The sequence below is a fragment of the Rhyacophila brunnea genome, unplaced genomic scaffold (genome assembly GCF_057557595.1).
Source record: "Rhyacophila brunnea isolate RB1 unplaced genomic scaffold, BYU_Rbru_1.0 scaffold_3, whole genome shotgun sequence".
NCBI lineage: Eukaryota > Metazoa > Arthropoda > Insecta > Trichoptera > Rhyacophilidae > Rhyacophila > Rhyacophila brunnea.
Genome location: NW_028232965.1, coordinates 25,350,566 through 25,411,513, shown reverse-complemented (window position 1 = coordinate 25,411,513; position 60,948 = coordinate 25,350,566). Strand labels below are relative to the sequence as shown.

General features: G+C 34.9%; 6 protein-coding genes across 10 annotated transcripts; 5 read left to right on the top strand and 1 right to left on the bottom strand.

Annotated features, from left to right (window-relative positions):
• Nucleotides 1–794: 794 nt before the first annotated feature.
• Nucleotides 795–15,935, top strand: Flad2 (Flavin adenine dinucleotide synthetase 2). Of its 5 annotated transcripts, none has more exons than XM_085952933.1 (5): nt 795–929; nt 11,741–11,872; nt 14,233–14,589; nt 15,012–15,133; nt 15,674–15,935. In XM_085952933.1, the coding sequence occupies exons 2-5, from the start codon at nt 11,828–11,830 to the stop codon at nt 15,834–15,836; spliced, it is 687 nt and encodes a 228-aa protein (XP_085809059.1). In that variant the 5' UTR covers nt 795–929; nt 11,741–11,827; the 3' UTR covers nt 15,837–15,935. The 5 variants fall into 5 exon arrangements, with proteins under 5 accessions (XP_085809059.1, XP_085809060.1, XP_085809056.1 ...); XM_085952934.1 differs by lacking the exon at nt 795–929 and adding an exon at nt 9,752–9,904 and having other exon boundaries at nt 11,748–11,872; XM_085952930.1 differs by lacking the exon at nt 795–929 and adding an exon at nt 9,752–9,904.
• LOC147068120 (tRNA (guanine(37)-N(1))-methyltransferase) lies at nt 9,752–11,695 on the top strand. The gene has a single exon (XM_085952929.1). It carries the CDS (start codon nt 10,009–10,011, stop codon nt 11,488–11,490), a length of 1,482 nt encoding a protein of 493 aa, XP_085809055.1. The 5' UTR covers nt 9,752–10,008; the 3' UTR covers nt 11,491–11,695.
• Nucleotides 15,936–24,769: 8,834 nt separating the features above from the next.
• Nucleotides 24,770–32,057, top strand: eIF3g1 (eukaryotic translation initiation factor 3 subunit g1). Its single transcript, XM_085952928.1, has 5 exons — nt 24,770–24,893; nt 30,197–30,385; nt 30,485–30,752; nt 31,297–31,556; nt 31,725–32,057. Exons 2-5 carry the CDS (start codon nt 30,197–30,199, stop codon nt 31,869–31,871), a joined length of 864 nt encoding a protein of 287 aa, XP_085809054.1. The 5' UTR covers nt 24,770–24,893; the 3' UTR covers nt 31,872–32,057.
• Tmem43 (Transmembrane protein 43) lies at nt 25,058–26,509 on the top strand. The gene has a single exon (XM_085952927.1). The coding sequence runs from the start codon at nt 25,207–25,209 to the stop codon at nt 26,359–26,361; it is 1,155 nt and encodes a 384-aa protein (XP_085809053.1). The 5' UTR covers nt 25,058–25,206; the 3' UTR covers nt 26,362–26,509.
• An 8,170-nt stretch (nt 32,058–40,227) lies between the features above and the next one.
• Nucleotides 40,228–43,368, bottom strand: LOC147068116 (uncharacterized). The gene is made up of 2 exons (XM_085952366.1): nt 42,975–43,368; nt 40,228–42,866 (listed from the first exon to the last, which is right to left on the bottom strand). Exons 1-2 carry the CDS (start codon nt 43,187–43,189, stop codon nt 42,506–42,508), a joined length of 576 nt encoding a protein of 191 aa, XP_085808492.1. The 5' UTR covers nt 43,190–43,368; the 3' UTR covers nt 40,228–42,505.
• Nucleotides 43,369–43,740: 372 nt separating this feature from the next.
• cdm (importin-13-like protein cdm) lies at nt 43,741–60,320 on the top strand. Its single transcript, XM_085952924.1, has 17 exons — nt 43,741–44,117; nt 44,547–44,714; nt 45,949–46,065; nt 46,867–46,982; nt 47,271–47,423; nt 48,211–48,421; nt 48,936–49,205; nt 49,333–49,524; nt 50,090–50,339; nt 50,902–51,104; nt 51,744–51,899; nt 53,442–53,636; nt 53,864–54,001; nt 57,129–57,345; nt 58,313–58,450; nt 59,324–59,540; nt 60,186–60,320. Exons 1-17 carry the CDS (start codon nt 43,965–43,967, stop codon nt 60,295–60,297), a joined length of 3,006 nt encoding a protein of 1,001 aa, XP_085809050.1. The 5' UTR covers nt 43,741–43,964; the 3' UTR covers nt 60,298–60,320.
• The last annotated feature ends 628 nt before the right edge of the window (nt 60,321–60,948 follow it).

Here is a 60,948-nt window from a genome sequence, read left to right as displayed (position 1 = left end):
CCACCGACGGGTATCAGCCAAACGTACTACCTTTACGTCACAGTATGATACTGCAATCGTGACGGTTATACAGTATAATACTATAGTTTAGAATTGTTCCGTTGCCTAGGCAGCGAATATATTATTGTCGCCATTTGCAATTCCTTACGTAAACAAACGATTAAACGTCAGAGTGACAGTTAGTACTTTAAAAATAAAAACAACGAGAAGCCATTATATAATTTAGTAATATAAGTTAAAGTGTAAGTATAGAAATAATCCAACGGCGTTCCAATAAGCGGTCCTTTTTCTTGAGTGTGTAATTTAACAAGAGCTAGTCAAAGAATCTAGTTTATCACAAGTTTTGTTACGCCAAAGAAGTATAACTTCTAACGCGCGTACATAAGTACACACACCGGTTTTTTTTTTTAAATACTTAATTTTGTCATTTACTTTAAAATCAGTAGGTACATTATTGTGCAGACCGGAGAAAACATCCATCACCATCGGCAACAAAGCTCTTGAGTCTTGAATTTGGAAGGATTCTTTTGGAAATAAAAGTCGTTTGGACGGAAAAAAACTAACAAAAAGGTCTCGACTTTAATTCGAAAATATTTTTGAGAAGGAAAGTTTAAAAAAATGTCTCGATTTTCGATCTAGATGGAAAATTCAGTACTACACTTGAAACATTAAAAATTAAACTTAAATAAAAAAATCTTGCAAGCCCCTGTTGTTTTTTTTTATAATTCCTATTACACGAATTGGTTTGATGTCTGTGTTTGATGCTAGAGAGTGGCAGTGTTGTTTGACTCGCGCTTGTAGTAGCATTTAAAAAAAATATATAGACATATTGACTTACTGTCTGTTTTCACCATTTTCATTCACTAACGTTAGTGTTGTTAATTGAAGACCAGACACCACGTCTCTCAGGACATCTGATATATTTAGTGGTAAGTGGACACCCATAATATTTTGATCTATAAGTAATAAATTAACATTTAAATAATATGATAGGTATGTGTCACTGTATTCAACAAATTAATAATATGTATCTTCATAGAAATATTAAACACACGTAACAAACCTATGTAGGTACCTACATAAAATCATTAAATTATAATACCCTTAACATGTTATCACATAAATAACTTTTTTTTAAAGAGTTTTCCAGAATACCTTCAATGAAAAGAAAACTGTTGACAATGATTTTATTGTATACTGTTTAGTCGACGTCATAAAAATGGGTAAGTTTACCTTTTCGTAAACATACCTACCCTAAATAATTATTAGGTATAGCGCTATATGAAAAAATATGTTACTATTTATAATGTATACCAACCTATATTACGTTTTAAAAATTCTGTATTTTTATAATCAGCATTTTGTATTTTATTTATATTATTTACCTGCGATACTTCGTGCGATAACAGTGGTACTGCATCCAATAAATAAAAACATTATCTTAACGTCCAACCACATAATAAAATTATCTACTAAGTCGTAATGTAAATATGTTTTTATTTTTCAACGGACGATGTTAACAATATCATTGCAGTAACAAACGCGGCAGTCAACTGTGAAGTATTTTTATATTGAGTAAAATGTTAAAATTATTGATGTTCTCTATCGACATGATATTGGCATCTTGACTCGAACATGCTAGCTTCTTGTACTGAATTATTTTGTAGGCCTTGGCGTACATTTATGATCAAACTGTCATATTAAGTAATATGTATAACGAAAAGCCAACAAAATTCAATATTGGTTAGTGGCTATCTAATCAGCTAAACTGAGCTCTCAAAATATTGGAAGATTTTTTTGTGGTGCAAATCCGTTCGTAAGGGAAAATAAATTTAGGGAAGAAAAGCTAAAGAAAGGTCTCAAACTTAAAACTGGATTAAAAATATACCTATGTATGAGATGAAAAGCAAAAAACATAGCTATCCCGATTTAGATTTTAAATTTGTGCATGGATTTTGTTACGATAGGGTAAAATCAACTTGTCTCTAAGGAAATATGACGCATTTATAACGGATTATAGACTCTCAATGTGATATCACAGACATTAGAACTCCGCCGCCGTCCTCCAAAATGTTCTCAACTCTTCCTCCACGTCCTCGTCGGTCTCGAAGCGTTTTCCGGCAAAATTTTGCTTCAGATGAAGAAAAAGATGGTAATATCTCGGCGTCAGGTCGGGGCTATGAGCAGGATGACGTAGGACATCCCATTTGAATGAGTCCAAAAGGTTCAAAAAGACCTAAGCGCTTTTCACACGATTTTATTTGTGAGCTTCCGTCAGCATTTTGGGCACCCGACGAGCACACTTACATATTGCTTTGCATACCCAGATTTTCCCCTCAAAATCATTTGTATGGTAGGCTTACTGACGTCTGGGATCAAAATTCCGAGCTCACGGTCTGTCAGACGGCGATCTTCACGAACTTTATCAGTGATTTTCTTCAACAAAACGTCACCAATTGAGGACCTCCTTCCTCTCCCCTCCCCATCATGAACACTCGTTCTACCACTCGAAAACTCAGTAAACCGCTTCCTGACATTCCGCTGGATCATCACATTACCATAATTGGATGTGAGACGTCGATGGATTTCAACAGGGTGGACTCCCTCCTGGTTGAGAAACCGAATGATTGAACGAACCTCGCAAGCGGCGGGATTCGACAGCGGAGCGTCCATCTCAAACGGACGCAAAGACAGCTACCGAGCCGGCTCACCACTCGTTTAGGAAAGGGAAGTCTACACTATACGCCAGTGCTGCCATATTTTGAGAAATAACATCCGCGTCGCGAAAAACGAATAAAGGTCTTTAATTCTTGGACAACCCTCGTAATATGAAATAGTACCAGGGCTCGAAATAGACCGGAACGCACGGAGCACCGTTCCGGTTCATAAAATAGATAACATTATCGCTCCGTCTCGTGAAGAAAATAATTTGACCGTCTGAGCTAGACAAGTCACATAAGAAAAAAACTAACACACTTATTTTTATAAAATACACATAAAAAATTATAACTATGTTAATATCTTCAGAAAATTGTCGAGCGCTCCGGTTCGAATACTTTTCCATTTCGAGCGCTGAATAGTACCTACCTACTGCCATATCAAAATGGACTAAAGTTCACCTAGTCAAGATGCAGATTTCCCCAATCTTTCTTTATGATAGGTAGGTACTTATAGAGACTTTGACCATATAAAAAAACGTAAACTTCATATTATCTTAAAGGCGCGAGCTAATTAATATTTCCATGGAAATATCAGTCAGAACGAATAAATTACTAAATGGGTACCTACATATCTCAATATCTTCAGTTAAGCGAGCGGCAGAGAAATAATATATTATAAATAATAGGACATTTTAAATATTATTAACCATCATCAGCAGATCACGATCCGCTGCTGAACGAAGATTTCCCCTAGTGTTACTTCCATGCCTTCGTTATGCATACGGTCCATTGTCAACGGTTTCCCTTGACATTCATTTCTTCCACAGTTTTAAAATAATCGACGGGATAACACATACCTACTAACTGACCTCCCCAAAACCCGAAATATATCCCGCTACCTACCTTTTTTATTACCAGTTATTTCCACCGTTTTATTAATGAATTATATATTTATTGAACATTTTTTCAAGAAGGCAATTTTACTTTTGACAATAATTGCACTGTGAAATATTTTACTTAAAAAATAGTAAACATTTCAGAAGCTATAATTACTTCGTCTCTTTATTAAATACATATTTATACGAACACACATACAACATGGTATTTTATCAAAGAGATTAAAGACAGTCCAATCTCTTTGTAGTTTTCAATTTTACCAAAATATCGATTTATTAAAATAATACTTACATATTTTATTATTATTCGCTATTGACTCTGAAATTTTTACCCCCTTTTCTTCTCGATTATTTATATCTCTGGTCGCTCATCTTGTTTAGCAGGCTGGCAGGACTGACGCTTCCGTTGGTGGCGTCCTTTTTTGTCTCTGCTATTCATTTTGTCTGCTTTGTCATGTCTCAAGGAAACCAGGTAGGTGTTCTCTGGACTTCAGAGTCAACAAGAACAATAAGAGTTTTAATGGTAGGTAAAACTCCTTACATTATCCGCTATTGACTCTGAAGTCCCTTGAGATATCTGTTTGTTATCACCTGGTAAAGCAAGATAGATCCTGAAAAAAATTGAGTCTTACGAAAATACAGTAAAATTTTGTTGTGTGTGAATTAAAATAAAGTGCAATGAACTGGTGAGGACTGGTGATGGAGACCGACTCGAATGAGTCGGAATTACTGATGGAGGACGCCGTGAGTGTCAGTGAACTGTCACTGGACAATAAAGTACCTATCGCAAATCTTTTCAATGTTGACCCAACAGGGTCTCCTGCAGTGGTACCTACTCCGCAGAAGCCAACGGTAAACATCGACTCTCCGGTAAGTTTTTTACGGCCACTCGCAAGGCCCGAACAAGCGGAAAAACCCAACAGGATTCCGTTGCCTGTATTTAGTGTCATAGTACAGAAGCCTGCTTTTCCGACGCCAGACAAAGCTCGGGTAGCGGACCTTACCAGGCTCCAGCTTTTTGACACAGATAATTGTGCGGGGGTTCGCTATGCTGAAACCCAGAAACAGTATTTGGCGGCCCCGTCCTTCGTTGAGTTGGGACTCAACGATTAGTTACGCCCCTACGATCGTTCATCGCAAACCATTCATCTAATGGAGCGTACGATCGCCGGCCTCCAAAATGCGATGCTCGCACAAAAGGAGTGCATTCGGGACTCATTACAGCGAGTGGTCGATTCTGTCAACGACCACACCATTGGTACGGCTCTTTTTGAGACGGTCGTAAGGAATTCGGGAACTCGTCAGCACTCAACAAAGTGTCTGAGGACGTCACCCGGATCCTTTGTTGAAAACGGGCAGAGTTGATTCAGACGAGGCGGCAGAAAATCCTCTCAGTCATAAAATACACTTTACGCGAGAGGCTCTTACCAAGATCCCACCTAGCGCCGAGCACATCTTCAACAAAGATCAACTGGCGTTTTTCCTAGAGAGAGGTGGGGGTCGCGAAAAGGTCTTCGATCAGACCCCCAAAGTGGTTGACCAGGTCAGGGTGGAGAGTCAGCCTGGCACTTCGTCAGGTGGACACAAGGATACCTTTCGGAGGATGGGATACATAAGGAGGATGTCAAATCAGGTTAGGGGTGGCTTGCCGAGAGGCCCACGCCCATCCAACCGAGGTTTTCCCAGAGGTAACCGAGGTGGTGCGAGGGGCACTTACCCTAAACGCAGGTGACCGGGTCTCACTCAACACGTTCACAGGGGGACGCCTCCAGCATTTCCAGGAAATCTGGCAGGCCAAGGGTGCACCACCATTATTAAAAATAATAACGGGAACCCGTATTCCGTTTATAAAGAAACCCCCACTAATAATGCCTTCCGTACAATTCCAGAAGGATTTTCGAACGTGACAATCACCGGAGATCACTTCACAAATCGCGGAACTGAAGAAATCGGGAGTATTGAAATCGGCAGAGCCATTTCCGAGCTTCCTCTCAACCCTGTTCCTAGTAAGGAAGCAAGACGGAAGTCAACGGCCCGTCTTCAACCTAAAACGCCTAAACGGTTTCCTACAACCAAGGCCGTTCAAACTGTTCCACCATTTCAAGGTCCCAACATTCCTGCAAGGGTAAGCCTGGTTATTAAAAATAGACCTAAGCCAAGCGTACCTACATGTATCTATAGCTATACAACATCGCCGATTCCTTTGGCTAGTTTACCAAGGAGAACTCCTGCAATAATTCACATGCCTGCCGTTCGGACTGTCGGCAGCACCAAGACTGTTTGCCTCATTAACGAACTGGGTGGCCGAACACCTCCGGGGATAAGGTATGAGAATCGTCACTTACTTAGACAATTTTCTGATGGCAAATCAGTCCAGAGAGATTCTTCTGTCGCAACTGACTTATACGATAGATTTAATGCAGGCACTAGGTTGGATAATCAACAATAAAAAATCTTGTCTAATCCCGAGCCAACAACGGGAGTTCTTGGGTATCACATGGGGTACTCACAACAATCGGAAATATCTATCAACAGAGAAGTGCACATCACTTCGTCACCACCTACAATTTCAGATGCAAAAACGCATTTGGTCGCTCAGACAGGCCCAACGTCTCCTCGGGCGACTCAACTTTGCAACCTTCGTCACTCCACAGGGGAGGTTTCATTTCCCACGTCTACAACGTACGAGTGCTCAATTATTAAGGAGCCACCCTCACCGAACAACATCGATTTCACCACAAGCTCGAGAGGACATCATGTGGTGGATTCGAGCGGTGGGCTCCTCAGGAAAGATTCACAGGACAACCTACAATCACTTCCTCACCACAGACGCAGCCGATTCAGGCAGGGGAGCGCAGTTAGACGAGTACCACCTATTAGGTACATGGATACAAGGCCAATCCACGTGGCACTCCAACCGAAAGGAGCTGTATGCAGTACTCTCAGCCATACAAATCCGGGAGCAAACGCTCAGGGGATCAGAATTACTCCTACAAACCGACTACAAGACAGTGGTGGCCTACATCACCAACAAAGGGGGCACAAAGTCCGCAACCCTACTAAGTCTTTGCCGACAGATTCTGGAAATCACCAACCAGGCCAGTATATCATTGATTGCACAGTACCTTCCAGGCAAATACAACTGCGTGGCAGACCATCTCTCAGGCAGCAAAATTATCCCAGAATTGCACCTAGTTATGGCAGCTACAACTCCCAGACGTAGACCTGTTCGCGTCCAACACAGCCCATGTTGTCACAACGTATGTCTCACGAAATCCAAACGATGCCCTTGCACTGTTCCACAATGCCTTCAGTCGACAGTGGGACTTCAAACTAGCCTGGATATTCCCGCCACTGAATCTAATTCCACAGGTATTGGCACACCTGAACGAAGAATTAGTGAAGTAGAAGAAGTGTTTTTGGAGCGCAGACCTACAGCAGAGATCACTGGAACCACCCTACCCGATCCCGCACTTAGAGTCATTTCTAGTGGACACGGTGACAAACCATCCACCTCCACAAGCCCGGGACCTATCACTCCAGTTAAGGATAATTTCGGGTGGGCAGAGTTAGTGCAAGAACGTAGTGGTCGCGCGGGGGCGGCGCGGCGGCGTCTTGCGAAACTCAAACGTATAACCGTGTGTAAAATGTTCGTAGACAGTGTGTTTTTTGGGGCATAATACACACGGTTATACGTTTGAGTTTCGCAAGACGCCGCCGCGCCACGCCCGCCAATTGACTACGGCCGAGCACTTAGTTTCTAACTGGTCGGTAGAGGACAGACCACTTCTCACTTCCGGCTGGCGACCATCCACTTTGAAGACCTATAAACCTGCATGGAACAAATGGAAGATATGGTGCCTGGCCAACTCGATAAGCTATAATACCCCCGAACCGATTGAAGTGGCTAGATACCTGGGCCACTTATACAATAAAGAAGGTTTTTCATATAACACTATTCTTGTACATAAGTCAGCTATAGCTACCTTTTGCAAACCTATGATCAGTAAAGACATCAGCAGTAACATAGTAGTGCGTCATATGTTAAAAGCCATATCCACCCGCAAGACTAAACCTAGAAAACCACCGATTTGGGATCCAAGAATCGTCGTAGACTACCTCAAGAAAACAACACCACTAGTATACAACCTTTATGAAGTTTCACGCAGATCAGCTATATTATTATTACTCGCATCGGGACGACGGGTTCATGACCTTACCCTACTCAGTGTAGCGGATAATGGCCTAGTCGATAATGGCGACCATATTATTATATGGCCAGTGTTTGGTTCCAAGACGGACACATCAAGGCACCGCCAATCTGGATGGAAATTAAACGCTTCCAGTTGCCAAAACATCGATTCAGTATTTTGGCTACGAAAACTGAGAGAAGAGAAGAGAGAAGAGAAGAGAGAAGAGAAGAGAAGAAGGTGGTAACCAATGAGAGAAGAGAAGAAGGTGGTAACATTCCGGCATTATTTATCTCGTCAAAAGGCCCCCCAAAACATGCGACTCAAGCAGTCATCGGAAATTGGGTGAAGTCAATACTCGCTGATGCAGGGGTACAGGAATCACCAGGCAGTACTCGATCAGCATTCGCCTCCCTAAATTGGTTAGAGGATTACCCCATAGATGACAATATCTGCAGAGAGGTAATTGGCGCCAGGAGGCTACTTTTAAAACATTTTACCATAGACCGATAGACACACAGACTTCTACAGCGGGGGAACGAAATATATTGACCTCTCTGTTCAGCCCGGTGCACTGAGTCTAAAAGCAAGGAATATATTACTTATACTTAATTTCCATGTTAGGTTTCATCCATCCTATCTTGCAGGATCTATCTTGCTTTACCGGGTGATAACAAACAGATATCTCAAGGGACTTCAGAGTCAATAGCGAATAATGTAAGGAGTTTTACCTACCATTAAAACTCTTATTGTTCTTGTACTCTGAAGTCCAGAGAACACCAGTGGTTTCCAACAGTGGTTTCCTTGAGACATATCAAAATGAATAGCAGAGACAAAAAAGGACGCCACCAACGGAAGCGTCAGTCCTGCCAGCCTGCTAAACAAGATGAGCAACCAGAGAGATAAATAATCGAAAAGAAAAGGGGGTAGAAGGGTTAGCACAGAAGAACACAGTCAAGGCAAAAAATACGATCAACATCTCAAGGGACTTCAGCAGTGGCGCACCCAGGATTTAATATTGGGGGGGCCCAAGGAGGATAATGTTAATTAGTCCCATAGGATCTTTTTCTTCTTCACAGTCTAATTTCTCGTTTATCGGCCTTTTGTCTATTGCACTCAGTGTACCTACACCATGGTCCCCACATCCTGAAACGGGCCCTCAGGCTAGGATATTTGGCGGGCCCCCTACCTACCGCCATGATTAAAGGCAGTGTGAAACACTACATTAACGTTTTTCAAATTGTGTTTTAGTTCAAATTAAGGGTACTCATACAGTGAATTATTGGCGATTTTTAAAACATCTACTTCAATAATGGAGCTGTCGAGTATCGACACATAATAATTAAAAAATATATTGCACAATTATATAATTTAAAATGTTCATGGCCATTAAGTATAATAGCGCCGCAGGCGACGTTTTTTTGCTATTAAAGCTAATTTATGATGTGTGATTATCTCACTTATATGGTCAACTCGACACGCCGGGCCCCCCACAGCCCGGGCCCCCAGGCTAGAGCCCTGTCAGCCCTCCCCAGCCATGACCTACACCACTCCGGAAGTCGGGTGGACACCGAGAATTTTTTGACAGTTCCATTAGGGATTGGGTTTCTAAAAAAACCTGACATTAGTGTTTCGAAATTTTTGTGTTAGAAAATAAAATCTAAGAAATTTTTCTAAAAAGGGTGCTGGAGAATTACAAATCATTTTTTTGCCGTGTTTTTATTTGTCTAAGCCCAAAGGTATGGTTTATCGGCTTTCAATTTCAATGTTTAAAATCATTCTAATATAATTTTTGGGGATGCCAGGGCCCCTTGCCCCCCCCCCCCCCCCCTGGGTGCGCCACTGGACTTCAGAGTCAACAAGAATAATAAGAGTTTTAATGGTAGGTAAAACTCCTTACATTACGCCATAAGATGTAATTTTAAAAATTAAGAAGTCGTATTTTTTAATACGATTTCTCTCTGGTACTTAGTACATCAGTCTTGCAACACGGTCGGTTGACGTCACTTGACGTAACTCGTAGTCTATGGTAACTCGTAAGTAAAGTACGAGACATAGACTAATTGGTACGAGAAGTCGCGTCGGGCTTTTACGTCTCTGGATTCTAGAACAATCAACGACAAGCTAAACTAAATAGTAATATGGACAGCATATTAAGGTCAATAATATCATCCGTTAGTTTTTATATGGTAGTACAGTGAAACACAAAAGAATACTCTTCAATGCTTTGAGGTTATAATACACTAAAATTTACACCGTTAAATGAGTGCAAATTGGCTTTTTAAATCTTTTAACATAAAAATTATAAGCGGCAAACATTTGCCTAACCTCATTGATACTTTTAAAACTTGGATGTGGTGTGATCGTCCAAAAATGTCTTCTTTAGTTCCACCTTCAGATGTGAAAGGTATGAAACTTTTGGATCGTGAAAAATTTAAAACCGTTTTTTCTGTTCCTGTCATCTACATAAAGGAATCATCCAATCTTTCGGCTATTGTTAAAACATTAAAAAAATATTTGATCAGATTAGACAATTTCAAACCGATCAGAAACTTAGAACACAGTGAAATTTTTGGAAACATAGATGTAACTCCCAAGCTTACGAATGAAACGAAGTGTGCTTTCTTAAATCCTAGCATTGTTAAAAGTTGGGTGGATTTAGATGAAGTTGATAAAGAAAATCTATCAAAAATAAACATTGTCCAAGATGACTTTAACGTGAGAGACATTGTTTTAACATTTGATAATTTTAAAGCTGATGAAATTCTTAAAGCTATATTACCCGACAACAAAGAAGGCGTTACAGGATTTTCCAAAGTGGGACACATTATTCATCTTAATCTACGTGATCATCATTTGGAATATAAAGAAATAATCGGTGAAGTTTTATTGAATAAAATTGTAGCGTCCAAAACAGTGGTCAATAAGCTCAATACAATTGATAATACTTACAGAAATTTTAATATGGAGGTGTTATGTGGAGAGGAAAATTTTCTAACTGTTGTCAAAGAAAATAAGTGTTCATTTGAATTTGACTTCTCCAAAGTGTACTGGAATTCAAGGCTATGTACTGAACATCAAAGAATTGCCGACTTATTAAACAAAGGAGACGTTTTGTTTGATGTATTTGCAGGTGTTGGGCCCTTCTCTATTCCTGCGGCAAAAAAAAAATGCACTGTTTATGCAAATGACTTAAATCCCGACTCGTATAAATGGCTCAATCATAATGCAAAGCTTAACAAAATCGATTCTAGTCTTTTTCATTCATACAATTTAGACGGAAGAGAATTTATAAAAAAGGTTTTGAAGAAAGAATTGATTAATATTTTAAGAAACTCTTCCGAAAACATTAACATGACCATTCATATAACTATGAATTTGCCTGCTATAGCTGCAGAATTCCTTGATGTCTTTCCTGGTATTTTAAACGACTGTGATTTGAAACTTCCGGAAAATTTTAATCCTCCCATTGTGTATGTGTATTGTTTTGCAATTGGTGAGACACCTTCGGAAACAGCTAAAAAAACTGTCGAACAGCATCTGCAAATAGACTTGGACAACGATTTGATTGAAGTATCTTTTGTTCGTAACGTTTCACCAAACAAAGAAATGATGAGAGTCAGCTTTCATTTATCTGAGAAGTTTTTATTCCGTGGTCCAGCAAAAAGCGATGAACATTCCGACAAAAGAAAAGGTTCAAATGAAATTGATAATGAGCCACAGCTGAAGCACATTAAGTTGTAAAATGTTATCTTTATTTGAAACCAATTTGACAAAAAAAATTTAACTGTTTATGTGGCAAATAAAAGTGTTTTTGGATACTATTTAGTGCATTATTTATTTACTTCCTCTAATAATAAGAATTTATTGAAGACATTAAAATACACCACATCCATTTTTTTAAATCCCACTAGTTTTTGTGATAATTTTGACACAAATAAATTTGAAATCATAACACCTAATGAATCAAAACCAATTTTACATTTTATTTCAGTAAACAGAGAGTAACTTGGACGAATGTTACATAATAATTGGTAGTGAATGACTGCAGTGAAAGTTAGCCTAAATCGACTATCATCCAATGGAGAAAACAAATTATTCAAATTCGCTACGGCAGTCAATAGAGGTATTTCTATGATAAACATCCAATAAGTAAATTCTTAAGGTTACTAATTACATCCACGATGGCCGCGCGGCATAAGCGTTGGCCTATTGCGTCGTGGGTCCCAGGTTCGAATCCTGGTCTGGCAAGTACACATTGTTTTTCAATTTGTGTATGAGTCAGAGTATGGACCTAATAGGTTGAGCAAGTGGTTGACATCCATTTCTCGTAAAAACAAAATCTGTCAATACAAACCTCCACTCTGTGAGGTGCATATTATGATCCTATTAGGATCGGACATGGTCGGAAAAATTAAAAAAGTCTTTTGTTAATACCATCAACTGAGGGTACTAAAATTTGAATTAAAATCATTTGCATGTCAATCCTAGATAAAAAGTCATTGTGAAAATAAAACAATGTGCTTTGTACCTAATCCACAATATACTTAAATAAGAATCAGTTGGTGATGTCGTTTTAAGGGAATGAAACTCATCCTAATCATTATTATAATAATTGAATTTCCAAACCGAACATACAGACCTACAAACTTATCTGAAGAATGGGATGAGGGAGCCACTGTCGATAACTACCTAATCAAGACTTGTAACTTGACAAAATCTGACATTCGAATGAAATTTTCAAAATGGCGTCCTATGATAGTTCGTAATTCCATTTTTGGCCATCCTACAGATAAGTTTGTAGGTCTGTATAGGTAAAGCATTCTACAGTGGCATCATAGGTGATTCGCGCGTGTATTGAATTGCTTGCGACAATGCCTGTTTCAATGCTAGCAAACAATACCACTACAACTGCAAGTGGCATTTGCCGTACCCATGGTGCCACTGTAAAACGATTTACCTATACTACTGATTATCTTTGATCTCATAGTAAATAATTGTTTTAAAAATATTTTTTTGTGATAATGCAGGAATAAATGCAAAATTAACTAAAAATTAAAAGTAATTTTGATTGATATGAAAAAGAATTAAGTAGTTCAAGCAATTCAATTATTTTCTTTTATGGTGTTATTATTGTATCAATAAATTAAACAATAATATGTAGTACTACTTAGTTCCACTTATTTTAATATTAATCGGTATCTTTTTAGGAACACTGTCAACTGCTAAAGAATATACATATTATTAACGAAATTGGTCCTGACTAATATTAAAATAAGTGGATCTAGCACCTAATTGTTTTGCGGAAGAATTACACAGTCAGGATGAGTACTTAGCTAACAAAAATATGAAGTTGGCACATCAACAATCTCATTTATAAAATAAAATAATGAGTCATATAATATTTAAATATTGGTCACCATTAAGGTGAAGCCTTTACTGAGCCTTTTTTAAAGAGGCACCTAGCGGAAAAATACGATGCTTGCAATTTGAGATTTTTTTTTGCTAATTTACAATTTCAACTGTATTAATTAATAAATATGCATCTGAAAACATTAAAAAGAAAAATATTTTTTATTTTAAGTCAAAGATAAACTTGCAATTGTAAAAAATATGAATTTGTTGAATCGGACCGCATCTTATTATTACATATATTTTATGGTCATATTTATTATTAAAATTTAGTTTATTAAGTTTTCTAAGCATCACCTAAGAGATTTTTGACTAATTCATAGTTTTAATATTTTTTATATCTATTTTAAAAAACATCGATTTTCATAAAAAATATAAATGTGTATAACTTGAAATACTTTTTATTTATATCAAATCAAGCTTCAATATTGGGACCATACATAAATAAAATTTGCTTTTTGCTTTTTTGATGCTTAGAAAACTTAATAAACTAAATTTTAATAATAAAATTTATTGATAAAATAATTAAATTCTATTAAAGTAGAGTAAATTATTGTCCTTTTAATATTTTATAGCAATAGTTTTTGGTACTTTCTTTTATATATAGATAATTTGGAACATCTTAGAAACATACTATCAGAAATGAATCTAAAAAAATATTTGTAACAAACGGAACTGAACCCACAAACATCGCAATCAGGGTGGGTGGTATACCAAAAAATAAGCTGTCGATGCAATTACACTGAAATTTCCCAACAGTATGCATCTAAGGTGTTCTTTCAAATTCTTTTAATATTAGTAATCGAGGTACTGACCTTGATTCATTGACTATATTCGAATCTCTTCAATACGTAAGGCATTGGATTCACATCCGGATTCAATTCCAGATGATGTCAATAAATCTAATCAATTTTCTCAGGGCCTAGGTGTTTCTGTGATGACATTGGTTAATATGATTTGTACATCTACATTATATACATTATTTTCCATTTTACTATATATACATGTATGAAAATATTATCCTTTGGCGAAGATCATTTATGTTTGCTACATCGTTTTTTTAAACTCTTCCAGGTTATTGAAGAATGTCTCGAGAAGTACAAACTTTCTGAAATATTTCTTTCCTTTAATGGTGGGAAAGATTGCACTGTATTACTGGATATTACTCTAGACATTGTGAGAAAAAAATTCCCTGATGAAAAGGATTTTAAATCACTAAAATTCGTGTACATTCAACCAGAAAATCCATTCCCAGAATTAGAGGATTTCATTCGGCTTATGGAATCACGCTATTCGTTAAATCTACAAATAGTCACAGGAAATATCAAAACTGCTTTGAAAGAAGTACTACTGAAAGATGAAGGAATTAAAGCGTGCTTGATGGGCTCTCGAAAAACTGATCCGTACTGTCAGGACCTAGAGTTTTTCACAGTAAGTATCAGGAAGACTAAAATATTCCATTTAACGATATTGGTATGACACTTCTAGGTACACTATTATTATTCCAACAGTCACATGTTGATGTAATGTGTTTTTTTAATATTCCTACTTTAACAAAAGTCTTATTACCTTTAGTGAGAGAGCCCACAGGAGGCAGTGTGGCACCACAAATAAATGATTAGTCAAAATTTCGCATTAAATGATGGCGTCGCCGATAAACCAAGCCTCCATTGGTGTAAACTAAGCTCACATTCCTCTCTTTCCCACCACATTTAGTAGGTTCTGTGCTATTAGATCACATGGTATTTTTAGTGAGTGGTCACCGTCGCCTCAATATGTATCGTGGGCTGTGTACCTTACTGTGAAATTATTGTTCGTAATAAACTAACTTTTGACATTCTCTGATATTATAGATGACTGATGGTGATTGGCCACAAATGATGAGAGTTAGCCCACTTTTGAATTGGACTTACCATGAGATTTGGAAATACTTGAGGGAGAACCAAGTGCCTTATTGCTACCTTTATGAGATTGGGTAAATTAAATTAATACTTCTAATATGTTTTACAAATCGCTGTTGTTATCATTCGCTTCCAAATTACTACATACTGTCCGATAAGAAGATCTAGGCAATAACCGGAAGTCGCTGGAGTCGAAGTGCGATTAACTAAATAGGAGGGGCTTGTTAGTTCACAGTTTTAACACGTGGACAACTCGTCGATAACCGGAAGTCGTTGCAGTCGAAGTGTGGTTAAAAACAGGAGGGGCTTAGTTCACAGTTTTAACGCGTTGACAAGAAGATCTTGTTCGACAGTACATCCATTTTCCTCAATATGAATATGCATGGAAACTTTACCGTTGCCTTTCATTGCCTTTAATTATATTTTATCTGAGTGAATTATGTTCAATGTAGGTAAGTATTTCTCGTTCACTCAATATCTATACATATTCAATAATTTCTAATAATTAATTAATTTCTAATAATTCAGCTATAAGCTAAAGGACAAATTCAACACACTTATCAAATGTAACTACAGTATTTTTCTAATCTCTACAATATAATTTATAATTTTAGCTATACATCAATAGGATCCAGGAACAACACATTACCGAATCCTTCCCTGAAAACAAAAGATTCTTCAGGGCAACTTGATTCTTATAAGCCAGCTTATTGTCTAGAAGATGGTGCTTTAGAACGAAATGGACGAATCGTGAGAAAAGTGAATGGAGCACTTTGATGATTCATTTTAGTAGAAATTATTTATAACTAGTAATATTTTTTTAAGTTGGTTATGGAAATTATTGCTTATTAAAAATAAATTTATTTATGTAATGTTCATGCTTTTTTTTATTAACATAAAACTATGTTCTGTACCCAGCTTTGCCCAGTTTTTTCTTGTATAATTTTTTTTAATTACTATATGATAAAAATTATCAATAACGATGGCTGAAATAGCGTAATTCACACCGTGCACACATGCTATTCCAAAAGTTTCTAGTTTGAGCCCGACTGATGCCTTCTCTCATCAGCGAGATTAGCAGGATTCACTACCGGTAATTTTCATGTACCGCGCATAAAAATTTTGTATTTAAAAAGTGAGCGTTTAACAAAAAAAATATTGTTTAATAAATTGCATAATATGTACCATATAGGTTTATACCACTTTCTGGCCATGTGCTGGTAAAACAGGCATGAATTAATATTGATCGATATATTGTCACTACTGGAATATTTTTACCTAACAGCCATTGATGAGGTACATTTTATTACAAAGTTTAAACAGTTTAAAACAAAATTACCTACCACATAATATCATCGCTTGATTTCCCAATATATAAATTTGTTGAAAAATTTTATGTATCGTGGTAGATAATTATTATTTCCAAATAACTAAATGGGCTTATTTCCAATGTTTTTTAGATATTAAAATAAAGACAATGCACCTACATTAAAAAGTGTAGCTCTATCAGCTAATTAAGAATACCTACCACAGGGATGGCGAACCTATGGCACGCGAGATGATTTTGCATAGCACGCCAAAGTTCCATTTTGAAGAGAAAAGAAATCACTATTTTATATACCTATATTTAAAGTGTTTTTATTATAAAAAGTTTTACAAATAAATATATAAGCTCTTCCTTATAATATTAAAAAATAATGACGACATAGCCATGCGTATTTTCTTCGGTTTTTCATACTATGTCTACCAATCTATGCGCAAACGGAAACGACGAAATTCATGCATAAATGACAAATCGCATTGTATAAAAAATAGCAGACAAATCCTTTTCAAGAATAACCATTACGTTTAATGTGTACAATGGCTTAGGATCGGGCAATTAAAAATAAAAATATTCAATCCACAAACCTTATGAAATTAAGTATCGGCAGTCGTTCAATAATATAATAACTGTTGTTTTACCTCAAACATAATCTGTAAAAATGGAAAACCGTTCAGTGATAGAGAATATAATATGAAATAAGAGTGGTTTAAATGTTTCCACGATCTCTTTAACAGGGAAAAAATATTCAAAGAATAAAAGATAGGCCTTCGGCTGAAAATATGGCGAAAGATAGAATATTAAGAACTGAATTGTAATTTTTAAACTTTTTAATAGAATTCTTAAAAACCATTTTTTAGAAAACTTCAAAAACTTTTTTTTCGCCATGAAAAACTGCTTGGCACGACAGAGTCGAAAAATATTGTTTGGAAATTTTTGGCACGCGTACGGAAAAATGTTCGCCAACCCTGACCTACCATCTACTTGAACAATATTAAAGATAAATAGTAAACGTAGGCATCACTTACGATTATTGAAAATATTTTAAACGTGGTGATAAACCGCTTTGAAAAATAATTACTCTAATTATTGGCCTATTCACCACCAAGGCAATAATAATAATATTATGTTCTTCATTTTTTTTAAATATGAAAATTCACACTCATAACTCATAGCTAGTAATAGCTACAGTTGAAAGTATTTTATGCCGACCTAATAATTAAATTTATGTTTATTAATTTTTTTATCTGTGAAGGCGCTGCGCTAATCTGTTGGGCTTATTGTACATTTACAAAATAAATTCAAATGCACATCATTCTGCACACACAGTAAAGCTGGAATGCACTTTTGGGAGATATATTAAAATATAATTCTTCTTGGTTGTTCCCTCATGGCTGAGGATCGTGATTGTGACCACCTTTGAATTTTGTTATCTTGAGTGACCAAGACTTTCCATCCCTCGATCCTCTGCTTCTTTCAGGGCAGAGCGAATGCTGCCCCCAATCAGCTCCTTCACTTTGTCGCTCCAGCGTCCCGATGCTCTTCCTCTGCTTCACCTTCCCTGAAGGCCACACAAAACCACCAGTCTTTCATGGTTGTCTGGTCTGCCCCGAACAATTATTATGGACATGGCTGATTTTGAAATCTAGCGATACATATGTCCAAAAAACTGTAGAATGTGTCTCGGACATATTATCGAGAGCCGTTCTTTATCTGCAGTCTCTGGATCATTGATTGGTTCATCCTGTGCTATGTCCAAATAATACGAAGCATTCAGAGCCAACACCACATCTCGAAGGCATCAATTACCTTTCGCTCCCTTGCCTTCAGGGTCCATGAGTTGACACCGTATAAAAATATGGAGAACACTAATGTTGGCACAAGCATCATTTTTGTTGCAATTGAAATTCCCCAATCCTTCCATATTATATTGGTAAGACCATGGCCCCCACAAGGGGGGGCTGATAGGGCTCTAGCCTGGGGGCCCGGGCTCAGGAAGGGCCCGGTGTGGCGAGTCGACTAAATAAATGAGATAAACACAGATCACAAATTTGCCCTAATAGTAAAAAAAGCGCTATTTTACTTCAGTGTTATTGATAATTAAAAATATTTGGTTGTACAATGCAATTTTTAACTGTGTGCCGATACTCAACAACTTCATAATTCAAATGGATGTACATATTAAAAATACAAAAAATCGCTAAAAATACACCTTAATTTTACTGCTTACACCATTTTGGAAAACGCTACTACAGCGCATCACACTGCCTTTACCCTTAGCGGTAGGTAGGGGGGGCCGCCAAACATCCTAGCCTGGAGGCCCGCTTCAGGATGTGGGGGCCATGGGTAGGACATGTCATCGCATTTTTCGCAATCTGTGCGCGCACCTTTTTATTCTGCTTCACATCTACCTTTTCCATCAATAGTCGACCCAGATATGAAGCGCCTAGTTTCAAAAGCCCCTAAAACAGTTTTCATAAAATTTTGAGTTAGATATATATTTAGAGCAGTGGCGCACCTAGGATTTAATATTGGGGGGGGGGCCAAGGAGGAGAATGTAAATTAGTCCCATAGGCTGTTTTTCTTCTTCAGAGACTAATTTATCGTTTATCGGTCTTTTGTCTATTGCACTCGGTGTACCTACACCATGGTCCCCACATCCTGAAACGGGCCCTTAGGCTAGGATATTTGGCGGACCCCCTACCTACCGCTAATATTAAAAGCAGTGTGAAACACTACATTAACGTTTTTCAAATTGTGTTTGAGTTCAAATTAACGGTACTTATACAGTGAATTATTGGCGATTTTTAATACATCTACGAGGGTGGGTCAATAAGTCCTTAGAAAAGCCGACAAGTGGCGCGACTAGTACTGTAAGCGGTTTGTTTTCATGCAGCGGCACTACCGATTCAGTATGCTGCGAAGTTTCAATCAGATTGGTCGGGTTGTTGTGTGTTTTTCGTACATTTAAAAAAAAAATTGCTTGTGGAAAATGGAAAAATGGAAAATGGAGAAAATTGAGTTTAGAGCTGTTATTAAACATTTTAATATAAAAGGGTTAACAGCAAAGGAAATAAAAAATGAGTTGGATTTAGTTCACGGCATATCTGCTCCTTCACTTGCAACTATTTATAACTGGTTAAATGAATTTAAATGTGGTCGTACATCAACAAAGGATGAACCACGCTCAGGACGTCCTGTAGAGGTGACTACACCAGAAATGATCAATAAAATCCACGATATGGTGTTAAGTGACCGAAGATTAAAGTTGAGTGAGATAATTGAGGTTACAGGGATCTCAAAAGGTAGCGTCATTTCTATTTTACATGACAAATTGGGCATGAAAAATATTTCTGCAAGATGGGTGCCGCGTTTGCTCACAGTCGACAATAAACGCAATAGGGTGGTGGCCTCTAAAGCCCTGTTGTCGCTCATGCAACGCAATCCGGATGAATTTTTTCGTCGATTTGTGACTGTAGATGAAACATGGATACACCACTATACTCCCGAGACGAAAGAACAGTCAAAGCAGTGGATTGCGAAGACAAACCATGTCCAAAGAAGGCGAAAACCGTAAAATCAGCTGGTAAGGTTATGGCTACTGTATTTTGGGATGCACGTGAAATTATTTTCGTTGACTATTTGGAAAAAGGAAAAACAATAACAGGGGATTATTATGCATCTTTATTGGACCAGCTAAAAAACGAAATTGAAGAAAAATGGCCTCATTTAAACAGGAAAAAAATCCTCTTTCATCAGGACAATGCCCGTGTTCACACATGTTTACGATCAATGGCTAAAATTGAAGAATTGAAGTTCGAATTGGTCGACCACCCACCGTATTCGCCAGATTTAGCCCCCAGTGACTTTTTCCTTTTCCCAAACTTAAAAAAATGGCTAAGTGGACAACGTTTTTTTTCAAATGAAGAAGTCATCGATCGGACAAATGCTTATTTTGAGGACCTTCCGAAAACTGATTTTTCTGACGGTTTAAAAAAAATTGAGAAACGTCTAACCAAGTGTATTGAGCTCCAAGGAGATTATGTTGAGAAATAAAAAAAAAATACAAAAATAAAAACTGTTTTAATGCTTTTTTCTAAGGAATTATTGACCCACCCTCGTACTTTAATAATGGAGCTGTCGAGTATCGACACATATAATCAAAAAATATATTGCACAATTGTATAAGTAATTGAAAATGTTCATGGCCATGAAGTATAATAGTGCTGCAGGCAACTTTTTTTACTATTAAAGCTAATTTATGATGTGTGTTTATCTCACTTATCTGGTCAACCCGACACGCCGGGCACCCCACAGCCCGGGCCCCCAGACTAGAGCCCTGTCAGCCATGACCTATACCACTCCGGAATTCGGGTGGACACCGAGAATTTTTTGACAGTTCCATTAGGGATTGGCTTTCTAAAAAAATCTGACATTAGTGTTTCGAAATTTTTGTGTTAGAAATTAAAATCTAAGAAATTTTTCTAAAAAAGGTGCTGGAGAATTATTACAAATCATTTTTTTGCCGTATTTTTATTTGTCTAAGCCCAAAGGTATAGTTTATTGGCTTTCAATTTCAATATTTAAAATCATTCTGATAATTTTCATGTTTGGGGGGTGCCAGGGCCAAAGTTATAGTTTCAAAAAAGGCCTAAAACCGTCAATATTTATTATCAAAAATTATTCTTAATTTCAAAATCCCCTAAAACAGTTAGAGTGTGAATTTCAAATCCCCCTAAAATGAATAAGCCAATCAGCGTATGCTCTGATGGTCATGTGATACGGATTTCAATATGTCTGCCTGAACAAAATTAAAGTGAATTCATGTTGATCGCTATGTAGGTTAATAGTATTTTTCGATATTTATAATGAATGTTGAACTGATTAATGTGTCGAAACGTAAGCCCAATGAGTCAAGGAAGCGTTTACAAAGAAAAAAATATGGGAAGTCAATATCGAACGCCAAAAACGGTAAGTGAATATTGACAATTACTCCGTGTTATTTGTCCAATAATACAGTGGTGTCTCGTCATTCTGCTCCTATTGTTCATTATAAAATTACTTGATTTAAAATAATTACAGTTTACCATTGAAAACGTTAAATATGTACCTATTGACTTAATATTTTATTAATTATCAGGACCGGTTTTACCAACTTATTATTTTCTATGCAAATATTTAAAAATGCATAATATCAAAATATAAAGTAGAGATAGCCACTAACTAGAATATAAATAATTATATGTAGGTACACTATACCTATACCATTCATCCGATTACGATAAAACTTTGGTGAGTTATTGTATGCACACCTGCAAGGTTTCTAAATTAGAAAAATCATTTTCTTCTTCTTCATTCTATCTTCTTTTATTCGTATGGTTCCTATACCATTCATCCGATTGCGATGAAATTTTCATCAGTTGTCGTGCGCACACCCGCAAAGATTTTTGAATAATTAGTACAACCATTTTCTTCTTCTATTCCATCTTCTACTATTCGTATGCGTTCCTATGCCATTAATCCGATTGCGATGAAACTTTAGTGAGTTGTTGTGCGCATGCCCGCGAAGGTTTCTGAATTAGTACAACCATCTTCTTCTTCTTCTATTCGTATGCATTGCTATACCATTCATCCGATTGCGATGAAACTTTCGTCAGTTACTGTGCTCACACCTACGAAGGTTTCTGGATGATGGTTGTACTACAGTTGTAATTCAGAAACTTTTGCGGGCGTGCGCACAACAAGTCACCAAAGTTTCACTGCAATCGGATGAATGGTATAGGAACGCATACAAATAGAAGAAGATAGAATAAAAGAAGAAGAAGAAAATAGTTGTACTAATTCAGAAACCTTCGCGGGTGTGCGCACAGCAGCTGACGAAAGTTTCATCGCAATCGAATGAATGGTATAGGAACGCACATGCATACAAGAAGATAGAATAGAAGAAGAAGAAGATGGTTGTAATAATTCAGAAACCTTCGCGGGTGTGCGCACAGCAACTGACGAAGTTTCATCGTATTCGGATCAATGGTATAAGAATGCATACGAATAGAAGAAGGTAGAATAGAGAAAGAAGAAGATGGTTTTTCTAATTGAGACACCTTCGTGAGTGTGCACATAATAACTCACCAAAGTTTCATCGCAATCGGATGAATGGTATAGGAACGCATGCGGGACAAACAAACATTCATTTCTATATATAAGCATAGACTACTGTTCTATTTTATTATTGTTTATAATATTTTTAATTATATAATATGTATGTACACAATTGTAAATTCTATATCGTTTACATAATTTATATTGTTAATTTTAGTTACCTACCTACTTTCTCCAAGAAATATAACCACAGGATGCCTTTTGCAATTTCCTCATGCGCCATTGCTATAATGTAAGTTTCATAACCCCCTAAAATTATACATGTTAATTTCAAAAGCCCCTAAAACGGTAGTTGAGTTTCAAAGTCCTCTAAAATGAAAATCATTTGATTTTTAATATATTCTCTCAGTAAACTATGCAAAAAGTGAGTAAAGGATACTAAATATTATACTCTTCTTTATAGTGTATAAATCAAATAATAAATAAGTACATAAAGTTCACACATTCAGTAGATATGACTTTTTCTCATTTTTCTCAGAACTGTCAAAAGTCGTTTTAGGGGCTTTTGAAACTAGACGCTTCATATACCTAGATATTAAAATTTTGTCCACTGTTTCTAGGTTTTGGAGTAGGTACCTATAGGTACTTACTACTAATTGGTAGAAGGTTAGCCCGATTAACAACCATTAATTTGGTCTTATTAATGCCATATTTGCGACTTTCTTCTTCTACCCAGTCTAGCAGCTGTGTGAGCAATAGCGGCTGGTCCATTAGGTCAATTGGTCAATGACCCTCCAAAAATAAACATCTTACAATCTATGTAGGTTATAAGATGTAGGTACAATGTATTATAATAATTATCGGCTAACACGTCAAGGCGAGACGCACACGGACGGACAAACTGTGTGTATAAAATTCAAACAACAGGAATCCGCTCGGTCGCTATACCTTGGGCATTTGGGAATATGCCGGGATAAAATATTTCTACATATTTCTCTTTCTCTCTCATTTTCCATATGTGAAACGGAGAAAACACACATTTCGCCAGTCTTTTTTTTAATTTGTTTTGACACAGCATAGGCAAGATTTTCGTCATTGTCCCAGAAAGAGATAACAATACATTTTTCAGTGTGTTAAAGGAAACAGGTATAAAACGTTGTTCCGTCATTAATTATTATTGCCTCGCGATTTCATCGAGCATGTATTATATTACCTACCAAGCATGGTTTCAACCGTATTATTTTTATTATTTCAAACTTCTTATTGTTGTCTGAAAGTTTCATATTATGCAATGTCATTGTTTGTTTTGTAATATTATAGTACTCAACCAAAAATAGCTTTTTAGTTTAGTTTAAATACAACCTTTGACTAAAACGCATCGACTGCATTCATTGTGTTAAACAGTTAAACCATTGTATAAAAGTTACCCTTTAAAATGTAATCTGCTATATTAATCGTAAAAGTTACCTTCTAATAAAATCAGTGGAAATATAAAAAGTGTTTATATATACATGATCCCGCCATTTCATAACAGTACACAACACTTTTTCTGATAGTGACAGTTTAATGAAAAATGAAGCTAATAAGCTACGGAGTTTTTATTAAATATTTTTGATTGTTTGGTGTGAAAATAGACATTTTTTTGAAGTTAAGTAGGTATCTATCTTTTTAACTAACAATTTATAGCACTTCTTTTATAATGTATAAAAAGCTAATTGCTATACGTCTTTTAAGTGTACAACGAAAAGGCAAATTAAAATAATATAAAACTGACCTACCAAATCATCAAGCATAGAGCCGCCAATGTCTGTGAGTAGCGTGGTAGGTACCTACGTATCATAATATAATAATTATTATTATGCACTATAAATTTAATCTCTCGTTATACGAAAACAATAAATAAATAGGTAATTATCATAAAAGATTACATTTTCTCTCTTTTTAAATCGGTCGCGCAGTAAATAAAGAGTCAACTTTATACTTAATCAAATTGTAATTGTGCTGCTTAGCGTTACAAAAATTACCTTTAAAAGGAGTCCAATCTCTTTGCCTATAAAACACATTGGTTACATTTTATCAATAGCGATAGCGATAATAAATCTAGCAACTGAGCTATTTTTAAAGTTGAAGAAACTGATGCCATTTCAATTCCACATTGAAGGTTTTAAATATTACCTTAGATATTTTGTATGTGAGAGGAATAATGTATGGTAATAAATTTTTAGGAATATTGTACAACTTTATTAACTTCTTAAATCTGGCAATGCTGACTTTGCCGAATCCGATCCGCCATTTTAATAACCTCTGCTACAGCACAGCCGCAAAGTGTGCTGATCTGTAATACCTTTTTCTTAACGGTGTTGGCACTGATAAATCTATCAACTTCTTGAGAACATATTGGAGATTCAAGGAAGGTATGTTATTTACTGTATTATTACATACGTCTACTCAATTTAACAATAGTAACTGGTGCTGCTTACAACTGCGTCAACTGTCACTTGGTATTCCTTTATGTGTCATTTTCGCGTATGGAAAAGTATTTCCTTGACAGAATTGCGGTCGCACAAGATTCACAATAAATATCGACATATTGTTTTATGATTGATTATACGCGAAGGTATTGTTTGGTTTAAAGCGACAAGTTTAGTATGAAGATCGAATTTATTTCAGTTTTGACCTGAAAGCTGTCTCAATATTCTACATCACCGGTGTGATTACGGATAGAAAATGAGTGAAACAATCTGCTCAATCTGGGAGCAGTTTAAAGCGACTTGGCTGACTACCATATTCAGTGGTGTACTTTTCTTGGCTGTTACATATCTCCTGTTCTGGAATGAGGGCCAAGCGATTCTCACTTTGCAGTCTTTAGAGGAAGCGACGAATAAAGTGATCACAATAGATCCGTACAATACCGTCGCGAAACCGGAATATGAGAATAAATTAGTACATATTATCGGTCCGATTGACATTATGGAGCCGTTAACTGAACCTGATTATACTATTCAAGTCATGTCTGTCAAGTTGAAGAAGAGAGTGCAAATGTACCAATGGATAGAAGAAGGAAAGGAATATGACGGGTTTGGCGACACGGTTGAATCGAACCCGGAAGGCAGCTCTTATTCATACCATAAAGACTGGAGAGATTATCTTGTGGATTCCGGTCAATTCTACATGCCTCCAGGACATCATAATCCGAAAGACATGCCGTTTTCCGCTCAAACATTTATCGCTGAAAATGTGAAAATCGGCTGGATATCTCTTGGCTCAGACGTAAAACGTAAATTCAACGATTATTATGATATCACATCTGACGAGCGGCCAGAGAGGCCTGATATAAAACTGCACTCCGGTGCTTATTATCACGGTGCAGATCCATTGGTCCACGAAATTGGTGATTTACGAGTTATATTTTCATATGCCGGGCGACAGGATGATGAGTATACGGTCATTGGGTTCCTTGAACACTCTACCATCCACCCTTACATCACGACATCGCAAGATCAATTGGTATTGCTACGTAAAGGTCGATTCTCATCTAAAGAGTTATTGATAATGGAACACCGAGATATGGGAATGGTGGCTTGGCGGTATAGAGCTGTTGGGTGGTTCCAAATGTTTGCTTCTGCCATGAGCTTGCATCCTGATTGGTTCACTCTTTTATTAAGTGGCAGTTGGGTGTCTCCTCGAGTTCGTGCACATGGGCGTTTGATGACGAATTTGACATTAGCAACGTGCGCCACTCTTCTCATAATAGCTCTCGCTTGGGTCGTATACTCGCCTGTACTCTCGATAGCTTTAATAACTGTGTCAATATTACCAGTGATTTTTTTTTCAAATATCTTTCAATATAATCAATGTACACATCAAAGTCATTATCAATAAGGCCATCGATTACTTCCAAACCTATGTACAATCATGTCACATTTTGACTCCTTAAAGTCATATTTAATTTTAGATATTTTCCCTTCCGCAATAAATACTTAGTAGTATTTTCATTTCAATGTATAAATTTAATTCTAATCATTAAGATTTTATAAATAATAATATTATGTAGGTATTTATTTTTCTCACCATAAATGTTTTCATCGTAATTAGGTATTTAATTTGTATCTTGTGATGTAGTGTCGGAGCGTCAACCTCTGCATTCACATGTTTGTTTTTTTCAATGTGAGTTTAATCAGAGCATGTGCCTCTAATTGGTTATGCAAATGGGTAACAAGTCATTTCTCGAAAGTCTGTTAAGATAACCGCCACCCTTTGGACGCCCATATCTTTCAATTAGAAACAAAATGGCAATTTATCTTATAACTAAACTTGATTAATCAATAAGTACACGATACATTATTTTGTATAGGTAGTAGTATAAAAGAAACCATTTGTATTTGGATAAAAAAATCATTTGTACTTAATTTGATATATTCTATAGAATTTTTCCTATTGCCGTAAGTGTAATGTCATACTAAATATTTTTCAATTTCCAAAACCGTGTGCCTGCCAGCGCATATGCGCCCAAAAACATTTTTGCGTGTGCCGGTGGACTCATTTCTGCATTTTATATATCTGTACATGGGAGGTAAACTACACTATGTCAAAAAAGACACTTTTTCACAATGGCTGTTCAAAGTTTTTTCGTGAAGTTTTTGTTAGAATACTACCGGTTTTCTCATACTATTTGTTATGATCTTTGGTTTAATGATACTTGAGGTGTTTCTCTACAATATTCAAGGAAAATTTAAAAGAAAATGCATTTGATTCTTAAAATAAATGATGTTTAATGTACATAGTGCTGTTTACCTCTAAAAAGTTTTACACATTCAAATTACATGGTGCAGAATTCTCTAAAAAACTTTTACTGCAATCAAAATACCTACCTTTAAGAAAGTGAAAGAACCATTCGATTTGCGTGATATTAATAATTTTCAGTATTAAAAGATAACAAGATATTAATTTTCAAATTTTATTAGGATTATAGTGATAGTAAGTATCTAAGTATGAAAAATTAGACAGCAAATTATTATACACAAAAAATATGATAGGTACATAAAAATATTGATAATAAATTCAATCATCCTCGGGGAAATCTGGAGTCTGGTCTTCTTTTTGCAGCGTCTTATAAAATTCGTGACACTCACTGGGTATAAATGGTAGAAGTGCCATCAAATCGTTGTATTTTGCCGAGGAAATAGGCTTTAAAGTATTTCTACGTGGCCCCAAAGAAGCTGGAAATCTCCCAGACCTTCTTTTTAACGAAATTGTTTAAAATAATTCTTCTTCATTAAAAGAAGTTTTATAATTGAGATCTACTATATTTTCCTGACGAATTTGGAGATGAGTGCACTGAGATAGTAAAAATGCTTTCTTATCATTATTCACTTCCCTGTTAACAAAAGGTGAGTGTGTACCATCAAAGAGAACTTTAAAAAATTTTAAATCACTAAATTCTAAATTATGTACACGGAATTTATTAGAACAGCTCCTTATGAATTGCTGCCAATCCCATGGTGTCATTATGGAGAGATTGTTATTTTTTTTCTTTTTCGTTCGATTACGCCATGAACTGTTTTAACATTATTATTTTAACATTAACATATTTCCCCGAGGATGATTGAATTTATTATCAATATTTGTATGTACCTATCATATTTTTTGTGTATAATAATTTGCTGTCAAATTTTCCATACTTAGATACTTACTATCACTATAATCCTAATAAAATTTGAAAATTAATATCTTGTTATCTTTTAATACTGAAAATTATTAATATCACGCAAATCGAATGGTTCTTTCACTTTCTTAAAGGTAGGTATTTTGATTGCAGTAAAAGTTTTTTAGAGAATTCTGTACCATGTAATTTGAATGTGTAAAACTTTTACGAGGTAAACAGCACTATGTACATTAAACATCATTTATTTTAAGAATCAAATGCATTTTCTTTTAAATTTTCCTTGAATATTGTAGAGAAACACCTCAAGTATCATTAAACCAAAGATCATAACAAATAGTATGAGAAAACCGGTAGTATTCTAACAAAAACTTCACGAAAAAACTTTGATGGCCAGTGGTCAACTGCACCAAGTCGTTTCGGTGTTGTTTCCCTCTAACCACTTATCACTTAGCACAATGGGGTAATGAACACCATATCTTCTTGGTGTTCTATCCCTCGGATATAATACATAACATAGTGTAATATGCCTTTCATTATATTCGTTTCTGGCAGGGTTACGACATATATCACTGGAAAGAGCGTCGCGAGCTATGTAAAAATATGTAAAAATCTCAATTTTGCCAAAAATCGACATGGTGTAGTTTACCTCCCATGTACAGATATTAAAATAATAATATGATATATAAAAAATGACAATACGAATATCCATACACATAAAAATTGAAAATTTGGTCAAAGAAATCCTATGCCAAAGATCCTACTAATTAAATTAAATGGTCATTCTATTTCATTAAATTTTTTTCATGTGACTTTCATAGATCAATCAATCATAATCAATAAAAAACATAGGTAATTACATATTTATAATTATTTGCTTCATTATATTTAATAATGTTTTTAAGTAATATTTAAAACTTCATTAATATAAGGTTATTGACTAGGGATAGTTTAAAAAATAGAACTAATATTAATAATTAGTATAATACCTATACATAATATAAATAAAACACAATATGTAAGTAATACATTATTATTATCTCTCACTTAATTTAATAATCATCACAACCAGTTTCTACTGTTTCAATGGAAATAATGTGGAATAAGTAGTACATAGTATTGTGTTTTATTTTAATTAAACTTTACATTACGAAACATGTTTTTTTGTAAATAAGCAATTTGATAATACATCTTTATTACAAAAATCTTTTCAATTTTGTATAATTAGTCAGACCTAAATGATTATGGATGAAATAAAAATTGTATAATATTTCCGGGACATATTTCTCAATATTAAAAATGAATTCTCCTAAAGTGTCTTGTTATGAATTTTTACCTCTTACCCTAACTAAATCAACCCTATAAACCACTTATTATATAAAATTTTAATTCAAAAAGCAAGCATATATACTAAAAGGTATTAAACAACAAACATATCAAACCACGAGTTGTAATAATTCATATTACTATATTTAACTATACTTTTTATTACTGTCAATAAATAGCTTAGGCAGAGCTTCACTGATTTTTAGAAACTAACCAGCACTATCTGCAATTTGTATTCTTAGTTCAATGAAAACAAATAAGTAAGACTGACGTTTATTATGCACTATTTATGTTGGATCTTAGCAGCTATGATGAATATTTTAACCTTTCAAGTATTTTTAGATTATTGTACAATGATTATACTAATTTCATAACTGATTAAGAGTGAGATAATCATAAGTGATTTAGAAGAAAACTCCAATGATTAATAAATGAAATCGATAGTATCATTTAGGTAACCATTTTACCAGACATAAACTAAGGAATCAACAAATTCTATTATAAAGTGTATGGACTTTTTTTTAAATCCAATAATGGGAGCTACAGGTTAGGAACTAAAGGTTGACTGCCTGGTTGCATATTATGTATACCTATATGTAGTTTTGATTAATTATTATTATTACTCTACATGTCCAGTTACACACAAGTAATAGGCATATATTATAATTTATTACATATTATGTACCTAGATTTATTTCGTGAATTTTTCATCTCGTCTTTGATTTATAGATGCCTGTTGCTGATGAAAATAAGTCATCGTGGGCGGATGAGGTCGAATTGGACCATGGGGCTATGCCCCCACCGTCTGAAACCAACGACAATGGCCTCAAAATAGTCACAGAGTATAAGATAAATGACAATGACAAGAAGGTTAAAATTGTTCGCACTTACAAAATTGAAAAGCGAATCGTTTCTAAGGTAGGCTACTGTACTGAAATTTGTTAAAAGATATTTATATCTATATAAAAATATTTAAAAAATATATATATCGGTATTCCCACTTATAAAAATTCACAGACAATTGCTGCTCGTAAGAACATTCCCAAATTTGGAGACTCAGTAAATGATAAGCCTGGTCCTAACCCGGCAACCACCCTCGCGTCTGAAGATGTGTTCATGCAATTCATCACATCGCGTGAAGAGAGCACCCGTCCTGAAGAGAGTGATTTGGAGTTATTGAAGGCCAACCCCAACAACACCATATTCAAATGCCGTACTTGTCAAGGAGACCATTGGACCGTCTCTTGTCCATTCAAACATCTCAACGCTGCCAAGCCTGACGCAAGTGAGTAATTATGTATTATAAAATATTTTCTTACATTATACTTCCAACATTTTTTGTCACATTCGAATAGGCAGAATAGGAATGATTTACCTATAAACTAGTTTATGGACCAATAGAAGTTGTTTGTTGGCAGAATTTTGAACTAAAATTTACATCATTCAAGAATCGCAAAGAACCTGGTACAGTAAAATCCTGTTAATACGAACACGGTTAATACGAAATTCGCTGTTGACGGGGTTTTACTGTAAATGTTTGTGTGATACTTAAATATAGTTGTGAAAATATATGCAATTTAATGTTTCTCGATGTGACAACAGCACCCTTACCAGCAACTTGAAATCGCCGTACAATATAATATGTAGGTACCACTAAATTGTGTCAAAAGATTTTTGAAACAACATTGGTAAAACATTACAAAAAATTATTTATGAGAATAAAAGTTTTATTCAATCTAACAAATGTTGTCCTACTTATCTTTTAATTTAATCCCAAGAGGCTTTCTATATTACCATATTGTATTAATGGTAAAATGTCCCATGTTCAGGTATGGCAGGTGCAGGCGGCGGAACAGAGGCAAGCAAAGGACCGGGGGGTGTAGGAGGAGCAGGAGGGGGCTCCAAGTATGTGGCGCCTTACCTGCGAGATGGAGCTCGGCGAGATGCTCCTGGAGCCGGCCCAATCAGAAGAGATGACACAGCGGCCATTCGAATTTCAAATCTGTCTGATGCTACTGTGGAGGCCGATCTTGAAGACCTGGTCAAAGCATTCGGTCCCGTGCAGAAACTCTACCTTGCTAAAGAAAAGGTTGGTCATGAATCTAATTTCCCATCCCTAGTTATATGTAGGTGCTTTCTCTACCTAATAAAGTTGTACCTATTATGCCCGAATTAGTTCCTCATTATATCTACTATTATTTAGCAATTATTCATAATTTTGCAAAAACTTGTAAAACAATGAATTTGTCTTTTTCAGAATACTGGAGTATGCAAAGGCTTCGCTTACATTCATTTCAAATTCCGTGCTGATGCCGCCAAAGCCATCAAGGGCTTGAACGGACACGGATACGACCATTTAATTCTGGGAGTGGATTGGTCAAAGCCTCCTGCAATCCAGAATTGATTGTTTTATTTAAATATTTGGTTCACTTATTGGTCCTCAATTTGTCATCGGACATTCTTTCAAATAACTGATTTCATATTTTTTAATATTCTACAGCATACTTATTATAACTATCGTCACTGCAAATATTATGTATATGAACAGAAAATATTTGTAAAATAAATTTAATTATATGGATTCGGTTAACTGATTTTTTTATTTTTTGAATTAGCTCGAGTCCCCACAATGTATACATAGTTTGTTTGTTACGTGTAATATCTACGTAGCTACGTACTCCTTATAGAAGAATATGTAAGACATTATTTTTAATTGTATAAATATATCAATTATAACATTAGGATGAGCTGTCATTTGCAAAGTAGCCGGAAGTTAATAAAAGTCAACATTATTCACGGCTTGGCAGGGTTGTAGACTAGGACTGTAATGCATAGTTCATACCCATAGATATTATGTCATACTTAGGCATGTAAGTTCAAAAGCTAAATGTCTTAATCCATGCTGCCGAAATCAGTAACATAATATTTTGAATGACTAAAACAAGCAATGTTATTGTTCTTATTAGAACGCCTTAGTGCAGTGATTGGCAAACCGCGGCTCGCGAACCACATGTGGCTTTTTGGCCCCTTGAGTGCGGCTCTGCCACAAATGCCCTATTTGACATGGCTACAAAGACTAAGCAAAGAAAAACGGAAGACGAAAACCGTGAATTTAAAGTTAAATGGACCGAGACTTTCGCGTCTATTCAAAACTTAAATGGCCTACCGACCCGCGTTGTCGGAAAAATTGGCGCATAACAAGAAGTCAAATTTGGAGAGACACTTTACAACTAAACATGCCCTATCACGTCATTTAGCACTAAATATCCTGTGGGGAATGCAAGGAGAAAGCAGTTGAGGAACTTTAGATGAGTCAAGAAAAATCAAGTTCTTTTTGATTACTGAATACAATCTTCCAACATGTTATTATTGCAAGTTTTGTGGTTAGTAAAGAGATTACTAAGAGAGGATATCAAGAGTAAATTGAGAAGTCGTCTTATTGATGAGAACCTGGAATCGTGCCTAAAATTAAAAACAACATACAAACCTGACTAACACAAAATTTCGAAGGAGATGCAAGGCCATTATTCACATTGAGTGTTTGTCAGTCATTGTCATGATTTAAATTAAATTTTTATCAATACATAAGATTATTATTACGTATGATATCTAAGGTAAGTTTTATTCAGTGTACCTATAGTTTAATTAAGACTAAAAACTTTAACCAAAGTTTTTTAAGTTAATAAACAGTATATGTACCTACATAATATAATTTAAGTTTAAGAAATTTGGCTCAAAAGAAATCTCAATCGTTGTACTGTTGATATTTGGCTCTGTTGACTAACGAGTTTGCCGACCACTGCCTTAGTGGAAGTGAGAAAACATGAGATGTGTTTATTATTCTTATTAGAATGTCTTAGCTGAGGTTAACCTAGCATCGACAGCTGTGCATTATTATACTCTTCACCTTTTATTTAGCATTGGTAAGGTTAAAATTAGAAATACCTGAGTGCTACATATTTCAATACAAAGTAAAAATATAAATGCACTCAATCTACGATCAATTGCATTTCCTAGGGAATGTGGGTTTGGGAAGGCCATTGTAACATTATGCATAACCTTTTTATTAGGGGCATTTTAATTATTGTTTGTTGGCTGCACTGGTACTGTTGCCACATCTGAAATTTGATCTATATTATCCACGCGAAAACATGCATGTGCTGAATGAGTTGTGATGCGACAATGGATGCAATGTTCATAATTGATGGATAACTGACGTTTCAGAGGTGTATGCGCAGGAGAAAGAAGTACAGCCTTATGGTGGAGAGGGTTCAGAAAAAATTGTTGAAACTCCTTTACTATAGGCTGTATGGATATTATCCGTTGCTCTTTCTGACTGACTTTCTCTTAAGTTGAGTCCTGACCAGAAACTTTTGTTCTCAACCTCAAAATTTAATGATAATTATCATGTTTTATTGGACCATAAATTACATTAATTGTTTGTTGAACTAAGTTGACAAATGTTGGAGTTGCCAAAACCGTCCTCATTGCGATAAACAAATGGCGACATTTTAAAATGAGGTCAGCCATCATAAAAATAATCACTTTAGTCCGTACGTTTTAATTGCTTTTATCGTATTTGTGGATCGAATTTCTGTCGCGAGACGAAGTCACCACTTGTTTCGAGGACTGGCGGTAAATAACAAAACAACGAGCAACACACTAAATAATGGATCATTAATAATTATTGTCAATGACATTAATATGGACGAAGCATCTAGAAAATAAAATGACACTCACTTTGTGTCGGGTCTGCCGGATGGCGAAATTCATATTTTAATATCGGTATCCTACGCTCAAATGAACATTCTGCTTGCAAGCGGTCTGGCGACACCGCTGGGTCTGCCCATACAAAATTTCTGACTGTCAGGTTTCGACTCCACCGTTATTATTGTGTTACAAAATGCCAATGTGCCTAGTTAAAAATTGTATAAAAATCTACTAAACACTCCAAGAAAGATGGGATATCACTTTGCATGTGTTAGTATTATTTATTATTTATAAAATGCCATTTTAAGATATTGATGAATGTTTATTCAATGCAATTGAATGACAGGAACCATTGGACAGTCAGTCGCCTGTGATTCGCTGAGCTCACTGGCGTCTAATCTCCGAGAAGTCGTAAGTAACCGAGAATCTGTTTCTAACGCAATGAGTCATGACACTAATACGCCATTACAATAAAGGTTATATTACTGTAAATTCTCGAAGCTTGTATCGCATAATGGAAACGGATACGTCAATGGTCACGTGACATCTACCTATACATCTGTAAATGACTTTCATGCACAATTTCTCGTGCGCACCGGGTATGAAGTGAGTCGTCCATTTAATATGTCATTGATTATTGTTAATAAAATTCACATACCAGTTGATTTTAATACGAAGTGCTACGTAAGTAGGTAGGTACAGGAATTTAGTGATATCGACTATGTATTTTTTACTCTTTATTCTCCCGTGTAGGTAGCGATTGCCAATCAATTGGAGCATATTTCTAGCACTTATTTTGATTACTTATTTATTATGCATTTTGTGACATTTTTTACAGAATCAAAATAATAGTATTTTCGGACTCTCCGAAATCTCGTTCTTGACAATTTTTTCCATGTACTTGTGTGAAAGTATTTTTTCTATATTGCATCATGTACATTCAAAGACCTGGTGTCAACCAAGTGGTTATAATATATTTTCTCAGAAAGTGTTTTTCAAAATGATGTATGTTCAATAATCAGAATGGTTCATTCTTAAATCAATCTTGTGAATTATTCGTTGAATAAAAGAAATAGTTAATTATAAATTATTCATTATCACTTTCATATGCTTCTCGTTTGACAACTTTACTATATAAATTTTTGTTAAGTCAGTGTGCTGGGTGACATCATTTGACAGCAATATTTTAGAAAGGGATAGCATGCATTTTTTCAGAAGCGTTTTCAAAATGATGTATCTTCAATACTTATAATTGAGTTATAATATTACATTCTTAAATCTTGTGAATTATTCGTTGAATAAAAAAATTAGTTTAAGTATTAAAAATTAAGTACTTAGTGTGTTATTAAATGTTTTTATATTTCCTTATTTTCTTTCATTTTTGTGTATATTTTTTAATAATATATTCAATAAACGGTATAGTTACCAATTTACCTAATTGTTTTTTTTTATATTCAGTAAATACGATTTAGAATATTTGGATTATTTATCATATGTACCTACATCTAAAAACGTGGCACGCGTCACAAATTAAAAAGAATCGGCTTATTTTTTAAATATGTAGAAAATGAACATGCATTTATTATGCAATTATTCTGTACAATATTTTTTCTTTAATTAAAGGGGTATATTTTTAATTGAGAGGCCTACAGCATGCTGTACTTACCGAATTACCCACTTACCTACTTGTGCATATCCAACTATTACGTAGGTAGGTGGGAACTTTTTATATGTTTATTAAATTTTATAATTTGATAATTATTGTACTGATAATTATTAGTATGCCTTTAATCCGTATGAGTTAGAATAGGTACCTAGCTAGATAATGTTATTATCTAGATTATTAATATTATTATCTAGATAGCTAGATTAGTTAGTGGTACGAGGGTGGGTCAATAAGTCCTTAGAAAAGCCGACAGGTGGCGCGACTAGTACTGTAAGTGGTTTGTTTTCATGCAGCGGCACTACCGATTCAGTATGCTGCGAAGTTTCAATCAGATTGGTCGGGTTGTTGTGTGTTTCTCGTACATTTAAAAAAAAAATTTGCTTGTGGAAAATGGAAAATGGAGAAAATTGAGTTTAGAGCTGTTATTAAACATTTTAATATAAAAGGGTTAACAGCAAAGGAAATAAAAAATGAGTTGGATTTAGTTCACGGCATATCTGCTCCTTCACTTGCAACTATTTATAACTGGTTAAATGAATTTAAACGTGGTCGTACGTCAACAAAGGATGAACCACGCTCAGGACGTCCTGTAGAGGTGACTACACCAGAAATGATCAATAAAATCCACGATATGGTGTTAAGTGACCGAAGATTAAAGTTGAGTGAGATAATTGAGGTTACAGGGATCTCAAAAGGTAGCGTCATTTCTATTTTACATGACAAATTGGGCATGAAAAATATTTCTGCAAGATGGGTGCCGCGTTTGCTCACAGTCGACAATAAACGCAATAGGGTGGTGGCCTCTAAAGCCCTGTTGTCGCTCATGCAACGCAATCCGGATGAATTTTTTCGTCGCTTTGTGACTGTAGATGAAACATGGATACACCACTATACTCCCGAGACGAAAGAACAGTCAAAGCAGTGGATTGCGAAGGCAAACCATGTCCAAAGAAGGCGAAAACCGTAAAATCAGCTGGTAAGGTTATGGCTACTGTATTTTGGGATGCACGTGAAATTATTTTCGTTGACTATTTGGAAAAAGGAAAAACAATAACAGGGGATTATTATGCATCTTTATTGGACCAGCTAAAAAACAAAATTGAAGAAAAACGGCCTCATTTAAACAGGAAAAAAATCCTCTTTCATCAGGACAATGCCCGTGTTCACACATGCTTACGATCAATGGCTAAAATTGAAGAATTGAAGTTCGAATTGGTCGACCACCCACCGTATTCGCCAGATTTAGCCCCCAGTGACTTTTTCCTTTTCCCAAACTTAAAAAAATGGCTAAGTGGACAACGTTTTTTTTCAAATGAAGTCATCGATCGGACAAATGCTTATTTTGAGGACCTTCCGAAAACTTATTTTTCTGACGGTTTAAAAAAAATTGAGAAACGTCTAACCAAGTGTATTGAGCTCCAAGGAGATTATGTTGAGAAATAAAAAAAAAATACAAAAATAAAAACTGTTTTAATGCTTTTTTCTAAGGAATTATTGACCCACCCTCGTATATAACTGTAACTTCTTTCTATTGTAACTTTGGGCTTGTTCAGATGGCGCGATTTGACTCGTGCGCATTCCAGGTACAAGTGAATTGAGTCGTTTGCATGTCGATGGCTGGAACTAGGAATTAGTAGTTTTGAGTAATGGCTGATCACAGTTTTGACTCCCCTAAAAGTGACAAAAACATGGACTCTTCGATGACATTTTGTAATTTTTTTGAGTTGTAATTTTGTGGAACAGAAGAGGAGCGATATACCACTATAATGGCCAACATAGCTCAAAACTTGAAATTTTTGACTTTTCTATGGAACTGAGCCATCGATGTAATCGCCGTGTGTCACTTTTCGTGCGCGGTCGAGGTACAGGTGACTCATTGATTGATTTTTGAAACCGGTATTTCGGTATCGATAAATAATTGAATACCGGTTTTGAAATATGTATCTGTATTGAAATCCCTAATTGCATCATTATTATAACACACGAGCAATAAAAAAATATAACCATAATTCTCTGATAGGTAAGAATGATTACCTACTTGTAAGTGTTTACATGTACCTATCTACATCTACATCGAGGTTTGATTTAAAATAATATGCCATAGATGAAGACAATGATATTGACTATTATCGTATTGGTATGGTTTATCTTTTTATTAAGAACTAGCTGAAGTACCCGGCTTCGCACAGGATCGCTTCGTAGATATTTAAAAAATAATAAGAGGTAATTATTTTTTTAATATTAAAATATCTGTGTTATACAATATGGCAATATGAAAATAATTCTAATATCAGTAAAGGTCAAACAAAAGACCACTAAATTAAAATCGAATCCAAAATATGCAAACGTTATTAATGTTATTAATATGTAGTAAAAAAAAATAAAAATTGCATGGAACAAACAAACAATAAACGTTGTATTTTATATAATACTAATTTAGAAACCTTCGCAGGTGTGCGCATAACAACTGACAAAAGTTTCATCGCAATCGAATGAATTTTATAGGAACACATACGAATAGAAGAAGATGATTTTCTAATTCCGAAATCTTCGTGGGCATGCGCACGACAACTCACCAAAGTTTCATTACGAATATAAGAAGATAAAATAGAAGAAGAAGGAGATGGTTATTCTAATTCAGAAACCTTTGCGGGTTTAGGCACAATTATTGACGAAAGTTTTATTGCAATCGGATGAATGGAACAGAAACGCATACGAATATAAAATAAAAGAAGAAGATGGTTGTACTAATTCAGACACCTTTGCGGGTGTTACCACAACAACTGACGAAGGTTTCATCGCAATCGGATGATTAGTGTAGGAACCATACGAATAAAAGAAGATATAATGAAGAAGAAGGTGGTTATACTAATTCAGAAACCTTCGCAGGTGTTGGCACAACCACTAACGAAAGTTTCATCGCAATCGGATGAATGGTATAGGGACCATACAAATAAAAGAAGATAGAATGATGAAGAAGAAGAAGAAGGAGATGGTTGTACTTATTCAGAAACCTTTGCGGGTGTTACCACAACAACTGACTATGGTTTGTTCGCAATCGGATAAATGGTATAGGAACCATACAAATAATCTATAAAGTATAGGAACCATACGAATAAAAGAAAATAGAATGATGAAGAAGAAGAAGATGATGATTTTTCTAATTCAGAAACCTTTGCGGGTGTGCATACAACCACTACCAAAATTTCATCGCAATCGGATGAATGGTATAGGAACGCATACGGGACAGACAGACAGACAAACAGGCATACAGACAGACAGACATTCATTTTTATATATAAGATATAGCCTATACTCTTCACGGAAGTGCAAGCAATAATTTAACAAAGTTTTATCACAATCGGATGAACGGTATGGCTGCGCATTAAATACGAACAAACAAACAAATATTAATTTTTATATATTAGATTAATAGTAAAGTAAAATAATAATTTTGTTGTCTTTTTTTCTCGAAGTTTGATATCGACCAAATTGAAGTAGGTACCTACTTACCTACATCTACTAATATATAAATAAGTACCTTTTCCACTGTAATAGGTACCTACATTAAAGAGTGCATGAGTCCCAGTCGCAAATATCGAGCGCCTTTTGATAGGTAGGTATAGCGTGTCCCGACTCGCGACAAATACGAATAAATAATAAAATCAGGCGAATGTTCCGTGGCTTACAAGAAAAAATGACGTTGCCTCTCTGTGTGGACAAATGAGCAACGTCAACAAGTAGCAACACCTTCGATTTTATTACCCTATTCCGAGACAGTCGTTAAATTTTATGAGGTTGACAACAAAAGTCGCAGATGTAGACCCACTTTTAGGTATGCTTACATAGTGTAGTTTAAAGTTTAGAAGAGACCTATTATAATATTTAGCCATATATTTTTTCTGACTACGTGGTGTGGTGTAAATGAAAACTCTGCCATTCTTGATATTATTGACTTGTGTGTCCCTTATAATTGTCTTATAAATCAGGAGCATCCGTTGTTTGTTCTCCCAATGTGCAGAACTAACCTGCCATTGGTAATGCCAATTGGGAGAGCAATAACTGCGTTCAATCAAATGCTTTGGATATTAATATATTCCACTTATGTGAGGTGAGTTTATGTGGATGTTGTTTTATAAGTTTTTAAGATTGGGTAGTTCATTCGGTGTGCAAGTATCACTACTTTTGTGATAGCCATAATTACCCCTATCACTTTGGCTTTAATTAATTCATAAAAAAACATGTTTCACCAACAACTTAATGGTGGTAATAAGATAATTAGGTTTTTTTTGCAAATTTCATTTAGTTGGTGGACCGCAATCATTGGTGTGGCTCATGTGGTGTGCATCATTGATTTAAAATTGTATAAATGAAAGATAAACAATTAGAAAAAAAAAATCCTAGTGTATTATTATTAACAGTTTTACATTAGGTGGTAACTGAAGAGCTGTATGTACATAGTTTATGAAAATACTTCCAATTTGTGCAATGCAAGTATAAAATAATATCAACTTAAAAAAAATACAATATTTATACACTGCCCCTATGTAAACAGACCATTTGCAAAAACCATATTTTCAGGGAAGCAGTTTAATTTAAATACATAATATTATGATGATAGCTAAAACTTATGATATACATATCGACTGATTAATCTGCAAACCGGCTAAGTCCATTTGGGCGAGTTCAGGAAGGAGAAAAAACTTAATAATTTAACTATCGAGAGGAATTTAACAATTCCAAAAATATACATGGAAATTTTTATTTTTTTACAGATATGCTGCACTATGAATCAATACACTATTTTAACTTCCCTTTTATATATAAAGAAAATTTATATAAAGAGCGGAGTTGTTCCATTTACAATATTGGAAATTTGGCACTTGCAGTTGGCTGTTTTGTGTGAAGAACGTTAACGCTTTAGGTTTAGGAGTTTGAAATTTTGTGTGAGCATAGAAAACATGCTTTACAACAAAATGCTATCAAAATCTCATTTTTGGACAAAAGTGAAGTTAGCTGGTTTGCAGATTAAGCAGTCGATATTTTACCATTTACCACGAAAGAAAAATTCAAGAAATAGTTACATTAAAGCTGTGTTTTTAACCCTTAGAATGCTACGCAACGATATATCGTTGTTTTTGATAATGGCCAGAAATGCTAACAACTATCGTCGTTTTGCTTTTGATGCCTGAAATGTTAAGTTAATTTAGGAACATACTACTGCACCAGTGGTACGAAACATTGTTTATCTATTTAGTTTTATTGTTGTGTAATATAACCCGATTCATATGTTTTGTGACTGGGTAGGTTTAGAACTTATAACTTTTGTATTTTTTTTCATGGCATCACCCTTTTTACAATAAAAACAATTCCAAATACAAATTTCAGTTTACCATATAAAAATTTGTTTACAGTCAAATTCTTGGTAGAAGGACAATGTTTTATTTTATTTTATGCATTTGAAATAATGGGAAAGACTTTTACTCAACTCAGTGTTTAAAGTAGAGTGGATTTGTGCTATATAAAAACAGTTTCATTTATAAAAAAATAATCAAATAAAATCATTTGCAATACATATTTTAAATGTTCCAATAAACAAACACCATGAAGACCTTTTTCACAAATCACGCATATTGTACACGATTTTTTAACGAGGCCACCATGCAAATTTTTTCTTTTCAGCCGGGTAGTTTCCTAATTCCACTACTTTGTATTATCCCTCGTGTGGCATGACCGATTGTTTCCAATAACTGATAAAAATCAAAACTCTGTGCGCGGATCGTGCATTTCGCTTGCTCTCGCGATCGCCCGTATGATAGAGCGAGAAAGAGATATGTCAATTACTTGCCTCGTTATCTATTCGAAACGATACATTAATTACGAAACGTGTTTTCATAATATTCCGATTTCGCAGAATCAATTAGAGTGGTAAGGTGTCTAAAAATAATACAATACTTTAATTTATCGACAATTATTGGAGCAATCCTCGACCGGATTTTTCACAACATCGTAGCAGCCAAAGGGTTAAATACAACCTTATTATACCAAAAAGCAAACACCTCTAATGTATCAGTTAACAGAATTTACGTAGGGGCCATCGATTTCACTATCTACTGGGTTATACAAACACTTACTAACAAACAACACGGGAATGATCAATTTTGTACACAACAAATAGGTATATCACTGAAATAAAAAAAATAGGAATAACTTGATTTACATTAAAAAATTCACAGATTCAATAGCTAATTATATAAGCAATACAGAAATAAGAAGTGTTTCTGGAAATTTTAATTTATACAAAATATATTTATTATTTTGTTTAATCTTTACTAAAAATTAAATCAACTGTTTTCAAACATAAATGAGCAAAATCAGATTAGCAGAAAAAAGATACCACTGACCAGATAACAAATTTCCTTTAAGTAGAATGGCCACATTAAATCATGGTGCTTCAGCAGATGAGCAAGGGGTGGGGAATAATCATCATATTGTCTTACTTTTTTTATCCGCCTTTGAGTAAATTCCGCACGCCCTGCTCATGCCCACCGGCTGAAACGGCGCGATTAAATGTAGCTAATTTACCATAAATGAGACGACTAGAGTCAAGAATAGATTTTTAAACGTAAAATAGGTAATCTAAACATACCTACATCAAGATTTTATGAATAATCATCATTATAATTATTTTCATCACTGTTGTTAGTAACATCAGCCAAGTCATCAATTAGCTCAATATCTTTATCCAAAAAGTGAAAATAATCAACAGCTGAATATGCCATAGCTCCGCCAGAAGCGAGTCCTAAAGCAGTAGATATGACAGGTCTTCTCCCGACTGCACTGCGAAGGATGGCCCACATCAGAATGCTTCCGAGAACAAACATCGAACTTCCCACAAACACCCATGGAAATCTTCGGCTAGGTGCTGTGGCAGATACGTGCGGTCTTCTCCATAACCATAAGGCTGCGCCAGTAAATGAGTTCAGTAAGAGTACATTTGTTATGTCACATCTCGGGAATAATCTAAAATAAAAGAATTAAATAATAATAGCTTAATTAAAATTAAATACAACATTATCAATAATAATTATATTCAATATCACGCAGCATTGTTCTGCAATCTACACTAACCTTGTTACTAAACTGGGATTCATGACATTGATGGAAAGGGCTGAATAGCTCAACAGACCTTGCATCGGCATGTAATAATATAAGACGTTTTCTTTGGTAAACGGTTTAATTTTTGTTCCTATCGAAGTCAGGGGATCTCCTTGAGCATTTAGAGGCATTCGAAAGTTCATAACTGTTGTTTTGAGATTTTGAAAATGACGGTCAATGGAATCCATTCTTAGACTTTTGATTATTTTTTTGTCACTGAACGTTATCACAGTTGCAATAATTATTAACACTGATATAAATTGGAATACCAAAGAGCCTTTCGAATATTATGCATCACGGTTATCACTGTGAATTCTTGGCAGGCGAAATTCTTCCTCTTCCTAAAAATAACACATGTCATTGCCATGCGATGAAATCATCAATCCTTGACGTTTAAGGTACAATATAAGTTTCCCTGTAAAACTATTTATATAAAATAATATTATCACGCTGCCTTTCAATTCTAATAATTAATTTATATAGTATTAATTTATTATCATTTAATCTATAATGTTTTATCTTATAAGAAATAACTGAAGCTAAGTACCTACTCGATTTATTGATTAATTATTATTATATAATTTATTAAGATATAACAAAATAAATAAAATTTGTTTCAGTTGCTTTAAATATGGCGGTCAATTGATTAAATTGATTTGATTGAATAAACAGATATACAAAATATTGGGAAAACTATCATTCCATAATGTAGATTATGCTCAAAATATTATTTTCTTTTATGGTAATAAAATCTTGGCTGTCAAAGTCAAAACCGTAATATTCTGAGTTTCGTATTCTTTGCACCTAAAAGTTAAATTTACTATGGGGAGAATAATGATTTATTACTATTAAACCTTCAAAATTTGATCACGCAGGTGGAATACTTTCACAGTGCATATTGTCGTAGTTATATTACATCAAATGCACATTTGTGACATTTTATATATTTTGTAAATATTTGAAATGGCATACACCGTGCAAAATTTGGAACATGCGGTGTGTGTATTTTATTCAAGCGAGCACAGCGAGAGGGCTGAAGCTCATAAGTGGCTCACAGCTGCTCAGAGATGTCCAGAAGCTTGGAGCTTTGTTTGGGAACTATTGCAATCGCAGAAGGCAAGTTTCACCCAATAATCTTATTAGCCAAACATAGTACCTAATAAGTATTATAAACAATATATACCTATATGACATTTAGACCATCTTCTTCAGATATTTTGATCATTAAAAATGATCTCAATTGGGAGTTATGAATACCGACTTATGTATATGTGGCTCATTTTATTGACTATTTATACAAATAAGAGTTCCTTAATTGTTTATTTGTGTTTACTTACTACTTTATTAAGTTTCATTTTGATGGAATAATTTCTACCAAAAAATATCTAAATGAATTTATTTTTAGTTTATGCAATGATCATTACACCATTTCTTTTGATTGAAATTGAGGGATTACATAGATACCTACTCCTAATACTCAATTAAAAAAAAAACCAAAACCCATGCAATATTCAGTGTTTCATCTCTGATTTCAATTTTCTTTAGGGAACTGAGATTCAGTTTTTTGCAGCGACGACTCTTCACGCAAAATTGCAAAGATACTGGGGAGAAGTTCCCCCAGATAATTATGAAGAACTTAGAAATCGTATCTTGGAGGCCATTGCAATGTTTTCACGTGGACCTAAAATAGTTCTCAACAGACTCTGCATAAGTGTGAGTATTTGCTCAAGACCATCAATAATCAGGCTGCGGCACTAAATTACGAGTTCCGATGGTAGTGCTAGTTATCGCTTAACTTTGAATGCAATGGGGGTACCCTGTTCGCAGTAAATGAAGATTTTTGATTAAATATTCCATTTATATTCAATGTATTACTATTTTTATCAATTTCAAATAACCACTTTTTCTACAAACAATCTAGGTACCATATTAAGTACCTACCTACATTCAAAGTATAAGTATCATAATTTTGAAAAAATTCAGAAACATATTAAATAAGTATTAGAAAAATTATAGGAAAAAAAAGCATGAATCAAAGATGAATCGACAGCTTAGAGGCCAAATCACTCACCCGGAAAGTAAAAGATGTGAGTCCCATTCGGTCCAACTATTTTTCCAGAATTTTTTTTTAATATGTATATTTCTGAGGTTTTTCACAATTATGTTATTTCTATGATGAAGAATCAATCATTATTAATATTTCCTGTATATTCAATATTGAATAAAAAAAATAAGTAACAAATTATAAGTAGGTATTTCGTGTCGCGGCCTGACTGTAGAGGGCCTTGGTATTTGCTTTAAAAATAGGTATATGATTGAATACAGCTTTGTTTATTATTTATGTATTAAATATAAATTAAAACTTCATTAAATACTAAAAATTTCGAGCTCTAGCGAGTAGCTGCTACTGTTGATTGAGTTTTTTTTTTATGAATTTTTGATATTGAAAAAACTAAATCCCTCACAATATATCAAATGATTTGATTTGATTTGAAAATGAAAGTACAACCACTTACACTATAGAATGGCAATGTTAATTGAAACTGATTGAATGAATCCGATTTCAAAATTCATTATTCAAAACTTATTTTTAATATAATCATCATATCGTAATATAATTATAAAGCGTATACATAGGTACTCAACTTAACTGCTAAAAGCATGCTTGAACTATATATCATTATTATCATTATTGCAACTGTTATTGATTTTTTTTTTAGTAATACATACTTTGTGCACAATAATATGTAGAGGTAAATCATTCTGCAGCGGCAGCTGTATTAATTGGCATTGTTTATTACAATGCCTATTCCAATGTTAGGAAGCAATACCACTATAACTGCAAATCACTTTTGCTGTAGCCATGGTGACACTGTAGAATAATTTACCCATATCTTCCAATGTAATGTAATTGCTCTCTTATAAAATATAATGTTTTCCATTTCAGCTAGCTGCATTCTTACTTCAACAGGGAGGAAAAGGGCTAATTGATGCTGTTGAAAGACTTTTGTCACCAGATTGCGCATCAATATTACTCGAACTTCTAACTGTAGTACCAGAAGAAGTAAGGGATATGTTGATAATTTTTTTTAATTAACTTCTTAAATGTATTAACAAGTATATCTGCTATGTACTTACATATTATATGAAATATATGGAAGAAACCTTCTTCTCTATAAATTAAATTAAGCTTAAATCTTGAAAATGAAATGAAAAACCGACCACATGCCTACTATTTATTATACTAATAAAGACATTCATTGTTTGTTGCATTGAAAAATAGCACTTTAACTAACTCAAACTTTTTTCAATGATATTGATAGGGAAACCACAGAAGGCTCAACCTGGAAGAAGGTTTTTTCAACATCTTTGGTCATAATAATAAATTCATGTTTGGTAAATGGAAAGTTATTTTAAAATTTTTATTACATTATCAACCAATTAACGCTGACTCCCTTTGAAAGTAATAGAAATATTTTATTTTTATTCAATTATGATGAATTCTTTTTAATTTTTTTTTTTGACTATACCCAATCCTAATATGATCATATGGGCCTCCACAGAATGGAAGTTTTGTATTAACAGATTTTTGTTTTTACGAGAAATGAATGTCAGTCACTTGCTCAACCTATTACGTCCATACTCTTACATGAAATAATATTTGTCTTTGCCAGACCCAGGATACCACTCGGTAAACACTGCATCTTTTGAAAAGGGATATTGTTTATTGTTCACCCATCGCCTTGTATAATTCGAGGGTTTAGCAAATTGGAATTTACACTTTGTTTTATTTATCTATTTGTTACGTTTATAATGAAATTGCAGTGCAATTCAATAATTTATCAATAAAATTATTATCCTACAGTTTAATAGCATGACCATGACGGCAAACAACAGATCAACAGTTCGGCATAATTTGCAACAATTAACTCCTCAAGTGCTTGAATTGGTGATCAAACATCTTCAAGTGGACTCAATCAGGTGACTACAAATTAAGATGATAGTGAAATTAGTGGAATTCTTCATTTTCATATTTATTTATTTTAATTTCTCCAATAATCATTTATACAAAAATATTGAATATTCATTAACAATAGTATCTTTCAACAAGCCGTTGATTTTATTATCGTTCATGATGTCTACCGTCTTCGATTAGGCTTAAACTATCTAATGGCATTTTTGTATATCAGGCCATTAAATGTTTAATTTAATGTGAAATCCATCTGATGTTTACTCATATTAATTTTAATTTGTTGTGTTTTTCAATAGACAATTAAGTGAAGATGATTGGTCCAAACAAGTGGGCATCTGGCAAGGAGCTTGTCAATGTGCAGGGGCTTGGCTGCATCTCGGAGGGGCATTGCCAATTGATTGTGTACCAATTGTAACATCTGTACTACAGGTCCTACATGCAGTATACTGGTAATCATATACAAATATAAATATTACGTTTTCTTATAAATGACTCTATAATATTGTAGTATCATTACATTTGGTGGGATTTCTGGAACGTTTTTAATGTGGTCGATTCGGTAGTCAAGAGACAAATTTATGTTTTGAAGTTGGCAGATTGTAATTGAAGTGTCGCAGCTAGCTTATTGTCACTATCTTTGTTCTGATGTTTTGATGCAAATGACATATTATTAATATTTGTGATTGTTCATTCATTCATCTTGGCAATTTTAGCTGCACATTCTATTACACACATTAATATGTAAATAATTACAATTCAAATCTGTTTTTCTCCTAAAACTTTTTCTAATAGATACAGGGGGGGGTCCTCGTTATCCGAGGGTAATTGGGACTGAAAAAATACCTCTTAAAACGAATCCGCTTAAAACAGGGACCAAAATTACTTAGTATGTAAATACAAGTGAGACATCTGAGCAAGACAGAAATAACATAGGAGTGTGGGATTGAAAGTGACAGTTGACGACTGTGAGCTATTGCGCTTGTGTTTTTGAAGTTGTTAGGTTGTTCGAAAATCTGTTCAAATTTCATTATAATAATTTAAAGTGATTATTGCAGTGATTCTAATGTTGGTTCTATCTAGTAGAGAAGGTTTTCTTAAATGTCTTTTTTAACTACATACTCTTGGATTGTATTGATTATACATTACACGTTGTTTGTAACTAGTTAGATCGAAAAATGTATAATATTTCTGTATTGAAATATGATAGATGATTGTATAATGCATCATAAATTTCAGGGGTCAAAGTCAAGGCCAATCAGAGAGTCAGAGAGAATTGTCAAGTTCAGAATTAGAGACTTGTGAGGCATCGCTTAGTGCGGTGAGTGCTGCGTTGACCCAACCGGAAGCAGGAAGACATTCAGATTCGTGCCGTCCTCTCTTACGACTTCTGTTGGATGCTGCTGAGCCGCTATTGCTTATTGAAGACGTTGTTCACACAGCCAATGAGGTATTTTGTCTTGTTTATCCCTAGCTAGTTTTCTTTTTTTAATTAGCTACAATCCAATGTGAATCTTGTTGATTTGTCAAAGAGGTTTCTTAATCCCTTTTTTGCCCGACCTATTAGATCTAAGGTCTGGATCTAAACACATTAAAAACAGACAAAGTAGATTTGCCAGAACCACAACCCACTGTTTCAGAAGCAAACATTCTGTCCATCACAGGCACATCTAACCCGTACATATATTATAAAGAATGAAATAAGTTTCTTATTTTTTTTTATGTTATTAAAGCATTGCTTCAGTGAATTGCTAAAATTCACCAAAATTCATGGTACTTTGTAACCGTAATTAATCTATTATGTATACATAAATATGCCATCTTGGGCACGACCTAATCAATTGCTGTAAGTAAGTATTTCCTAATTTTTTTGCTGATAACTACATGACGATCATATTGTGTCGGAACAGAGATATATAACAATTGTATCAATCTATACCGAATATTATATGTTTCTTTTCTAGGAACTTGTTGCGGTGTTGTATGGTGCTCTAGTTGCGACAGGAGAGTGTCACGCACGATGGGCAGTCTTAGCTATGACAGAGGATGAAGTGTTTAGTAAGATTGCCAGTAAAAACAATGATAGTGAAAAAGATATCAAAAACAGAAAAGACTCAGGGATGTGTGCCCGGGACTTGGTGCGACTTATTTTGAGATGTTCAGCAGCTGCCGGCACATATCCAATGCAGGAAACACATTCACAACTCGCATTTGGATTCTGGTTCATACTTCAGGTAAATACTTATCTAATATCAATTGTTGATCAAGTTCTTCCATATTAACACTTTTTAGAATCTTGCAATTTTAGTGTATATGTACATATTAATAAACAGAATATTAATATCTTTATATATTCAATAGGATGAAGCAATATGGGAGGTTCCTGAAAGACTCGGTGAGACGGCAAACGTTAAGAATGCACTCAGGTGTTGGTATGAACAGCTGGCCGCCGCTCTGCTTCGAAAGTCTTCCCTCCCGGTCCCCCCTTCCTCTCCGTCGGCTGAAGATGTTGAACTCATAAGATGCTACCGACAAGATGTGGCTGATACTCTTGTGAGTTATTAGATAATAATAAATAGAAATTATATCTCATTTATTACCATTATTTATCTTAGCTACAGACGCCATAATGGTGATCTGAGGAACTACGAACCCCCCGAACTTTCAAGTATAAATCTCCACCCCTGATCCACGTTATTGTCCGTAGCACTGCATACAATGCTATAAAATCGTAGCTAAGATAATATGATGGTTCTAGTATAAACAGTATATAAATTTGTTATTTTTTCAATAATTCTTAAATCACACCAACTTACTATTAAAAGTCAGAAGACGCTTTTTGCTTATATTATAGAGATGTGACAATTTTGTTGTCAACATTAAAAGTTCTTGATACATTTTAAATAACTTTAAAACTCGACGTTGGGATACAGAGAACGCGACAGGCATGACTACCATAGACAATGCAGTACATACTACTGCCATATTAATGATGTCCCGTGTGCAACATTACTGCTTTTATAACAATAGTGTCGTTGCACTTTAACTACTGCATTATTTATTCTATTTTCGTACAGTGTAATAATGTATAAACAAAACAATATTTTTCTGTTTACAGCTATATTGCCATGCAGTATTGGGAGACTCGCTGGTGATGCAGCTGGCCACTCTGCTAGAAGACTTAAAGGGCAACGAATCATCAGATGGAGGATGCGCCTTGGAAGCTGTTTTGCACGCTTTCCTCGCCCTAGCGGAAGCCGCAACTCCTCAAACGTCTCGGCCTCTACTTTCTCTTATGCGCACTCTCATCGATTTACCATATGACAGCCTACACCAACAGGTGCTGATGACCGCTTTAGACTGCTTTGGTGAGCCATTTAAATAATTATTTTATTATGATGTAAGTTAAATGCAGTGACGTCCCGTGGGGGTAGGCAGATTGAGCATCGCTTGGGGGCGGCATTTACTCGAAGGGCGGCAAATTGGGGAAAATCTTTAGACATATATAGAAATAGGTACCTAGGAAAAAGGATGATAAAAAATAATGTATAATAATGGGGCGGCGTTTTGGCGCTGCCATGGGGCGGCATTTTGTCTAGGGACGTCACTGGTTAAATGGCATTAAACTGCTGAAACTGGGAGAGACCCTCATCTAACAGCGGATTGTAATATATTCCAGAGATTTATGCAAGTTGATCTGCCTTCAATTTACATTTTGTCTGTTTTGCATCTGTAAATATTTTTATGATTATTTTCTACACTATCTCTCTTCCATAACTATGTATTATGTAGTTCACAAACTGACTTCTAAAGGAAAATAGAATTCATGTAACCAAAGAGTGAAATATGTCACGTGTACCTATAATAAATAATATATTTGATTGTCAATGACCATATTAATATATGGATGTTTTGATGTATCAATGGCAGGAACATACGCAGAGTGGCTGGGAAATGTGGAAGGAGAAGGAAGAGCAGCGGAGGAGATAGTGGGTGGTGCTCTGGGAGTGGCGGGGAGAGCTCTGAGTCGCAGCGGAGCCGCGCCTCGTGCTGCCCTAGCTCTGCGCGCTCTCTGCAGAGACTGCCGCCCGCACCTCGCCCCCCACGCCCATCATTTGCTGCAAGCTGTTCAGGTCTACAATACACTTCTTTACTTTCCTTACACATAGCTGTTATTGAAATTTAACTTTCAATTCACATGATTGCAATGATACATTTAAAATGTTATGTTAATATTAAGATTTAGCATTATATGCTTATAAAATGTATTGTTTATACATAATTGACACGGCGACGAAAAATGTTCTAGCTATTGAAAGGGGAATCCATTTATTCTAAATAGTGTGATAACCCTGCAATAATGACACACGTTGACTGTAGAGCAAAACTTATTAAAATTGCTGTAATACCGATAATTTCATAATTCTTCGTGACTTAGTATTTCATAATTATTCAAACGGATGTCACTGTGTGTTTAATTTTTTAGATTATGCAAATCAATCGACAGTGGCTAGTAATTTGAGTTTAAAGTCGTACGAGATAACTCTTATGTAGAAATTTGTATGTGTGGCCTGTCGATCACGACCTCATAGAGCGAGAAAGCTCACTGAAGGCATAGAACCGGTTAACAGATTGCAACAAAACATTATCTTTTTCAAATTTGCGTTCCCGTTGTATTGCACTTACACCAATAATATGTCAAAAAGCACAAAACCATTTACAGCACCATTGAAATTAACTGATGATAATAATAATATTATTTATACCAACAGGCAGGACAGGGTCGTTGGGCGGGTGCAGTGGATGTCCAAGTGTTGGGAGCAGCAGGCGGAGCCGCAGCATCCCTTCCTCCTTCTGTGGCCGCTCCTTATCTTATCTCTTTGACCAATCCTCTCGTTCTTGCTTTACAGTCTGCACGACAACCTCAGGTTAGTCTCCCCATATTTATACAAATGAAAGTGGGCACAATGTTTTTCGGAGTTATCTTAAAATCTGACAATTTTTTTTATCTATTTTATTCTCTCATTAGCTAATAATAATATGTATTAAATATACATATTGACGTTGCATTTTTTTGCAGTGTTAAGCCGGGTACTCATAAGCGAGCCGTAACTGTTAACGCTCCAGATACTGTAACCAACTCTAGATGCGAAATAATTATTTATTTGTCTCGCGAACTAATTATTTGGCGTCCATACTTGTTACTGTATCTGCAACGGTCACAGTTACGACTCGCTAATGAGCCCCCGGCATTGCAGAGTATTGAAACGTTTTCAGAGTGTATTCACGAAGTATCAACTATTTGATATTTATTCATAACAATAAAACGTTATACGTGTTCTTTATAGTATAGTATTCACAATGCCTAAATCGCAATATTTTATACCAACTTAGCTGAGTTAGGCTTGGTTAAGTTAATCTTATTACAAAAAAATACAGCGCATATTGAATTATTCGTAGGCTTACCATAATTATGAAACTCTAAACCGGGAGAAGAATGGGAGATAGGTCAAAGAAACAAATTTAACCACTAAAAATTGTTTTATTATTAAAAGAAGAATTCTGCTGCAGCAGAAATTTAAATTATTTTATTTATTTATTGTACTAGTCGTACTTCTTGCTGAAATTAGCTTTTTTAACATTTACTCATGTTGCACGTAATGCTGAAATGGCCAATTGTGTTACTCGAACTGTGTAGATATGAACATATTTATATATTATCAAAACAAGAGCTTCAATTTCAATTGGCAGACCATCCACAGCAGATTGAAGTGTATTGTGGACAATATGTGCTCCACATCCAATGCCGACGATATTAACACCGTGGGTCTATTCTGTACTTATCGACCGCTAATGTGATTAAGTGATAAATATTATCAAACTTAGGGTAGGTTTGTATCAAAATATTAGCACTTCGTGTAATTGTTACAATAAGTGCTAATATTTAGATACAAACCTACCCTAAGTTTGATACTATTTATCACTTTAGTGTTCGATAAACATAGAATAGACCCACAAGTACTTATTTGAGTCGGCTGTAAATGTTATTTTGCCATCTTCTATGTACGCCTCCAAAATTCGTGTAAAATAATTGTCACTACAAAATGCAATCTTTTTATCAATCTCATGAGGACGCACTGTTCAAATTTTGTTTTCAGTCAACATTTCCGATGTCTCACCGTGAACAGACTCAAAATCCAGCAGTTTTATGTGGATACCTTCCAATGATAAAAACGTATATTATAACAACAACATGCGTTAGTTTTACTTCTTTTCTATTTGAAGTGTTGTTAGTAACACTTACAAAATGCGTCTTCTGTCTACGGCCAATCATAATAATGTATTATTGCCAATCATTCAAATGCGGAATAACAGCCGGGACAAAATTCCAAACTGGCCGGGACACCGGGACCAATGTGTGAAACCGGGACGTATGGTAAGCCTAATTATTTGTACATTCTGATTTATAGTTATCGAAAAATGAAGAGGCAGAATGCATTGCAGCTTTGAGGCAAGCGGCATCTCTTTTGGCGCCCCTTTCTGGTGAAAACAGAAGCGGTGATGATAAACCGTACAACTCGTCCGGAGTAGAGCATGTCAGAATTCCTCTTTCATTACTTTTACCTGTTTTACCGCATGCAGCACATCATTCTGAACTAGCGGAGGTAGGAATAAAGTATTTTTATTATTAACTGTATTCTATAATTCAATATTATCAGTTGCCTTAACAGTATGGTTATGTTTTTATAGTCAGAAGCAGAATCACAAAATATTTCTCATTTTCTTTGTCAAACCAGCGCTTCTATTCACTGTTCTCTTGCTTACATAATTTGTTCGCAATTTATGTAAGCCGAGTTATTTTTGTTTTTAAATGAAATAAACATTCTTTCAGCCCCTGTTTCTACTTATAAAGCTTTTGATAACGAATTTGATGGACGACTGTATACCATTAGTACCTGAATTTATTAATATGGTTAATATAAGCCTTCAAGCTGACCCTCATCCTGCCGCTATTGATGTAGCCAAATTGGTAAGATTTACATAAATAATGATTACATAATAATATGTCTTTTATATCAAATATTTTTTAAGTGTGCACCTTAGAATACTGATGTACCGCATATAATTCCCAGGATGCAGTAGATATCTGAGAATTTTAATAACCTCATGCAATCTTAATTTAATCCGCTGACACACGGCCACGATAGATTTGTATGCCCATCAGCAGAAAATTTCAATGCAGTATATTATGCAGCTTATCTTTTACCGCAGATATTACATTTTGAACAGTAATAAAAACCAAGTATTATTCTAAGTGTAGGACAGAGAAAGGGGGTAGCAATGTCTCGTTTGATTCTGAGATTTGAAAAATTGTGTGGTTAACAATAGGCTCACCCTTCCCATCAATTGGTTTTTGCGTTTGAGCGTCAAAAAAAAATCTTTTTGCATTAAGGGCACCGTGAAACAAAATAAATGAGTAACCACTAAATCTCACTTCACATGTCTAATAAATAATACATACATAATTTATTTTGAGTCAATCAATGCAGACCATATTGAGTGCAGAGTAATTTTCATATTAGATTAAATTTTAATTTATATTGTTTACATACTGTTAATTTTCAGTGTAAGACCATTATAAATATGTAAATACATGATTTTTAATTGATCATACTTCTTCTGAAAAGAATAGATTTCATTTAATTCCAGTTTAAGTCTTGTTTGGTTATGGAAATCCAAATAAAAAGCTTATTAAAAGATAACATGGGTACAAATGACATGTAATTAAAAAATAAGTCAGGACGCTAAAGACGTAACTAGCGTGTAACGATCAGGTGGCCATTCGATATAATTAGCATGCTATTTAAATGTGATAATTAAAAAGTAATTATCTAGTCAGCAGTCAATGTGATTGTACAATTGTACGAAAAGAAGCATTTTATACCCAACATTTGAATACATTCCATGGACATGGTGTATAAAATATCGTTATTTATTTCATTGCAACTGATAGTTTTTGAGAGTTGAGAATAGAGAACTGAGTTGATTAGACCAGTGCTCCGCAACCGGTGTGCCGTGAGACGATGCTAGGTGTGCCGCGGTACATTGCTCCCAAAAAAAACCACAAATAATTTTAAGACAAGGATCTCTACAAATGTACCAAAGGACCTACCAGACCACCATTGAAAACAAACAATTAATTTTGGATCCGTTTCAAAAACATTTAACTTTGCTGCAAAAGAAATTTTATCATTACTTTCATACAATCACAACGACTGGATTCGAAATCCTTTTGCAAATAATGCCGAAAATTCTATAGAAACGCTTTCCCTATAAATTCGAGAGGAATTGGTTGAATCGAGAAACGACAGGACGCTAAAACTGAACTTCGCCGATGTTCCATTGGCTATTTTCAGGATTTCGGTTAATAAAGAATATCCTCGGATTTCCGACAAGGCTATCGCAGTTCAGCTCCCATTTTATACGACATATCTAGATGAGCAAAGTTTTTCAACTCAAGTTAAAATTAAAAATAATAACCAGTCTTGCTTGAAGGGTCTTGACCGACGGCTTCGGGTTACTCTTTCAAATATGTCAAAATATGTAAAACTTTTACGTTCATTGAGAAAAGCTAAGTTATCACAATATTAATTAGTTATTGATAATACAAATACATGGCAATCTGTACATTTAGTTCTTCGTCGTGTGTTATGTTGTTTGTATATTTAATTATTTATCAAATAAAAAAACATAAACTAATGTAATTATGGTGCACGGTCTCTACAAGGGGGAGCTGACAGGGCTCTCTGGGGGCCCAGGCTCAGGGGAGGCCGGCGTGGCTGGTCAACCAGATAAGTGAGATAAACACAAATTACAATTTTGCTCCAAAGTAAAAAAAAATCGCCTGTGGCGCTATTTTACTACGCTGATATTATTATTTTAAAACATGCGATTGTAGGATACAATTTATTATTATGTCAATACTCGACAAATAATAAAATTGTTCTCAGCCCGACAAGTGGATGTATTAATACATACAAAAAATCGCTAAACATACAATCAATACCAATATTTTTCCTCGAACACCATTTGAAAAACGCTATTTTAGAGTATCACACTGTCTTTAACCTTAGCGATTGGTAGGGGGCTCGCCAAAGATCCTGGCCTGGGGTCCCTCTTCAGGATTTGGGGTCTATGTTTTGGTGTATAAATTGTTTTACGTGTGGTGTGCCGTGGAATTCTCGGAAGACCTTTGGTGTGCCGTGGGTGAGAAAAGGTTGCGGAGCACTGGATTAGAGGACCTATTTCAACCACTGAAAACATTGATAAATGTAAATCAACATTTTTTCATGGAATATTGGAACAGATTGACTGCTGACCAGATAATTACTAATTAGTTACCACATTTAAATATCATGTTAATTATATCTAATGCAAACGTGCCAGTCGCGTTGTCAGCACTAAAGACTACAGAATGTTGAAAACAATTACAGTCGAACTCGGTTATTACGATCATGGATATAGCGAGATCTCTGATGTAACGAGGAAACATTCGTTGATCTACTTATCGGATATACCAAGCTAGAATATCGTCAAAAATTTTCTGAATGTGTCGATCATTTAAAAACATTTCGACCCTAAGCAATAAAATCCGACCGGACAGGATGCCGCTGGGACGGATGACGTTTATGACACTGTCTAGTTAAGTGTCTAAGTACCTACCTAATTGGTGTTTTTCACTGACAATATTGAAAAAATTTCCACATATTATATGGTTGAAATTGCATGTTAAAGTCGAAGGTTTGTGAAGTCAGTAGGTACCTACTAGCGTTCATTACAATAAACAACTTCTTTTGTAGTTTATGAATGCCATGCTTGTTTCGGGGAAAAATTCTAATTGTGTATTTTTGTTTGAATTGCGACTTTTTGTGTTATGTGACCGCTCATTTAAAAATACCTATTCTCTGATATAACGAGAAAATTCAGTCGGTCCCATCTTCCTCGTAATAAGCAAGTTCGACTGTATATAAAATTTACAAACGAACCTCAATCGCTTAGATATTTCGATGAAGTATTTTTGTTGTTTCACGCAATACAAAACCAAAATTTGATATCTTCATTCAATATGTTGATATGAACATGTTTAACGTTTCCAGATATCTTTGATGTTTCCTGATATCGCTGGAGGTACTCTCAGTGCTGTTGCAAGCGCTGTATTAAATATATGCAGCGAAGGACACTCTCAAGGGCAAACCCTGTCCAACCATGCCCCAATTTTAGATTCCTTTTACTCTGCTTTGACTGCTACAGCTACAAAAAGACCTCTTCTACTTCAACAATTAGAACTTCAAATGCAAAATATAATACAACTAGGTATACTATATCAAATCGCTTATTATTTTATTTTTTTTTTAATAAATCTTTGCCCTCTTTTTTCATTTATTTAGTTGTGACAGTGAATGCACACAAGCTGTAAAATGCAGTTGATCACGGTCAAAGGTTAAACTCTTACAGACTGTTACATATTTTCATAGTCTCTTCAGTTGTGTTTTTCTGGTTGATATCAGCATCCTTTTGCGTCTCATGCGGCCTGGCTCTTAGTTGTTCAACTACAAACATTCCAAAAGATTTGAAGTCAAATTCATTGTTGCTTCCTCTTTTGGTTAGTATGTAAACTTTATATAATTTTTCATGTGTAAATCTGCACTGTAGTTTTATCAGTGTAGGTTACAGCTTTGAAACCCAATGTCTGGGTAAAATTCACATGTTTTTCTAATAACTAATAATCAATCCTCATTTAACTTAAGGCCATGCATTAGTTGAGGCACGGTCTAAAAAGATCGTTGCTAGGCGATGTGCGGATTGCGGGTCGCGGGTGCAAAAGACGCCTGTCAAACGAAATATTATTTCTCATATAAATCCAACATATGTCCATTTTATGTTCTGTTTATTATTCTATTAGTAACAATAATAATATATTCATTGACATGTTTTCTTTTTAAAGTAAATGGGTAACGTTTTTAGTCATCTTTACACGATTTTAGAATTAATTGGCCCGTCGCCATCACGCAGCAAAGTGACGTATGTCTGACTCGACGTTCTCTCAAGGAATGCGAAGCGAGTTCAAAATTTCGTCGCGCGTACAGTTGAAAATTATTTGGCGTTTCACTGATGCGTCACCTTAATGTTAAGATACCTCATCAGCGTATAGGTGCATATTATTCTCTGTCTTTCAGTGAAAATGGTGATTCATTAAGCACTAAATTATGAATGATTTCTTTAATATATCTGTACTGAATATTAAAAATGTTGAAGAGTATTTATAAAAATATTTTCACAGGTATATTGACAATGAGCTTACCAGAGCAAGCCCCATGCAGAGCAGGATGCTGGTTCTTCTCTCGGTTGGCAAAAACTCGACCCGGAGACTTACTTGCTCAGGCACCTGTAATTGTTCAACGCTCTATTCACTGTATAGGTGAGTTCTTGTCAACATTAGGTACTAAATACCGGCTAATTAATTATTCAAGCGTCAATTACATTGAGCTTCTTTACGAGCTGTTTATTGGCGAATTTAAAAGCGGGCGATTCAGCTTCTGTGATTTGATGATTACACACAAAACTTTCCATTCTCTGAGAAGCCACAAGCCAGCGACTATTCGACGGAACGTAGTTCGTTTTTTTACCGGGAGGTTGGTACTGCGCTCTACTGCGCAGACGCAGTAGGCCCACACGCCGGCGTGTAGCGTGTAAAGTTGACCGGCTTTGAACTTTTCTCGGTAGAGTGTTTACAACCTGCTTATTAGCTTATTCGATGATTACACTGGGAGACTTTACAGGCAGATTGTAACAGCTCGTAAAGAAGCTCAATGTAATTGAGGCTTGACTGCCTACATTGATACACAGGATACGGCCTCACATACAAAATCTGAGCACTAAAGTGGACACTTGCAGAATAGGTCAAAGACATCATTGTAGAAAATCTGTAAATTTATTCTTACTGTAATATAAAGTTAATTTTGAACTGCGTACCATGTGAATTTTTATAATAAACATCTGGTGGTATAGCTATATAGAAGTTTATTTGTAATGAATCACTATAGAAAATAGAATTGCATTCATTGTGGTCGCGTGGCAGAGTGTCCACTTTTGAAGCTGTATATTGTTTATTCGAATCTCATATCTGGCAAATTCACATGTTTATTGAATGTGTAAATCAAGAGTGGAGCTAATAACCATTCCTCATAAAAAAATCTACTATAAAACCTCTTCAGGAGGCGGCAGCCAAGAGCCACACCGTATATATACCAAAGATTAAAAGTAATGACCTTATAAACTTTTCTTTATTTAGGTGTTTCAACTCCACGTGCGAATATTGACAATTTTGCTGAACTCTTTTTGGGCTTTATACGAGCTCAATGGGAGGAGGCGATCCCTGGACAGCCTCAACCAGTTGTAGGTCCTGCGAAATTGTCACTATGGTTAAAAGACGCTCTTCAACATAATGGCTTCCCGTCCAATAACGCAACCCCTGAAGTCAAAGAGAAATTTGTGAAAGCTATTCTCAGGTACTGGTAATAATATTTTATTTTACCCTTTCACATTGAAAATTTTTAATTTTTGTAATACCAGCAACTGTAACAAACATAAAGAATAACAACACACATTTAGACAGCGATCTATATGTTATAAATATAATATATGCCTGGAGTATATAGTGACTTCGAATAACACACGGATTTTTGTTTATTCAATTTATTTTAAATATATTTTTTTATAGAAACTGATCTTTCATATTTCACCAAATTGCAGCACTAATCATCCATGTACCTACAATTATTACATATTTACAATTACAGACCCAATAATTTCATGACATTTATAGGTTTCGCTAGTTTCTCTTGTTATAATTTTATTACGTGTTATAAATTAATACACAGTATTTATATCAATTGCAATTATTACTATTAATTTAAATTGCTATTTTTATCTCGTCATAAGTTGCATCTTTGGTAAATAATCATGGTTTCAATCAATATTCTTATATTCAACTTATTTTTAAAATCAAGGTAAATAATAAACAATCGCTCAGTGTCGAGTCTTCACCACTGCTTATGGTATAATCTGGGTTTATGTTAACCTTAAAGCAATATATTTTAATTAGATACCAATCTTTCTCCATTTTCAACGTCACAAATTTCTTATATTTACAGATGTCAAGATCACAAAAGACGTATTATTGAGGCCATTCGAGAATTTGCCCTCGCCAGTCGAGGCCTTGTTGGTGAATATGGACAAATGACGCAACCACTCAATAGTTTTTAAAATACATACATACTATAAATAATGATGTATATGTCTGTCCTATAACATTTTTCACATTAGGTCAATCTATTAAAGATTTTTATTTTGTATAAATGCTCTAGCTTCTATCTACCAAGCGATTCATCCTAAGATAGTGTCGTTTTATTTTTTTACGAAATTAGAATCGGTAATTAGGTACATATGTGCATGCTTTAGACTTGCAAGTGTATGTATGTAATACATGACGTTTTCTATGGTTGTATTCTAGTTACTTAGTCAAATGGGACAAATGTAGATCGCATAACTGAAAAATGTAGAGTTTTAAACTATTTCTGATTGAGTATACATATTAATTTTAAATTTCTTCAACACAAGAACGATGATCATTTGATATAAACAAGAATTACATCTAGCGTTACCGAAAATATATTTTATAATATCAGGTTACATAATTATTAATATATATGACTAATCTGTCTAAATCTAATATCAATTTGAGTTGTAAATGCTTAAATCAAATTCTTTGCGCTAAGGTTTTTCGTATCAAAAATTATTACATATTCAATCAAAATGCCAAAAAAGTTGAGTGTATTATAATGTATGCAAGTACCTAAAGCACAACTTAAAATAATTAACGTATGTGAGAAAAATATGTGATTTATCTAGTAATTC

Coding starts and splice junctions, on each gene's coding strand:
- Flad2 (XM_085952933.1), top strand. CDS start 11,828: ATGGAGAAAACAAATTATTCAAATTCGCTACGGCAGTCAATAGAG. Junction 14,590..15,011: donor AGGACCTAGAGTTTTTCACA/GTAAGTATCAGG, acceptor CTGATATTATAG/ATGACTGATGGTGATTGGCC. Junction 15,134..15,673: donor TGCTACCTTTATGAGATTGG/GTAAATTAAATT, acceptor TTATAATTTTAG/CTATACATCAATAGGATCCA.
- Tmem43 (XM_085952927.1), top strand. CDS start 25,207: ATGAGTGAAACAATCTGCTCAATCTGGGAGCAGTTTAAAGCGACTTGG.
- LOC147068120 (XM_085952929.1), top strand. CDS start 10,009: ATGAGTGCAAATTGGCTTTTTAAATCTTTTAACATAAAAATTATAAGC.
- cdm (XM_085952924.1), top strand. CDS start 43,965: ATGGCATACACCGTGCAAAATTTGGAACATGCGGTGTGTGTATTTTAT. Junction 44,118..44,546: donor AACTATTGCAATCGCAGAAG/GCAAGTTTCACC, acceptor AATTTTCTTTAG/GGAACTGAGATTCAGTTTTT. Junction 57,346..58,312: donor GCAAAATATAATACAACTAG/GTATACTATATC, acceptor ATATTTTCACAG/GTATATTGACAATGAGCTTA.
- LOC147068116 (XM_085952366.1), bottom strand. CDS start 43,189: ATGGATTCCATTGACCGTCATTTTCAAAATCTCAAAACAACAGTTATG. Junction 42,867..42,974: donor AATCCCAGTTTAGTAACAAG/GTTAGTGTAGAT, acceptor CTTTTATTTTAG/ATTATTCCCGAGATGTGACA.
- eIF3g1 (XM_085952928.1), top strand. CDS start 30,197: ATGCCTGTTGCTGATGAAAATAAGTCATCGTGGGCGGATGAGGTCGAA. Junction 30,386..30,484: donor AAAAGCGAATCGTTTCTAAG/GTAGGCTACTGT, acceptor AAAAATTCACAG/ACAATTGCTGCTCGTAAGAA. Junction 30,753..31,296: donor CGCTGCCAAGCCTGACGCAA/GTGAGTAATTAT, acceptor TCCCATGTTCAG/GTATGGCAGGTGCAGGCGGC.